General features: G+C 40.6%; 1 protein-coding gene across 2 annotated transcripts; it reads right to left on the bottom strand.

The window, feature by feature from the left end:
• Nucleotides 1–1,582: 1,582 nt before the first annotated feature.
• Nucleotides 1,583–54,048, bottom strand: LOC111577678 (thrombospondin type-1 domain-containing protein 4). 2 transcript variants are annotated; one of them, XM_035954548.2, is made up of 19 exons: nt 53,622–54,048; nt 53,277–53,412; nt 52,884–52,938; nt 52,623–52,692; nt 51,088–51,410; nt 49,038–49,470; nt 46,225–46,327; nt 42,992–43,128; nt 13,122–13,326; nt 9,240–9,415; nt 8,991–9,087; nt 8,591–8,788; nt 8,059–8,188; nt 7,222–7,426; nt 6,730–6,903; nt 5,809–5,982; nt 5,463–5,642; nt 3,718–3,862; nt 1,583–3,465 (listed from the first exon to the last, which is right to left on the bottom strand). In XM_035954548.2, the coding sequence occupies exons 3-19, from the start codon at nt 52,910–52,912 to the stop codon at nt 3,323–3,325; spliced, it is 2,922 nt and encodes a 973-aa protein (XP_035810441.2). In that variant the 5' UTR covers nt 52,913–52,938; nt 53,277–53,412; nt 53,622–54,048; the 3' UTR covers nt 1,583–3,322. The 2 variants fall into 2 exon arrangements, with proteins under 2 accessions (XP_035810441.2, XP_023139822.2); XM_023284054.3 differs by lacking the exon at nt 53,277–53,412.
• Nucleotides 54,049–60,787: the final 6,739 nt, after the last annotated feature.

Consider the following 60,787-nt stretch of genomic DNA (forward strand, 5'->3'; position numbering starts at 1 on the left):
TACCTACCACAATTTTTGCAAGGATGGCAGATGGGCCCACATTCTGAGATCACATCACAGCCAGTAGATGGTAGATAGAGCTGTAACAGTGAAAGTCTCAGAAGACAGTAAAAGACAGAAACACATTCTTGTTCCTGGAATATTGATGTGTCATTAATAACTCAGAGACTGTTGGTGCAGAATTGAGAGGGGAACAAAAAGAGGCCAAGCTGCAGGAACAGGTTCAGGACGAGGGCAGCAGAGAGGGGAAGGTGAAACGTCTGGGCTGTGAACACAAATGTTTTCATGCTGTGGTGAAAGATTTCGTACAGTTACACACTTCTGACAACTAAATACAGAAAACAATTAAACCACAGTAGCTCCAGTGGAACTGCTGAGTGTTCAACAGTGGAAAATGGCAGAATGGGAAACACAGTGTGAACCAGGGCTCATTCAGTGGATATAATAACAACCACATTAGCCATATTATTGCCTAGTCTCTCTTACAATAAGACATATATTAGACACCACAGAGAAAAATCACCAGCTTACATCTTACCATCTCTTCAGTCAAACCTCAGTACACATTTAATTTTATGGAGCTTTTGCTAAATAATAACACATGTATTCATAGTCAGTACATTTCTATGTAGTCACACAAAATATTACAATTTATTCAGTGTTTGATTTATAATAGGGGTCATAAAGTCTTGATCACTAGACAAAGTTTGAGCCACGCAATTCTGTAATGCCAGAAGTGAGAGAAAGTGTGGCATAAGTCAGCTTTTGAAGAAGTTAATTCAAAGGAAACTTTTTACTGCATAAAAACAAAAACTATTTCGTTTCATTCCATGAGCCTTACTGTTACCTGGGGATACTACTCAACCTGGACTGATAAAAGGCTGGATGGGTGACATGCAGTAGCAGGTGGAGCCCAGTGCTTCATCAACCACCTGCTGGACCGGACCCCGGCCAACCCTGCACAACTGAGTGCTGGCTCACTTCCACAGCTTTGAAAGGTCAGTCTGCATGAACAGTTTCATTTGTATTTGAGAGCAAGAAGAAATACCAAACACTGACAGTGAGTCAAGACTTACCTTATACTAGGACACCTGGTCTTTCCATTTTACAGCGGTTGAATTCGCCGTTAAATATAAGTTTATTGCTTTTATTGTACTACGTGTGACCACTTCATCATTACTGTGTGCAGGTTTGCATTAAACATGATATCCCTGAACTGCAGCCCTCACACAAGTGCTAACTTTTAACTAATTCTGATTTTAAATGTTCCCTTCTGTAAACAAAACTCCACATTAAAAATAAAAAAATCAATCTAACAGGTTTTTTGTGCATTAGCATTTTACAGTATATGAGAGAGATCACAGACAACAAAGTACTTCACTTGTCCATTCCCTCCCAAGTATAAAGCACCATTACATCAATATACAGTGTATTAATACAACAGGTGGAAAGTCTTCTATAAATCAGTAGTAACACCAACTTTATCCTGTAGATGGACAACACACATGAGAGACCTAATTTCATCATTGTCTGTCTAATTAAAAACTGAATCATTTCATTTAAATAAAGATAAAAGCTGCTGTTAAGTGTACAAATAATTAGTAATTTTGTTTATTTCAGGAAATCTCACAAACACTCCTCATGAAAATCAACTGCTCAACACCTGCAATCTAAAATATAGTAAATACACATGGTTTATTACTTGCAGTCATATACTGAGTCCTAAAGAATACTGCAATTTGAGTTCCACTCTTCATTATTGCATTTAAAAAAAAAAAAAAAAAAAAAAATACGGCACCATGTTGGCACATTCAAAATGATTGTTTCTCTTAGAAATGGAATTAATTATATACCAGACTGACTGGGAACTTAAACATTGATACATATACAGTACTGATGGATCAGAGGTACATTTATAGTCCTTGGAGGGAATTGATGAAAGCGATATTATAACAAAAGCTAAACAATGGAGAGGTACTGTGTGCAGTTTTGCATGGAATTAAAAAAAACAGCAGTGTTATGGCAGAAAATGGGTCGTAAACAAGGATTTACTGTGAATGTAAACCTCATGTATACCACACCAAATCAAGAGCTGCAAAATACTGTAATCATCAATCTTTACACTCAAATATTAATAACATTTTACGGATATTTCAATAGATTTCAGGAATTGTACAATTGTGGAATGACAATATCCCACAGGAAAAAAATAACATATGTACAGTTTGTTCAACTCTTCAAAATGCATCAGGGTTTCTGACCATCTGCTTCTGCCATCCAGCAGGCTGTGGAATGCCTACATTCAGTTCGGAGGCTATGATTGGCTTAAGAGGCAGCAAAGGTTTTATCCCCACAGCCAAGAAGGGGCCACCGGTGGCTGATAAAGCAGCGTCCTCCCTGGGGAGCCACACAAATAAATAAAAAGCGAGCCTTTTTCTCTTCAGTTGCTAGGAGGAGAGGCTGTGTGAGAAACCCTAAAAACAGCCTTTATCATTCTCTCTGTCATACATACATATATACATACATATTACATGGGCTGCTTTTACACCTCATGACTGTACAGGAAGGAAAGAAGGTGGTTTGCCAGACAGACCTCATCCCGGACACCAAGAATTCATATTCTGTGATTTTTGTGAATTCTGACTGTGTATGTGAGAATCATCACCATGAAGGGTTTGACACACAGAATACGTTTCTTAGGAAAAAGGTGACATTCTGCCACTGTTGTCACTTTGATGAGGTTATATATCTTTGGTCAACAGTGGATGTGAAAGAGTTGATTATATGTGAGACAGCATCACTTTCGACATCATGCCATAAATCTGAGTATTGGAAAGAACCATATTAGAACATACAGTATATTTTCTATATATAATCCACATTAAAGTGTTTGCAGGTGCTGTCCTCTTCATAAGTAATCCATAAGAGCCATTACTGGTAAAAACGTTGCTGCAAACAGCTCCAAAGAAGGTCATCTTCCAAAGGAGATGGATTCTTTTAATTAGACATGGTTTAAATCCAAAAAGCGTTTTGGATTCCACAGTTTGCTGCTGATCTCTCTCATCCCAGCAGAGTTCCGTTCATCCTGTGACTGGATTCCAGTCACCCACTATTCTTAGGTATTCTTTTCTCCCAACAGTCCCCTCCGAATGAACCAACAAAAATGTTCCTTCTTCAATTTCCATTCTTGGCAAACAAAACAAGTGTCCATTTTAGGCAAGGTCCAGCCAGTCTCTTCCTCCCAGCTGGCCCACGACCAGAGTGCCTCCAGTGGGTATTGAGTCTGGCCCAACGTGGAGCTGAGGGACCCTGGTAGAGAGTGCTAGCTGCGGCGCCGATGAACTGGCTGCTTGTGGGCCACTTTCGAACATGAAGCACAGCATGTTGTCTTGTAGTAATCGTACACGCAGAGGCGAGCCTGGACCACCACGTTGCAGTTGAAGTATTTGTCTCTGCAGTTCTCATCTGAAACAAAAACAGGGGTTGATCTAGTACTGCTATTTTCCAGCTAATACTATATGATACTTTAAATAATAGTTTAATACTTTTTTTTTGTTTAATACTACCGAATAGGAACTTGTGACAAAGTGTTGCAGGGTAACGGGCAGGACATTCCAGTCACTATAATGACCTTGTGTTTGTAAGGATGCTAAAATCATCAGGAAACATTCATGCAGGACAGTAATATTCCAGACAACATGATAAAAGCTGACAGACCTATGTGAGGTATGCAGGGCTCCGGGTTGCAGCCCTCCTTCTCTGCTGGTCTGAGCTGCTCGTCACAGCCCTCACTGGACTGCATGTCATCAGACAGACAGCGGACCTCCCGCACACGGAAACCTCCCTCACATGTTTTTGAACACTGGATGGACAGAAGTCAGTGACAGTGGCAGTCAGTCTCACGTTAACAAGACTCCACACTAAAGTTGGTCTACTGCTGCAGCTGCAAGCTCTCTTAATGTTATGACCGAAGCCTTTAAAGGCCTCGAAAACAGATTTTCTCAATTAGCCTCTAACTTGATGAGGTCCAACAAAAACACAAGATTTTCTGTCACAGTTGGAGAAGTTTTTGTTATGTAACAGGAGACACTGCTAGATTTATTTTGTAGTTGTGGGCCGGGGTCAATAGGAGAAAGGAGACATCACATACTTCAGCGCACCAATGAGAGTTTAGACTCAAACTCTGATGATAATTGCTTGTGTGGTAACCGTCAGTCAAGTCTGATCTCCTCAAGTTCAGGTAAGAATTCTGCATTATTTTCCATTAATGTGGTTAAGTGTCATGCTAACTTTGCACTCTTCAAATCTGTTGTTGAATTTAAGTAATTCTGTGGTAATTATCATGAGCTCCCTGCAGCTTTCCAAAATAAGCAGCTTTTTACGTGAATCATTTTAAATGTTTGTTTTCTGTCTGGCTGAAAGTAAACATAAATTAGTCGCCTGGAACAGAGATTTACTTAACTCTGTCTTTTATTTACCACATGGAGAACTGAGTGTTTGGTCTGCACACTCTTGGTCTTTTCTTCAAGTTGATTTTAGAGAGATTATAAACACCATCTCCAGGACAACAATGTTTATCTGAGTTACAGATTCATTAGTTGCAGTTCCAGAGCTGGGAATAATCTCATCCATGGACTCATGGAGATTTGTCCAGTCTAGTATCAACAGGTTCTAGTCTTTGCTGTAACAATTTTCCCCATGTTCTCTTTCAGGACGTGCTGTCGTCTTTCTGCTTCCAACCTCCTGGTGAAAGTCAGTCTCACATTTGTAAGGAAACTGGCACGCAAAGGTGAACATGTTGGAACCCGGATACATTTAGTGAAATGTCCGCTTCAGGCAGCTAATTTCAGTGTTTTGATTAGACAGAAGACAAACATTTAAAATGAAATAATATAAAAAGAATTTTTCTTTGGAAAGTTACAGAAGCTCACACTAATTTTACTCAAATTCAGTGGAGATGAAGAGTACACCTAGCACGGGACATGGAGCTTCTGTAACGACATTAGTGTGAAACACTCCCAGTTAAAATAAACCTTAATTCTCTCAGAGTTTTGTTATTTAGCTATTTGTTAACTATGACTTTTGTAATGAGCATTTGATGTTTTTTTCTGAGGCGTGACTACTAGAGTGTGAAGCAGGTTAAGTGGAAAACAAAATGCAACCACATTATTAGTAGTTAATTGATGTCTTTAAGGAGATCAAAACTACTCTGCTATATATCTTGATATGATTAATCAAACGCCTCCTATATAAATGAGCTTATTTGTAATTGTTCTGAGCATAGTTTAACTAATCAGAACCACTTTCTGTGTCGGTGTAAACCAGTATAGCAGAAAAAACACGATTCAAACCAACATTTACAAGGGATTTTGAGGGACTGCTTTAACAAGAGCTACACAGATTATCCACCACTTGGAGTAAACTAAACAGTGATAGCAGGGAAGGTTTCATGTTTTACTCACGGCACTCCAGTCAGTATGGTACCACTTTGCTCCACAGGCCTTGAGGTTACAGCTCTGCTGGCTGAGAGGCCGGTCCAGGGATGAGCACTCATACGGTGGCATGACAGTGAATCCTTCATCTGACTTCATCAAACACACCACTGACCTCTGCTGGCTGCCGGCGCCACACTCTGCAGAGCACTGGTTCACAAAGGCAACGGCATACCATATGGATTCAGTTACACATTGTGAAATGGAGCCAGAGGGAAAAAAGAACACGAGACATGTCAGTGTAAAGCCACTGCAAAATCCCATGTATCAGACAAGTTCCCCTTAAGCCCAGTGTAACATCCTGTCGTCCTCATACCTGGCTCCAGGGGCCTGTGAACCACTCGATGCGATTCTCACAGGGGCCGTTGTTGCAGACCTGAGACTCTGCAGGCCGCTCGCTGCCACATCCCTCCAGAGGGAGGCTGCTAATGTGGTTGGTCAGGCAGAGCACTCCCCGGCTTCGTACACCCATGCCACATTCAGCAGAGCACTGTGGAGTACAAACTTGTGTTACAATTAAGGTCTGTTCACCGTTGTTTTCTTTTTAGAAACCCAAACCAAATTCCACTGAGTGCTGTAAGTTTTGTGCAAAATACTAAAAGAATGGGCCACAAACTTATTGAATTGAAAACACGTGTAAAATGCTGTAAAATTTGGTGAGAGTTTAACTTACGGAAGGCATACTTTTGAACAATCCATATCTCAGCTGGCTTTGCTGTTCATATGCTTCAAGTCTGAAGTAGATTTAGTGAAATCAGTCCAATTCATGTCCCTCTTTAGTTTCATTGTCATAATGCTGTACGGTTAACTGTCACTGCTGTAAAATAAAAACTTCTGACCAGTTCTGTTTGTCTCTGGAGAAACTTACTGGTCGTTCCACTCTGAACTGTCCTGCTGATAACGATGGTCATCTGATGTTGCAGAAAAACCAGTAGCAACCTTCTCTGTACACATTATCTTTGATGTTTCCTCATTCCAATAATCATGGTGTTGAAAAATCCATATCAACCTCTTAGCTCTTAATTTCCATTTTCTCATACTTTCCCTTTATGATCACTCAACAGTAAGGGCATCAGATTTTCAGTGTTTTTATCTGTCAAAATCTACATCGAAAGGTCTATGTATTATCTGGTTATAAAGAATACCTATTAGAGTGATAAAGACAGACCTCCTGTATACAATGACTACCACTGTTATCAGAAATGAATGAAAGTTACTGTGTGTCTCTGACACCCACCCTGTTGCCCCACTCCGTGTAGAACCAGCTCTTGGCACAGGCTCCCATGTCGCAGTTCTCTACATCGATGGGCCGCAGATTCATGTTGCACTCCTCATCTGGAACAAAGTCGCCCACGTTGCTGACACAGCGGACCTCTCGTGACCTCTGACCCAGCCCGCATGGCACTGAGCACTATGGAGACACAGAGGACATGGTTAATACTGCACTGCCACAAAGACTCTTTCTGTGTATTTAGTGCATTTTCTTCCATTAACTTTAAATATACGTTGACACAGAGTAAAAGAGGGTTAATAGATCCTTCACCATATGCCTCAGAAATGCTGAAAAAAATAAAACTTTGGATACTGATCTCAGGGACATGAATGGTAAATATACACAGCATCTTCATCTGTTAGTTTAGCTTCCCGTTATTATCTGCCGGACCATAACTCTTCAGACAGATGTTGTTAAGTACATTAGGATTAAGTCTTATTGACTGCTGCCACTCACAGTAGTCCACTCGGAGCGGATCTGCCACTCACTGCAGATCTTCAGCTGGCAGGTACTGGCGGTTTCGGGTCGCTCCAGGTGACGACAGCGGCTCATGTGGACATTGAGGGTGCGGTTGGCGTAAACCTGGCGGCACAGGACCTGTCGGTGCTGCATGCCCAGGCCACAGGTCTTACTGCATTCTGACCATTCTCCAATATCCCAGCTGCTCGAGTGGAGATCAAAAGAGCTTACTGTCAGGGATGTTGTGTTTATTTTGTTGTATTTATTGTGATTTTTGCAGATGTGTTTTGACACTCTGTGAGAATGAAATATTGAGAGGCTCTAACGGATTTGGTTCCATCTGAAATTCTTTGATTTATGCATTCAAACACAATCATTTTGAGTAGTAAGAGGTTGAGCATTTCGTATTAATGTAATAACCTGAAACAGAATAAACACAAAACAGATGGCAACAAATACCGCAGACACAGTGGTTCTAATATAATATCATTTTGGGATTAAACTCACCGAGCACTGTGAAATCACCATTACTGCTGCTTTCAAAATTGGTGAGGGAACATGTCATGATTTGGTATAAGTGATAATAAAATGTACATATTATAAGAAAGGACTCTTCGTCATTGCATCTCAGTAGCAGCTTAACTGCTAATAAACGAATCAAGCTTTGTAATTGTAAATGTCATTTTAACAGCTTACTAAAGTGTGTTGCCATTATTGCATAACAGCACTCTGTATACTATTAGATCAACTTGCATTTTGATTTAGAAGTTTTTTTGAAATTTAGTATTAATCAACAGCTTATAAAACTGTAAGAACAAAAGAGTGATCTCTCACAATGCTGGGCAGGGCTGCAGGTTGCAGGCTTCTTCTTGAGGAGTTGGTCGACTGCTGCTGTCACACAAAGTGTCTGATACCTGGACGAGGCTCAGTCGGTGGACGCAGTGGAAGACAGAATATCTGAAACCTGAGAAACAGACACTTGATTTGAAACATAATGCATTTGATTTATAAGATGTGGGCACTAAAAGGATCTGCGGTAATTTTCTGTGTAATTAACTAGGTTCATTTTAGAAACGACATGAGTTGGTTGCATATTATTAGAGATTTGGAAGTTGAAACGTGAATTAATCAGTAGCTCAGTAGAAGAATAACATTAAAAGAGACACAAAATTTTAGTCAAACTAGAAAATTTTCCAGTTACTCTACTCTCAAAATGAATTTTCATGTAAGATTAGGGGCTTATGTTTGCTTCTAGGGGTCAAACTGTAAAAATGCAAGCATACTTTCCTTGTTGCACTAAATCGTACGTCTGTCTGTCACTAAAAACCAAAAACATAAATACTTAACACAAACTGTGTTGTCTAACCTTTACCGCAGGATGCACTGCACTCTGTAGTACCAGTCAGTTTCCAGTTGTACTCTCGCTCACGTCTGGGCGGCTGTATGACGGGTACCTGGTTGTCAGGGAGACGAGCAGGATACCTCCCTCCGCCGGCTGGGTTGAAGTTTTCCTGCTGAGTGTTGCTGTGTTGGTCGTAGCCACCCTGTCCGTTCACAGCATTCCCTAAGACATGGACATGGTGTACAGAAACACAAACAAATATCACAACAGATTAGAGTCACTCCTGAACGGAGGGTTAAGTTGAAATTTGATACATCAAGATGGATAAATGTTTGGTTTCTTTATTTCCCTATGAAATGTATGGAGCAATCAGACAGAACTCTAGTAATAAATGGTAGGTGGTAGAAAGTGGGCTTTTATTTACCTTCTGGTCTGTGGTTTGGTTGCTGAGGGTCGACTGGTTTCTCAGAGGGCAGAATATACTCATAGTGAATACCAGGGTTTGGCTGCTGGAAGATCATCTGAGGGAAGGTAGATGAGACTCAGTCAACTATCCTAAAATGTTACTCTTCACTTTCACATAGTGGCCCTTCAAACATGTAATATTTGTACTCTCAATTTCAACTGATATGAAAAAAAGACGACTGTAAGCACAAGCTGATTCGTTACTCACATAAACGTCCAAAATCTCTTTTGTGGGTCCTTCAGCAAGAAAGGATTCCCCAGCTGTGCTACTGATTTCATTGGGTCGCCGGTAGGTGAACATGGTCCCTCCACCCTCATACTTCCCCGGTCGGTCAATAGCCCAGTTTCCATTAATGATAGATCGCCCCGATCGGCTTCGCAGAGCTGGAAGAGACAGAACAACCACACAATCACCACTGACAGCCCTGAGCTCGAACAAGAAGGAAAATATGGTAACAACCTCTCCCATATAATTATTGTTTAATGTAAAACCATTTTGACGTAATGAGATTTGTAGTTAAAGTAACAGCTCTGAAGCCGAGTTTCTCCACCCAAAAAAAGTAATTACACCTAACTGAATAAATGCTCTCACGTGCACTTTCAAAGCAATGTCTTTTATAAACGTGACAATCTGTTTTTGCTGGCAAATCTTTCATGCAAATCCTGTAACAGAATCTCCCAAGATGTTTTCCACTGATCTCATGGATTAAGTACAAGAGGCCATTAGAAAAGCATTAGAAGTGTAACATTAGACAGGCTTGTAAAAAGTGTTTGGACAACTAAAAGCACTATTAGGGATGCACAGCGTCGAACAGAGGCCTATTGAGGGAAAGTTGGGGACGTGGTGAGGATACAGTAGCAGAACTCCTGCTAGATTCCTGCCCTCGTTGCATAATCTGGTTTCTATTTTTAAAAATATATGAAATGTTGCTGCATGGATAGTTGTAACTCAGACATTTTTGGGTAACTGTTTTCCCACATCATGTAAGTGAAAGGGGACATGAATGCCATGAATGCTTTTTGCTGGCTACTGTCAGTGTGCAAACATGTAAACGTGAGTGAGTGAATGTTGCACAAAATACATTTAAGTGCATGTGTGAGAGTGTGTGTGTGTATGTGTGTGTCTGTACATAACTCTGTGTACTTGTCTATATAAACTCAGGAGTTCACATCAGAGAAAGCACAGTGTACTTGGCATCCAACTAGCTGGGATTTGAAAGGTAGCCACTGAATCCATTCTCAGTGTTCAAGGTCTTTTTATTACAGAGTGGTCAAATTCCTCACCTTAATTAGAAAGGATGGTGAGGCTTGAGGGGCAAGATCCTCTAATGAAAGCATGTTTATGCACTTTCCTCAGGGGAAGCAGCCGTGGGGGGAAAATCGGGGCCGTTCCCCTCTTCCTCCGAACCTACTGCTGAGTCGGGGCATGGCTCTCATTAAACAATGTCTGACATTCCAACAATCACTTCTGAAAATAACACTACCGTTGCGCCTCTGTAAAAACACCAATTATCTATGGAGCGTGTTTCACTTAGACGCTTAATTGAAAGGCTGCATCATATCAGTGGGTGGTAGTCCAGGCTGCACACTGGAGAGATCATGAAAAAAATGAAACCACGCCTCGCTGTTTTTGTAATCTGACTAATGCAATTCATTTTGGAAGCAGCTGCTGCCTGCACAGCTGGATTTAGTAGACTTGTTAATGTCAGTTAAATGCTAAATGTATTAAATGACAAACATTTCTTACATGCATCAATTAATCATTTCTCTCATTAACTCTCATGAACTTTAATTTTACTGGTGCCACGCATTTAATCTGTAATGTAATACTACATGTGGGGGAGATTCCATATTTTTTCTTCATATGTGTTGAGCTGGATCGAGAACAGAGCTCTGCAGCAGCCTGCAGCTAATGGAGCTGTGACCCAGGATGGAAACTACAACACTCTATTGGCTGGGAGGCCGCTAAATTAGCTGTTACAGAAGACAGCTATTCCTGCAATCATTTAAAAATCCCGCTTTCAAGTAAAGTAGCAGATGGCAAAAGAGTATTTTATGAACAGAATGCAACAACACACCAAAATGGCTCAGCACATCTCTGGTGTGCTTGGGCTCATGCAGTGGTCATAGTTCAAATTAAGTGAACTTGGACTGCAAATATCCGCATAGCCAAAAGAAAGGAGGCATCCAGAAAGAACCTGAAGACAAAACAGAGATCATCTGATTTCCCAGAATTACATGACAAAAGTTTGCATTAACAACAAGACCTCAGTGGAATCTTGTAAACAAATATCAATCCAAGTAGGCATGACAGGTGTGTTTAAACCTCTTTCTATACAGTTCGGTAGCTTGTTGTCAATCTGTGAATTCAGACACAATTCTGGAAATATGTTGGTTCACTGCTTCAGTTTAGTTGTTTTTGGGACCTAAAACTAAGTCCTATAAAATATTTTGACTGGATTTTAAATTTCTAAAATATGTTTTCCGAGTTGAACATTTTTTGTACGTTCACCATCAAAAAAGCATTGTATGCAGGGATCATTTTGAGGGTTCAATATCTCCAAAAATACAACTCCAACAGCCATAAAATTTTGATTTTTTTTTTTTACCAGATCCAAATGATTGCAGGTGGTATTGGGGCCCCATAAACTTCCTGTGTACATATGAGGATTGATTTAAAATGTTGTATCCAGACTTCAATGTCATTTCCAAGTAGCTTTTTTGTGTGTGAAAAGATAGGACATAGCTTTGGGTCCCAAATAACAAATAAGTAAACTTTGATGGACCCAGGAAGGCAACATTTGTATAGAGAGTTTAGGTTGCTGTGATCCCCCTCTACACCTCTACAGACATATTACAGTTTCTTAATTGGGGTTATGAGGTTAGCATGTATAATTTTTATATAAACTAATTTATAGACTTAGTGATGCAGTCCTGGTGGAAGTTTTGAAGCTTTACTATTTTCGTGTGCCCTCTACATCTGCAAACTACACTGTGTCATCTCTCTAGGAATACATGGTTATATGTCTCTGTGTTGGGCCTCTGGTTGACTGGTTATCTGTTGAGAGTTGCCTCGTCCAAACTCAGCTAGGATAAGCTCCAGCTCCCCGTGACCCTATACAGGATAAAGCAGGTCGACTAATGGATAGATGGTGGTACTGCTAACTTATGCGCAATAGATTGTTATGTGAATGTAGGGGCTAATATTTTAGAGTTACACCCCCCTAGCGAAACATAGCCTCAGAGCCTTCGGGTATAGGTGGTGCTTGAAATATTAAATGACTTGCAGCAGCAATGTGGGAAGAAGCTAATGACATCACTTTCAGGTGAGCGGTGTGGCAGCTGGAAGGCAGCATAAAAGTAAACAGACCAAGACTCCAACAGAATGGAAACTGCTTGTTGGCTATATGTTGCAGTGACAAGAGAAAGCTGAGCGACCATAATAATAGATTCAAGTTGACTGCCTGAACTAGTCTCACTTAGGCAGGCCATTCTTTAGTATATTATGGTCTGGCTGCACCTCAGCTCAGGGTTGTTCGGCTGTAGAGGAAAAAACGCTCTGGCATTTTTGTATGTTTTTAAAAATAAATCAGAACTGTATTGGGTGGAGCTGTGAAAAGGATAAAGTTTTAGCGTTCCTTCAAAATAGTGATGTGGACTTAAAATGAATAATCTGCTGGAAAAAAAAAACAAAACAAAGAAAGTCTGTCCTGTACAGTTCAGTTGTCCTACTGAATAATCATAATCCTCTCCTAAACTTAACATTTTCAGGTTGCTAAACCAGATGTTGTTGTTGTTGTTGTTTCCACAGATGGCAGAAAGAGAGGAGAAAACTGGCTGAAATGATCAGTTAATGGGTCAGACTAGCCTGAACTAACTTGTTTTTACATGTTTTAATGGTGTTCTGTTGGTGAGCTTTGTTGTTAATTAACTGCAGTAACATTCAGCCTAGACATAAAACAGTAGTTATAGTAGAGACCAGCAAACTACTCTTGGTCAAGAAGACCACACTAAGGACCACTGCTACTAAGGTTTCTCTGAGGGGAAACCACAGTACAGTATCAACAGTAGGAGTGTTTGTACTGCCCACCTAAATAGTTTCTGCTCTTCACCATCTCCGTCACGTTGATCTTGGTGGCTCCCTCTGGAATCTCCACTATCTTGTGGTAGCCGATCTTGGTTAAACTGTGTTTGAACACCCCGGAGACCAGCCTGCAGGTCGTGTTGTCACCTCCACACACGCCGCACTTGTCCATCACCTTTCTGGATCCGAGATACTCGTCACAGCCTAGACTCTGTGAGACAGAGAAGAAAAAGATGAGGAAGTGTGGCGTGAAAAGCATTGTAAGGTGCAATATCAAAGTGTGCACTAAGAGTGTTTAATAAAAGTTGTCTGAGGTTTACTGGATGCATCCAAGTAGATAATCAAATAAAATTAGCTAATTAGGCATAAAAGATTATAGTTTTACAAAGATCCACAAAGTGCCACCTGCTAAACTCTAAACTCTGCTAAAATATTATTAATTGCAATAACAGAATAACTCATTAGAAGTAAGCTTGGCGTGACAGTCTTTGAACTGATCCCAGATTTTCTCCCTATTTCTCTAGGGTGTGAGTTTTCTGTGTCACATTGGTGGTAATAAATTACAGGAAACCTGGGCACAGTAAAAATAGAACAGTTAACATCAGCAGTCCATAAATCCACTCAAACCAGCAGTAAAAGCAACTCACTGTGCAAACAGGTGGTCTAGGGGCCAAACCTGGTTGCAGTGAGCTGCCGTACAATCAAACATGCTGGGCTGTAGGTATTGACGAGCTATTTATTGCAGTGCCAAGGTAAGTCCCAACGACACTGTGACACAACAACTTCCTGTGATTGGATGGCAGCCAGTCTCTAAGCCCTCAAGTCAGTTTGCAGCTCCCACAGTGCATTCAGTTGCAATCAGTGGATCTTTCTTGTAGATCCACTGATTGCAGCTGACAAAATCTCTCTCAGAAGTAATGCATGTACAGGATATCAACATTGATTTTAAAAGAAAAGTTTACCATAACTCTCATAAGAAAGCAGACCAAAGAGCCTCACATGTGGCCCCTTGGTGCCAAACCCAACTCTAAAGACAAACGACATGAACAAATTTTGCGGCTGTGCATAATAAGTCATAAAAAAATGTGGCCATCTCCATGGATTTTGCAGAATTGGAGCAGTCATAAAACAGCTGCAGACCAGCAGAAAGACAGGCAGACAGAAAGAAGAGGATAAACAGGTGGAGAAAGGTAAAGGAAGAGAGGAAAAGAGGGGAAAATGAGAGGTGGAGGGAGGAATCATGGCCAAGGGTGGACTAAGGTAGTCGGGGTGAACTCAAGAGGAGAATCTGGCTCTCTCCCACCCATAGCAGCTCACTGTGCTCATGGCCAACGCAGCACCTGGGCCAAAACAAACATGAAGTGCCTCCTTCCACACAGGAAATAAATGATGGGAGAAAAGAACAGCAAACTAAGAGGGCTGAAAAAAATAAAACTGCCAAATGCTTCTGTGGTCGGCCTGGAATTATGTTGCAGTACAGCATGGCGCTGGATAAATCCCGGATCAAAATCACTAAACATAACACAATAACATTCAGGAATGCACTGCTGCGCCTCATGATCTCATTTTACAGAGCAGCGACTATGAAGCAGCTTATAAACTACACAGACCAACTCTAAAAGAACACATAACATACGGCGACATTTCAACTGGTGACAGTACAGTATCTCTAACATGGAAGACAAATAAAAAAAATGCAGTCAAGTGGGACTGGCTGTTGACATGACTACACATGAATGAATATCTCCTGTATGCCTCCATTTTCACTGTAAATTTCTTTTACCAAAACAACACAATTATAGCAGCTAGGCAGCATTTGCCTGAAAAAGGGAAAAAAGTTCCCGTCATAAAACAGCCGCTGACATGGTGAGAAGTTATCTGTGGACATTTGGTTGGGAAAATGTCTGAATCAAAACACGTAGGAGTGGAGGATAGGCAGTGTAAATTATTGACCCAAAATCTGAATTGTTAATGTAATATCTTGTGACTGTGAATACAAAAACACTCCGCATTTTCATTCTTCTGAGATGTGAACAGCCAAGAGATTTAACGCCTACAGTGCAGAAAGCATTAGAGAGTTTAAGGACTACTTGATATCTAATGATGAGGACAGTTGCACTATTAAAATCACTAAACTGTTAAGACACTTTTCAGCCTTGCAGTGGAATGCTGTGTAAACTACTAATATCTGTCCCACATTGTCACATCTGCCCTCCAGGCAATCGCGGACAAATATGACTTAACTGTGAAGCCATCAAAATAAGGTGCTGCTGTTTTCAGGACACATGAATGCAGCTGTAGCTCAACGAGAACCTTACAAGCTCTTCCCATCAGAACCCAAACAGAAACCTCAGTGTGTCTGATGAATAAGGAGGCAGCTTTGGAGTCTTGGTTTTGTTTCTTCACTCTGAGGCCACGTCAGTGCTTTTTTCACCTTCTCTCTGTGGGTGGCTCGTGCCATCTGGTGAGGGAAATGGCCCTGTTTTCAGTGGGACTATAAGAGGATTTTTAAAATGTCGCTGAAGCCCACCTTCATCTGGAAATGGTTACATATGTCAGGACGGTGGAGTCGACTCCCAGTCAACCCGCGAACACTGAAAACAACATCATCTTAAAGTAAATCCTGATGGTATTTTCCCACACAATGCAGCTGGGTTAAACTCATCATATTGCAAAGTTTTTGTAACAAAATGAACTCACACACAGTTTAGCCAAAGGCACTTGTCACTAGAGATTTCTTCTACTCCCACAAAACACAACAAGACATTGAGAATTAGACACAGACGTCCTGAGAGGTGAGTTTTAGTCTCTGTCTTATTGAACTACTAGTTTGTCCTCAGAGGCCAATAGTTCAGTCATGGCAGCACTTCTACTCTCTGCAGCTTTAATGTTTGAATACTGAAAATAACAGAGAACAGAAACCTCAGCCCTAAACCCCTGGTGCACCAAGTTATGGTTACTAGCTGCTACGTGAACTGTGCACTGTAGACTGTCAGGCTAAATGTTAATTGCAACATATTATAAGACTATGTTGGATCCCAAAATTCATTTTAAAAACAACTAATTTGGTCATGTGAATCCCTTTAAAACAGATGAACAGGCCTCTACTTGTATTCTGCTTCACCTCTTGAACTCAAGACTCTTCCACTTCCTCTACTTTAGTGCAAAGCCACCACATATCTTCAGGCTATTCAGAAATACCATTATTTGTTCAGAATCACAAAAGTTTCTTACATAACAGTTACATTTTGTGACTATTAAATTCAAATTTGAAATCACATTCTTGGCCATTTATCATTGCAATAAGTTCTAAACACAACACTGAGACATTAGTGATGACAAGAAAAGCACTCAGAGAGCGCAGTACTCCGCCAAGGCTGCTCAGTCGTTGGATGATTTCTGACGGATGAAATCTTTAAACAATTCATGGTCCGCAGGGGTCGATTTGCAGATGGATTGCAATCATGTTATTGTCAGCAAGCAGCTGACATAGTGTTCACTTGTTGTCACAGTTACAGTAACGCCGTGCCGATAACTCACAATGATACAAAAATCTTTGACAAATCCGTGGATCCAGACTATACACCGCATCACTGCCAAAATCTAATCAATTGGTTATTGAGTCATTTCTGACGTTCCCTGAAAATTTCATCCAAATCCGTTTTGAGTAATGTTGCTAACAGACAGATAGACAGACAGACAAATGTACGGCGAACGTCACATAACTCTGCCGAGGCTCCGTCTCCTTGGTGGAGTAAAAACACATTCAGCTGACACGGAAGGAACAATATGATTTGGTGTATTGATTCAGGTAACAAACAAACTTCTGAGTGCAATATCTGACACTTTAGCTGCAAAATGCTTCCTTTTTTTCCACCAGTTAGTTGTTAATTTTGCTTGTCTCTTATGTGGCACCAGGCCGGTAACGAACAGTGGATTTATTAGAGCTTTGTTATTAACAGCAGCTGCCTGGAAATGAGCTTGATGAGAGCAATAACAGTGAGTCAATGAAATAAAGTTGTGGCACCAAAAACCAAAAAAGTGAGCTGAAAGAGTGTTTGTACTGTAGAACTGCAGGAATCGGCAAAGTCACATTGTGCATGTTGTTCAAACCACTGTTAAAATAAACGTATTGATTAGTGCAGCTTTAAAGAGGATGAATTGTCAAGTACAATAAATGCGTTCGCAATATTTTTATGCAACAGGCAATGTTGATGCCACAGACAATCATAAAAGTACTGAACATGTGCATGTTGTAACTAATAGCATGGGCAAATATTTCAACTAAATCCTGATACTGGTCACATACACTGAGGTTCACCTTAGTGCAGAAGTAAATGATGATTTGCACAGTCCCTTTGATCACTCTGTCAAAGTTATAATTGTAGAGATTGTTACCGGTTTGCTTTTTCCACACGTGTAGAGTTTCAGTTCTCTGCAATAAAGGGGCTAACTGTCACATATCATAGAGCAAAGAGGGAAATAATCAAATATCACACATTTGGATTATTCCTTAACACTAAACAGGCACAGTGTTACGATATAATGTTACATCTGCCTTGCAATAATAGTGCTTTTATCCATGTAGGAGGCCTGGTTTGTGGCTCCACGTGAGGAATGTAAATATGAATAAAAAGTTCACACTGAATGATATCAAAGTCAAATTAACAGCAGTGGTAGATGCAACATGCTGGCTTTTAACTCCTCTCTGCTGTAAATCAAGTCTGAGATGTGGTGAAAAGCAGACTCCTCTTGGTGCTGGAACTTCTCAAAGCAGATGAGCATTTGAATGTGTCTGTGTATGAATGGTGTTACGTCTGTAGCAGCTAAATCTTTTTTGAGGTTTTTCCAGACAGCGTTATTTGTGTATTTGCCATGTGAAGTGGTATACTGTATCATCAGGCTAAAATGGCTCGTGGTCACACTGGCCTGAAGCCTCAGCCAAGATATTTGAGGTAATTTATTCTGTGACTGAGATAATACTTTCATTTAGAGAGGAAATTTATGCTGACTTACTGACATGTTTAGTTCCGCTCATATTAAATTGGAGTTCATCGTTAACCGGCTGATGTGTGCTGGTGTCTTAGACCTGAGGGTAGATATTGATGATAACGCATTTAACAAGGTCATAGTATGCTTTTGGGGATTTCTCTTTTTTGTGTGTTACATGACTACATAACTAAAAAGTTACAAAGCCCAAAGTTAATGCCAAAAGGAGTTATGAGTTTTCTGTTTCTCAGAAAACTTTGCTCCCTCCCCGCCTGAAGCACTTCATTGACAGTCCAGGAGTTTCCTCCATTACTTATCTATGTCACTATGCAACACATTCGCATAACACCTAGCTAGTGACTAGTTTGGCACACCTTCAAACAAAGAATGAGCCACTGCCTCACAGTCCGCCACTCACACACACATAAAATGTTCTGCTGTTGATTGCAAGAGTGAACAGGAGATACTTTATACAGTCCCCGCATCACAGGAACTAGCATCTTGAGGGTGGCTCTAGTAGTTCATTTCTGTTGGTTCTGTGAGTGGCTATTGAATGAAAGCACCTGTGGGTTCCCAGGTTACTTAAGAGCTGGCTGAATTGTAATCATTCTCTCTGCTTCCCTACGCAGGTAACACACACAATGGTTTGGTTATGGTGTTTTAGTTTTCCCCTTCAGGATTTGGTTTGCACTTCTACTTGCACAGACATGATTCACACATTCACTGACTCTACTGATTTTCATAACCACATACAATTTTGACTTTAATTTGATTTATTAAAAATAAGATTTAATCTTTGTACTTTGTGAGTCTCTTCTTTTGCTGTGGCCATTTTGTGCACCTCATGTGGCTTTTGATACAACTAGTTTCGATCTGTCAGCTCTATAGTGAGACTGTAATGCTGAGGGACATTCAGAAGTTGTGGAACATCTAAGACCTGTTTGCAACCAACAAATACAGAGCATAGGTTACTGTGTTTTCATAGCATTCTTTGTCCTTCAGTGAGACCTTAACTCACTTGGCTTTTTTGCATTCCATGATGGCCAACGTGAAAAATTATTATTCACAATGAAAGTAATTTTGGAAATGATAGTGACATTGCAGAAAAACTTCTACAGGAGTGTCTCCTTGTTCTGGGTCAGATTATGGTAAATGTGTACGGGTTACACCTATACTTATATCTAGGGTTACGGTGGGTAACCAGTGTTCTTTTATCTAGTTTTTGTCAGGCTAGCTGACCAATCAGAGCAGACTAGACATTTCAGGAGGAAGGGTCTTAAAGAGACAGGAGCTAAAACGAAGCGTTTTAGACAGAGGGTGAGAAGAGGTGCTGAAGCAAATGTACAGTATGAACAGATAACATTAAAGCATGTAGACCTATTATAGAACACCCCAAAAACATAATTATGATCCTGTAAATCAGTCTAATATGAGCACCTTAAAAACTCCAAAGTAGTACAGTTGAAAGCACCAGTTTCTGCGTCTAATGTGTCTACAAGGGATGCTGTGACACAATAATCTACAACTGAGAGAGTCCTGGCTTTACTCACTGACTTACAGGAGCAGATACTTGGAGCTGGACTACCCTAGCCACACTACATCCAATGCAGCAGCATCCAGACATAAGCAGCCGATCTGGACCATATACACAAAATATACCCACTGGGAGAGAAAGCTGGACACAACATTAAGTACAAGATTCACATGTATCTCTATGACTCCTCCTCCCTCTCTGGAAGCTGTGTGATTCATCTCACTCTTTGTTTTCTGCATTTTAGCTTTAGGGCTCAACTTAACACAAACTGGTCTATTTGTAATATAAAACAAATTTTTTATTTGCATATTTCAGCCTCAAAACATAAAAATACGAAATGTTTTTGGTCAAATACTTACAGTCTCAAGACAATAGTAAATTCCATCCAACTGTCTTATATCCAAAACAGATTGTAAATAGGAGTGTAGTTCCTTAGTGGATGTTGGACAGACAGAGCTCAAGGCAAATACAAATTGATAGTTCTCTTTTTAACTGTCTCTTTCCCATGTCCAGGGTCCAATGGACATCAACGGATTTTGACATGAACAACAAGTGAGGAGTCAGTGTAAAGCACTGAGGCATCACCTGGATACTTATCTACAATCTGTATCACAGTAGATACAGAATTAACTTTGATAACAGTTAAAATGGACAACTCTCCAGCCTGACTGTCTTTCCTCAACTAATTCACATGGCTACATGTTACTGGGCCAAAAGCTGCAAGAAAACAAAGAAATGGAGGAGGTTATGAATAAAAGGATGTTTTCTTAGTCTGGAGATGGTGCAGTGGTTAAGTGTCCCCACCCCCACCCCAAGTCTTAATCCACATGAATTCATGTTGGATACCCACCAGAACCTTCTAACCTATGTCTTGGCAGTTTCCTGCTCAGCTTTCCTACTGACCTCAAAAAGCAAAAAACAAAAAAAAAAGAAACTGAAAAAAAAAAACCAAGACTGTGAGACACGGACTGCTGTCTCCTCCAAAAATGTTTTCACTATCTTCAAATCTACCACAGAAACTACATTTCTGCTAACAAAATGAATAAATAAGTTCCTTTATTTCAATCAAGGTATCAGGGCATTTATCTTGTCCATATCAAAAGACAGTATGGTTGTAAGTTTTTTGGGGTAAAACTCTGGGAATGAAGACTATAATCTGCACTCCTTCTGTAAAAATGATTCCTGGGATCTAAGAAGTGCAGTATTTTAAAACATATTTATGAGCGTAAGGTTAAAGGGGGCTGTTCTACAGCTCTTCACACATAGAACGGTTGTAAAGTTCATTGGCAAATGGCCAATGAAGTGATCATGACTTGGTCAGCTGTGACACTCAGGCTCATCTGGAAATGCAATAGAGCCCTAACCTGGCTTCCAGGTTGAGAATACAGAGGCAACATCATCCCAACGACAAAGAATTTACTGTGGAAGTAACCTCGAGTTGTGATGTTGTGTCTGGAAATGTTATTATTGAGATCCTACAAATATCTCACAGTCACAGAATGAAAAAATGTTGTGATAGAGTCAGCCTTTGAGATTAGGTTTAGGTCAGGATGAAACGAGGTGATGGTGTGATAATGAAGGCCGTCTCTTTCATGTGAAGCGCACGTTGTGGTTACCACAGCTACCAGCATCTGCCTCCCACATGCTGGGATGCTGTGGAACTTTAACTGGTTTTAATGAGCAGGAGCAGGCGACACTGTTTTTACTTCAGTCAGCACTTCAAACACATGTGTATCTATGGAAGCAAGACTGCCATCAAGTTCACATGTGACATTCTTACTAATAAACTGAGTGAAACGCTGACTGTGGCTGCTTTACTGTCTGAGCGGACGGAAATATACACAGCAAGTATAAAATTTTAGAAAAGTCTCTTCTTATTGAGGACTACAGGACGACATCATGATTTTATATATTTAATATGGAGGTATTCAAGAAGTAAATGTATCTATCATTTGACTGAATAATAGATTTTTTAGTTTTAACACATTTGGTATCTCATTTAGAGGAAAGAAACTGATACTTCTCTGAACTTCTCCTCTAAACAGTGAATGCTTTGCCAGAATTTCTCCACATGCTGATGCAACGTGCATGGGGCTTTAGTAGTTATAGCAGATAAATCATATTCAGAGCTATAGTGATATGAACATGGGCAATAAACACATAGAAAAACACTACCTGAAATACCATTGATAAGAAAAGACGTTCTATTAACACACAATATGCATTCACACTCAGTTTGAGAACATTTAACCTATAACACTTAGCCAATCAGACAAAGCTACAGCAAGCCGTCAGCTACCCTCAGATTATCTGGCATAATGTGGTGGTGACTGCAAGGTTAGCTGGCATGATGGCTGAGGAAGAACACAATTGCAATGGACACGTGAAAATGTTAAGAGATCTATTTGTTGAGTTTAGAAGAAAATAGTTTGAAGGGATCAAGTGAAATTTACCTTTAACTTAATACAGTATCTTGTTTGAATGTTTTGTTTAGGTGCTTGGACTGCAATTTGTTCAATAAAAGCATGCTAAAATGTACTAAAAGGCATTCAGAATTTAAGTTTTGTCTGTAATTTAGACTTTCTAGAAACAAAAAGACAACAGCAAACATGTAAGTAAGATGGTAAAGTTTATATACAAGTAGCTGATGTTAGCTTACTACTAACAACAGTTAATGCCAACAGAGTATTAACTACATTTCTTTTTGGAGCGACAGGTTAAATCCAAAACACTTAGTAATATCTCATACATTGCCTCACATTTTAAAATCCGCTTTACAAACTTAAAGTATTTGCTTAAAAATATATGTAGCCATTTAAATGCACCATCACACATCTAACCTCATGTACTATTCAGTTTTATCAAAACAATAATGCAGATGCAGTCTTTTAATGCTGATGGCTCCAAGGTTAATCAAACTCTGATGCTAAGGATGGAAGATGTGATTTCATCAATAGCTCAAAATTCACAGATTTATTCAATTTGTTCCTTAACTTCAGATTTCACTTCTGGCTCTGGTATAATAGAAATACTAACCAAAACACTAACAATAGTTTTGACCACAAACAGAAACCCAAGTTCTGGTGTTTTGGATAGTAATCATTCAGCCTTCCACTCTCCACAACATAGCATTTCTGGAAAGCAATAGTAAGATGTGTTTAACCAAAAGTGGAGCACAGACAAGCTGGGAGTATTTACTGTAACACAGGAGATGAGCTGAGGACAAAACAAGTGGGATTTGAGGTTCCAGCAAATTTACAAATTGAATTATTTTACTGGTTGTGTATTTTTTGAATAAACAAGGTCCCAAATTTTATTTTCATGTTTGAAGAGTCACAACATTATGATCAGGTTATTATGATATCCTACAACCTGAAAGCACAGGCACTTGCAGCACTTGGAAGAGGTAGAAAGAGATGCAGGCATGAGTGGCAAGACCTTTGATCTCAGCAGTAAAAAGAGGCCTCATCCACACCACAAACTGCCCTCACAGCCCGAGGCAAAGGGCACAGCGTCTTCGTTAAAGGCTCCCATGCTTGTAAAACACTCAGAAATAGCATCGAGTGTGGTGAATCGATCGGCATTAAAACGCATAGGGTTTCTCCTGACATCACTGCTCACATTTGGACAGACTGTTTTGGGAACAGGACCTGCTGGACTTTAGCATTCAAGCTAACAGGTTTGATTTCCACTGGGAACGTCCGTGTAAAGACAGAAACTGATGACAGGCGCTGTACTAACTGTGGCTCTGTCTAAGCTTTGTGATATGTGCCAGTGGTACACATGTAGACATAAAATACATTGTTGCTTTTATTCTGGTAGCAGTTCTGAAGACTCCAGGCTCTCGTTAACGGCACAAAAAAACATACTGAGCTGTGGCTGATTGTTTTATTACTTTCATAGTTCAAGAATTGTCTCAACTTCATAAGAATTTGTTCAAGAAAGGTGATTTTGAGCTGATGACATGTTTCACAAATCAGCTCTGAAGCATTTTTTAATGTATAAATGACACATTTTGCATGTTCTGTATAGGTGCCTGTACGTGCTCAGTACTCCCAAACCCCAAGTCATTTTTTATTTTTTCTGTGCTGAATTTTTACACTGATCAGCCACAACATTAAAACCACTCAGAGGTGACGTAAATAACATTAACCATTTTGTTATAATCCAACGTTCTTCTGGGAAACCATGAGTCCTGGTATTCACATGGATGTTACTTTGACACGTACCCCCTACCTAAACATTGTTGCAGATGAAGCACATGCCCCCCCAAGGCACTTCCCCACAGCAGCAGCTTCCCCTCAGCAAGACAATGTGCCCTGCCATGCTAACTTCTCAGGAATAGGTCAAGGAACCTGACAAAAAGCCCAAGTCATTCATCCACAATCCAAACTCCTTAGATCGCAATCTGATCGGGCATATCTGCCAAAGTCCTGGTGTCAGACACCACAGGACACCACTCAGAGGCCTTATGTCCTACCCTAATGAGTCAGAGTTGTTTTGGTACTGCACAGATGACCTACACTATAGTAGACAGGAAGCATAACAATATGTTCGAAAGAGGTTTATCAGCAAGTTTTTTTCTGGGTCTAACTGACCCCAAACATACATACATAGTCACCTGACATTTTATCTCCATACATTTATCTGTGAATGACATTTTTATGAAATTAACTGATGCAATTTTGTTTTAAATTACAAAACAAATATTCACACACACACACACACGCACACACACACACACACACACACACATCTAGTATATAGCTTCATGTAATGTATTTGATTTGAAGAGTTCTCACTTCAGTACCTTTTTGGTTTCAATCATAAGAAAATGAATAATAAATATGTTTAAAGGGGTTTAAATACTATCTAAATTGATTGACAAAAATGAGTAACTAAAGACAGTAAAGTTCACATCTAAACAAACACTATACAGATCTTAACTGAGAACACAGAAGATAGATTTATAGATAACAGAATAAAACTAGTTGTAGAGATTAAAGATGGATATTAAAGAACGTTTTATCTACTTAGCTTATTTAATCTGCTTTTTTCCAAGTAGATGCCCAAATTGCATTTTGTGTGTTGACAGATTATGTTTGTATGAAGTTGATAGGCATGTCATTTAAAGTCATACAAAACTGGCAAAAACATCCTCATGAGGACTTTGGCACTTCATAAGTTTACATTAACAACCGCAGGCACCTCACCACAGCCTCATTAATCATCAGCAAACACAGGTGATCTAAAACTGGCCGAGTTCAGCCACAAGCGGCGACAGGCTAATTCAGGATTACAGTCCATCCCTAATAGAGTTCCAAGTACATCTTTATGGTCCCAGGACAGGCCTGACTCACCGAGTCTTCCACTAGGAGCGAAATCTAATCCTACAAGCAGCCAGTGAATGTGCTGTGGAAAAATAAACAGCTCAGAGAGCAAGCGGAGCCACAGTGAATCCAGCCATACTGTAAATACTTCCACTCGGTAGATGGGCCACAGGATCACAGCACTGCACTGACAGTCCAAGTTCTAGAGTGACACTGGCCAGCGCTGCTTACAACCACGACAAACTGGATGGAAAGGAGATCCAGGCTTACTTACATCTACATCCATGGATTTAGATGACTTTAATCTGCAAATCCAATAAACACGATAAAATTTCACTTGATGACATGCATGGAGCAGCACATCAGCCGTTTCCAAAACCTCACTGTAAAGAGAGTCCAAAACAAACTTACACTGAGCAGTGCATCCTGCAATGCAACTCTTACAGCCAGAGTGTTAGCATCAATTGGACTCCCCACTCTCTCCCAGGTTCCTCCAGGACCCAGCAGAGGTGAAGTGGGTCCTACCTGTGACCGCGGCTTCCCCTGCACACGCATGTGGAGGCAGACGAGCAGCAGAAGAGCCAGTCCTGACAGCATTCTCTCATGTGGGCATAGAAATGCTCAACCAGTCACTCAGGCTTCCACACGAGTCCAGCGGCTGCTCCCGTCAGCCTCTTCCCTGCCTCTGTAGCTCTGAGAATGCCAAAAGAACCGTCTCACCACAGAACTGATCTCTATGAGCTCCCCTTGTAAACTGAGCTGGGGGAGGTGCAGCTGGGGGAGGTAAAGGGGAACCAGGGCTTTCTAGAGGAGGGAGACTGAGAGGTAGAGAATGAATTGGAGGGAGGGAGAGGAGGGAGAGAGCAGAGTGTGGCAGCTACTGACAGCAAATTGGAAGTCAGAGAGGAAGTTTTGGGGAATGTTTTCAATGTGACAAAAAAAAAAGGGAGGGAGGACATTTTTGAGGGTCTGAAATTAACGTGTAAGCAAAATCCCAATGGTTAAAATTATGTGGAACTACCTGGCAGGTTGTCATGCAGTGTTCAAGGGGCAGCAACGAATGTGAATTAAAGAATCACTTTGAGTAGGCGATCACCTTGATGCCTGTTTCTCCAACAACACAAACCAGAACCAGCATATATCCTGAAGCAGAAACAGCCCTATAGGAAACACATATTTCTGTTCACAAACAACAATAAGGTTCTTTTCCTTCTTGGAGCTTAAGTACAAGCTCCATTGCAAAAAAAAGCATAACTGCTGCAGTCAGAAAGACTTGACTCATCATATGGCTTCTCTATTGCACCACCATTGTTTCCACAACATTAAATCCTAATTCACCAGAACACACTGAGGAAAGGAGTACACTCGTCATCTTCTTATCTGACAGCTGGTTTTCTCATAACATAACAGAGACAGGCCGACACTGGGGACACTGCACAAAGAGACTGCTAGAAGCACAGAGCTAGAGGAAGCAGGAGATAATTGAAAACTTTCTGAAGTGGCACATGGAGACCACAACAGGCTGCTGCACACTCTGCTTTATGCACTGTCAGGCTGTGTGTGTGATAGACATGCATGATGGGAAAACAAGGAGAGGAGAGGCAGGAGGACAGATGGATGGACATTCAGAATGACATATATCAAAGTGAAAAGAAGGAATAAACGTCCTGGTGAGGTTATGACTTCCAACTAATGTTCATCTAACTTCACTTTTACTAACTTTTTGTTCATACTGTACAGTGTATACTTTAATATGCCATAGATATCTGCCTGCATTCCTCAATGATAATTACTGTCATTTATGTTAGAAAATAGCGCATAGAGTGTAAGGTATCAAGTGTTTTGTAAAAATGTTACTGAATACATTTGATGGGTGCTGTGCCCTGCGCTCCTAATAGTGCTAATAAAATATAAATTCTCATGATTTTCTACAAATTCATCTAAAGTTATATATTTGTAATCTATTTAGTTAGAAGAATTATATGCATAATCACCAAAACAGTTACACAAAATAATAAAACTGCATGCCGTCAGAGTCCTGCAAGGTTTTGCCTGTTCAAAAAAAGTCAACTTTTAGGTAAATAATAAGGTTTAACAAAAAAACAACAATCTGCTAATTCAACTCACATTTAATAAAATATTACGTCGGTAATAAACTTACATTATTCATCAATATTCAAAATATACTTTGACTGCATGAGTTGTAGTTTGACCGACTCATATCAGTTAAAAAAACTAAATTTGCAGCTCCTGCAGTCATATTGTATAACTGCTCATTTCAATTACTCATTCAGCTCTAAATAGCAAACTAACAAATACAGTTATACACACATATGCTTCATTTGCTCCTTTGCATAAAACTTGTTACTTGTTAAGATTCATCACAGGGAAGAGGAAGATGTCAGAATTACAGTATATTAATACAGTTCATCAGAAAGCTGGTTGAATACACAGAGGATAAATAAATAGCCTAGTAGCCTGTAGATACATTAACCTACATTGGACAACAGAACTTTCGTTACCTCGACACATCCAAGTGCAAATTTGCCATGTTTTAAACACCAGCTCACAGGCCAGCTGCTCGCTGTAAAATTATTGGCTACTATGAAGCTTGGGACTTCAGATTTATGTGTGCACTCACAAGTATTAAATGAACTGAGCAGATTGCCAAATACTTCCTGGGTTAATGATATGTATGTTGGCAACAGTCTTAATAAATCACACCCTTACACCTTTTCCTAATAGTCTGCAAAGCTGTTTTACAGAGCAAGCAGAGGCACTGAGTGCAAGGAAGAGTAGCAAGAAACAAATATCTCCACACCTGCGACTGGCTTGGCTTATGCTGGAACAGGGTCAGCTGAAAGACACACTAATGCACACTTACACACATGCACGGCCGTGTTTCCGTGACTTTAAGGACATTAAATTGACTTACAATCATTTCCTGTGGACCTACACTAACCTCAACCTTTCTTTTTTTAACCTTCACCCTAACCCAAACCTTCAAATTTCACTTTGAAATTTAATGATTTACATTGCAGGGACTAACTTCCTGTCCCCACAGTCATGTAAAGTCCCCATAATGTTGCAGTGCAAATAGTAAGACTAGTAATATCCACCCACACATGCACACACACGCGCACACACACACACACACACACACACACACACACACACACACACACACACACACACACACACACACACACACACACACACACACACACACACACACACACACACACACACACACACACACACACACACACACACACACACACAGGAAGCAGCATGTGTACAGTGTGCACAGTGAGCAGCTAAATGACAGCCATCTCTCCAGTCAAACACAGCTGCAGACATGTAAGAGGGAAACGGACCTTTTCAGCAGTCCATCCGTCACAGTGTACATGCAGACATCGTCTCCGACTCCCCTGACGTGGCTCTGATCTGGACAGATCTCATTATGGAGCTACAGCGCCCAGAGGTCGGGTGGGGCCAGACTGACTCTCCAGTACACCCCGGGGTCTTTGTTTCCTTCTACAAGTGGGTCAGTCCTGAAGCAACCTTGGCTCCAGGCGCCTGATTCCTCCTGTCTCCAGCCCACACACACCAGAGTCATGCTCTACAGCAGGTGGGCTCAACATTGCTGTACACTGTCAGGATCCCACAGACACACGCTCACACAATAGCTGCTTTCAGCTCCTGTCCTTATTCCTGATCACGTTTCTAGTCTTTCTTGGTGTTTCTTTGGCAGATGTTTAAATCCAAATGGGGACCACTCTACCTGGCAGCTGTAACATCTCTGACATCATGCCTCAAACATTCAAACACTGAAAGATAAAAGAAGACATATGATACAGTACTTTTACACCTTGGCAGCCATATTCAAAATCTTTTACAATCTCAGGTCCATTTATTCATATCCACCTTTTCTAAACTGTCTACGCTCCTGTCGACCTGATCAGTTACAGAAAAGAAAAGGCAGAAAGTAGGAAGAAGAGAAAACACATGATCTTTCTGCATCTGGGATACATATTAGTCAGCAAGGCCAGACATGTAGGTCCCACGATTGTTCCCTTCAAGCAATGTGTTTGACTGAAGAAGGCAGGAGCAGCGTGGAGGAGGACGGGTTAATGAAAAAAGCAGGTTGAGAGGGGATTTGGCTTGGGAGGGGCGAGGTGTGGCTGAAGGAAGCTGCTGTTACTATTTGTATTTGGCTTACGATTGACAGGCCGTAGAAAAAGATACAGGATAGTTACTGCACATTAGATATCTCCTGCCATGTGGCAACCTGAGCCAAGAACACAGGTACTGCATGTGGGGTTGGATTTCCACTAAACACTACAGCAACATGTCTAACATTAGTTCCCATCACTGCCTGTGTTGTTGGAACATCATCTCCATCACAAGTTGCATTTTTTCCACTGTAGGAACTTGGGACACGTGTGAGGTTGCCGGATGTTTACTGGAATGGCCCCCATTCACCTCTTTTCCACCTTTCTGTTTCCAGTACAGGGTCAGATGCAACAGACTCACAAGGTGATGTAATGATTTGGCTGCTTCGAGCACAGCATCAATTCCAAGCACACCAAAACAACAACACACAAAGATGTGGACCACACCAAGACGACCCATGAATTCCTGCCATGGGAAATGTGTATGTTTGTCTGTACATCTACTGTCAAACAATATGCCAGACATAAGACCTAAGTTGATGTTAGAGCTTGACCTAGTGGTGACTTGTTCTATTCCAACCAACTCTTGGTAAAACAAGAGGATCGGATGGGTTCTGAACACAGAAAAAGTATTGAAATGTTTTCCATGATTCACAGCAAGGCGTTACATACATATAGGAGGACCAAGTCGTAGTCAGTAGCTTATATAGTAAAAAAAAATATAGAAATAGATAAATACAACCAAGGATGTGATAAATGGAATTACTAAAGATCTGATAGGTGAACAGTTCTCCTAGAGATGCTTTTCTAGTATTTCAGCTGAGAGCTCTAATTTGTAAAAAAGGTAGCCTGTTTAGTATTGCACTTCCATAATGTCAGTAAATTTGCCAAAGAAGAAGGAAAGGGTTAAAACAAAAGCTCCAGAGGCATAATGCAGTTTGATAGTCTGAAATTAGTCTCTGTCTGCCGATATCTTTCAAACTCTGAACCCAAAAATTGTAATGTGGCTTTCTGTTATAAACCTGTTGTTTCTAAAATTAAAGATGACATCCCAATACATTATCTTTATTTATTTATTTATTTTTTTTTTAATAAAACTTGAAAATATTACCTCCACTACAGAGAAGTACAATGTACACGGTTTTTATGGGTTGAGTAGTGCAACAATAAGCTAAAATAAGCTTCACGTCTAAACTAAGTGGAAAGAGAATAAAGCATATGAATCTACATTTTTGTTAACAGTCAATGACAAACATGCTCAATAAAAAAAATTGCCACAAAGTCTCCCTCTCTAACTTTAAATGATGAATGGATTTTCTTCATCATACTGTTCACAATGATGAGAATCCACTTTTACAGTTGAAGAATGACTGTTAAAGGTATAATTTTGATGATTCAAGCTTGGATAGTGTCAACCTGAAACAGGCTTTTGGTGTAATAGGCCCAAAATGTTTTGTTAAAAGTTTATGAAGTCACAAACTGCGACCTGTTCTGACTCCAAGACCTGGTCCTTACTAAACAGTTTAGACCTTATCAAGAAGCTTTGGTGAAGTGCAAACCTTTAAATGACTGGAACAAGAGACAGGACAGGAAGAGAAAATGCTTTTTTTGTGCTTAATGACTTTATACACCTGTTAGGGCCACTTGTCAGATAAGAGCATCAGATAAGGGTTGAATTTACGACAGGGTTTGACCCTGAGCAGCAGGAAACTTAAATCGCACTTGATTAGTTACACACATTCACAAGCACATGCAGAAATAGCTGCTCACATTTATGAATAGGAATTTACAATTAATAAGTACTGTGCACACAAACACAATCTCACAAAATAATCTAAAACACCTACAATTATAAACACCTGAGGAAACATCCAGTCACACCTACGTTTCTTATCTTATTCTTTAATAAGACCCTAAATTCCAGACGTCCGGTGAGCGCTGACCCCACATTGAGAGCTCCAGATCACTGACATTCCAAACAAACCGATGAGGCATAAAAAGTGCTCAACTGTCTCTTCAATTGACAGCCACCCAGATAGCAGCCGATCACTGTCAACAGCCGTCTGTCTGAGGAAGACCTATGTGACCACTAAGTGCTAAAAATACAACCTCTTATGGGTATAGTATACCCTCATAAATTTGCATGAGAAACCAGGACACTGGGACTCTACTCTCTGCCCTCAAAACACACTGCAGTGCAAAGCTCAAGCCTGTTCAATATCAGCCACCCAACACACCATACATCAGGCATACCACAATCACTGGGATCAATTCATCTTATTAGTCAGGTATCAGCCTCCCTGTTCACTTGCCCAGTCGCCATACAGAACCTTCTGAACGACTGAAAGCTGCTGAAAAACTCTGTCTTCACTCCAGTTTCCTTTGACCACACATGTTGAACCCATAACTTGGTGGAAAGCGAGTTTATCAGGATATTGAGTCAGCACGAAGTAAAGGAGATGCACATTCGACAATGGAAAAATATCACCGAATGAGAGACGAGAGCTCTACATTTCAGTTTATACAGCAGACAAACTAAAAATTACAAAACTGTATTCACGATGCGTAATGTAATAATTGAATAAAGTCTACGTGGTGTATAAAGGATTTTGATCCCAGTTCTCCCTTTTCTCATTGCATATGATGTGAACTTCCTGCATCTGTGCAGTCTAGTGGAGGTATTTTTAGAGGAAAAATGCTTGGAGCAGTTTTCCAAATACTTTCTCTAACTTCTGCTGACACCAATATTTGAAGGTGCTGGCCCAGCTGTTGTTTAGCTGAGCTGCCAGAATATGATCAGGAAATGGAAGTTCAAACACCTTTGGTCTTCCTGTGGTCAAACAGTCCTGTGTGGCACCAAATAAAGATAAGGCAGACAGTGTAGCAACAAGAGTTTAACTGCAGAAGCTCTGTGAGGCTGTACTTACAGGGTCACTGACAGCATGCTGTTTATCATGTTCATTATGTTGATTATCTTATTTTAATGTGGCAACAGGCTAATACTTGGTACAGTTAAGGAGGACAGGGATATCAACAGTGTACGTTTGGTCATAAATAAAAAGTTTGGGATCAGACTCAAAATCTGATGGGATGATTTTACTAGATGTAAAGTTAAGGAATTAACAAAGTATATATATATATATATATATATATATATATATATATATATATACACATATATATATATATATATATATATATATATATTTTTTTTTTTTTTTTTTTTTTTTTTTTTTTTTTAAAAACATCCTTGGGGGGGCATGAATTTGGGCACCAAACTTCTTGGCAATACAAGAAATAGTTTACTCTGAACCAAAAATGTCCACCTCATGGCACCATTTTTGGAAAGCATCGGGAATAAGAAAAGTTACTGGTCATGCTACATACCTCAAATGTCATTGCAATCAATCCAATAGCTATCCACACATTTTCAAATCAAATCCAAAATGTCAAGCTCATTGTGGCACTCAAGCTAAGAGATCTACCTAAAGTCAGGATTGTGTATTCTGAAAACTTCATGTGCAACATTTCTCTTTTACTTGTAAAAATATGACAGCCTGGACCAAAGGGGTGAACTAACAGAGTGACTGACTCAGCTATTTTTTTCTAACTGATTCTCATCAAATTGAAAATCTGAAAATGTGCTGTTTTGGTATGTCTCTCTATCTGTATCCAAAACCCCTGCGAACTCAGGCAATATCCTGCCCACAGCCCTATCTGACTGGATATGTATCATGTCCTATCAATACTGAAGGATAAAAGCTGAAAAGTTCTCTTTTGCCTAAACATATGAAAAACATCAAGGAACAAAGGAACCTGATCAAGTTTTGTGTTGGTGTTTGTGTTGCTCTAATTGCTGACATCAGGGTCTGTTATAGCATATACATGTAGGTTCCCAATATCATTTGTTAATTCGTCACTTGGTCATGAATAATCGACCCCACAACCCTTTCTTTTATACCAGTTGACGTCTTTTTGTGCTTCTGCAAAAAAGACTAAAAGAGAAACAACCAGAACCGAGGCAATCCTTTGTGAAAATACAACTGTTATTCAGAGAAAATTAACAGACCAAATGTAAAACGCAGGACATGAGCGGAGAAACAGTGTCGTCCATCAAATGGAGATCCCATCAAATGCAGACACTTTGCTTTCTCACAGCGTGAAAGGGCCTCATGCACAAGGTTAAACACTCCCCCGTCTCCCGGAGAAAGACTTTATGAGCTGTAGCAGAGCCCAGCGGAGGTGTGGCAGCGCACAACAAGTGTCTGACCCCCCCGAAACCTGGGGAGTCTGCTGAAGTTTGCCAGGTCACACAGAGCCAGTAAAGGCCGATGTGGGCCACCAAGAGCCAGTGGGGGGGACGCCAGGGCCCATCGACAGCCAGGAAGCTGAGGCCAAACTAAGACATCAATCTGTCATCCCCTGCACATCTTCAAATCCATTTGTCTCAACTGTCTTCAAACTGGAATTCCCATATTCAAGCCCTCTTGACAGTGACAAGTGTCCTAACAAGTGTCTCTAAATGAGTCTAGTGGGTTCAGGGCTGCTGCTGTATGGCTGAACCCGACCTCTGACACACCACAGAAGAAGAATCAGTGTCTCTATTGTAGCCTTTAATGACGCATTACATAAATGTGTAAATTTTCGGTAATTTATTATTTATTTTCGCAATATCATATGCAAATCGTATCTCCTATTTCTTCCTCCTATGTATTTAGACTTCAGTAAATATGTAGTGATCTGTAAAGTAGTGGGCAGATTGGAAAAGTTTAGGTTTATTGATTTAGCAACACAAAGAGTTTACAGTCATGATAGCAGCTTGGTGAGGCGTTGCTAATGATGAAGACAAACTCACAAAGACATCCCAGATTTTAGTAGGTATAACTACTACTACGACTACAACTTTTCTAGATGCTGTTGTGAGTCGAGCACGCTGAAGAATTGACTGTGTAATTACAGTAACTGTGTCATTGGATTGTAAGAAATGAACAGTAACATTTTGAAGGCATTCTGATGTGATCTGGTAGACTAGAATTTATGTTTGCATGAATACTAACATATTGGGAAAAAGTAGCCATTTTCAGAGAAATGTTAGCTTGCTACAACTTCCTGTTTATTTCTCATGAATGGGTGTTAATTATAGCCACACTTATTTGATATTAATTCTAATTAAATCCAAAATAAATAATAGTAAAGGAATAAGGATATACAGCAGGTTAAAAAAAATACTATAAACTCTTGTGTTATGTTCTTCTTCATTGTTTATCTAACACTACAACATAAGCAGATGAGCTTGGCAACAGACTACTAAAAGGAAGCCTGCTAACACCTTTGACTGTCTGTTGGTCACATGAGTCCCACATTGCTGGCTTTCAAGTAGGGCTGCGACTACCGAGCATTTTCAGTCAATTAATCTATTGATTATTTTCTACAAAATGGTCAGAAAATCATGAAAAATTTCAGTCAAAGCCCAAGATGATGTCCTCAAATGTCATGTTCTTTTCCACAACCCTAAAATATTTAGTTTACTGTCAGAGATGAGGAAAGAAACCAGAATATGCTCACATTTAAGAAGGTGAAATGAGAGAATTTAGACTATATTTTCTACATAACTCAAACCAATTATTCAAATATCAAAGTAGCTGCTGCTGAATGATTTAATAATTAACAACTGCATGATTATTCGATTAATCACTGCAGCACTCCTGTCAAGAGTTTCCCCTGGAGCTTCGGTGCCAAGCATGACTAAAAATATCCTTCAAAGAGCTAAAATTGGGCCCATTCTGTGACCTGTGTGACCAACATTTCAACTGCAACCTGCTATCCTCCACAGGATAAAGCAGCGTACAGAAAGTGGATGGACGGATGGTATTGTAAGCACTGATTGTACAGACAGCATCTTTCTTCAGCAAATACATCTCATATCTGTTACTGTCCAAAAACAGGCTCTGCTGACATGAACCTACAACCATCTGCAGAGGGTAATGATGGGGAACACCCTGTAGTGTCCAGCTGGGGCTTGTCATCACAGGGATAGGACTGAGGTATCTCCACCAGTCTGTGCCAGGCAGGCTGTATATCAGAGCAGTCATCCCCATATTAACAAGTCTGCCTGTCCACCGCAGCGGGGAATGCATAAAACAGATGCAACTGTCACAGGAGAGAAGTGAGGACTGGCCTCGGCTGTTGTTTGATGAGTTTGGACCAGAGCCGCGATCCGGGTGCTGGGAAATGTGCCAGTCCTAGAGGAAGGCTGTTACTGAGACCTCGGCACTGCACTGGGTCAGACGTAGCTCTTGTTGTATATATGTTGTCTTCATTAGGGGATAACATTGCATCAAAATCGTTGATGAAATCCATCAGGTCAATGTTGCAACGTCTATCAGCATTTACAACCTCATGGAAGACTTGGCACATTTATCGTCCACATACATCAACAAGATTTAAACTCCAGCCTTCATAAGTGGATTTCCTGTTATTTCATCACTGCCTCCCACCTAACCGTGTTGAGCAGCAGGAAGCAGTGTGAACTTACTACCGGGCCTGTAATAGTCCATTGTAGATAGATTTTTACCCTCAGCTGGGCCCACCACCGCCAGCAGAGAAGTGTGTGGTCAGTGATCACCCTTTAAAAATACACACACCCTTCTCAAATGCACTTCCTTAGTAATAAAGGAGCAAAGTCACAGCTGAATGGAATTCCCACCATAAAGGCACCTTTCTTTCAGAGTTTATCTTAAATGAGGAACCACATTCAAGCGAGTCAGTGCCTCAAAGACACTTTTCCAAAATGGACTTGTACACACATGAAACCTAAAAATATATATATATTCAGTGTCTCCACTTTTAAAAGACAAAGTAGAATCTAGAGGACACTGATCACAGAGTATAAGGATAACAATTATGCAGTACTTAACACAACACTCAAAAATTATAGACCTATAATTTCGGTCTATTAGGTTGTGCTTTTCTTCTTAGCTTATTTGCAAGATAGGATGTAATGCAATAAAAATAACTTCAATGCAAATTCAATCTTTTATACATGCTGAGATTTAGAGCTTGCACTGTGGTTAGGTGTTGGCAATGTAGCTGTTTGAAGCAGAATGGAATCCAATAGTATTCATAGCATGAGCAGAGTAGTTATTTTTCTGACACGTTTTACATTATGTGTCAGACGGGTAGGAGCTGCCACAGTGACAACAAAATGAGGTAGTAAATAATTTCCCTTTTTTCCACCACTCCTCCGATGGTGGCATCGTCTAAACTAGAGAACGCAGGAAGTGAACGTCGGGTTGAAGGACAGAGGTTTGTTATTCTAACGTGTTGTCGGGAGGTTTGGTGCTGATCCAGACAGGACAGCAAGAACCAGGAAGGTAAGACCAGCGGTTCCCAACAGCCCCAGTTTGATGGTTCACAGGATGGGAAACCTGAACAGAAGGTCCAAGACAGGTCTAGGTCTGAGTCCAGGGAGTCCACCAAATCTGGATCAGTTTGAGTGAAGACTGAGTCCAAATGGAGTCATGTTTTGAGTTCCTTTCAGAATGATGTTCCAGAAACTGCAAGCTGGATTCTGCATCATGATTACTGCTTCTCAAGGTGCCTGTGCATTCTTCCAATTCATTAGTAGTACCTTTAGAACTGGATGCCTTCTCAGCTGATGGATCAGAAGACTGAGAGGTATTTGTCTGAATTTCTTTATCCTGACAGTCGGTTTCCGTGTTTTCATCTTGCCCACTTGTGGAATTAGGAATTGAGGAGTCTTGCTCAACACTAAACGATTCCTGGTCTTTCTTTTCATCTAAATTATCTTTCTCTTTGTTAGATGTAGTCGTGATATTTGGAACACCGTGATATTTGGACGGGTAGGAGCTGCCACAGTGACAACAAAATAGTCAGAAGATGTATTGGTAATAAAAGTGTTTGAAGCTCTAAATTCTCAGTAACTCACCCAAACATTCTGATAATGTAAACAGACCACAGACAGAGAACGAAAAACAAACTTTTCTAAGACATTAATTACTAACATGGCTTGAAGATACTATAATGACTCACTTCAATGCTCATCTGTACAAACATCATTTGTGTGCTGAGCTGCCCAATAATGAAAGCAGCGCTGCTCTGCAATTTTGGATTCAGCCCCGTGGAGCCTCTGTTACACATCTAAGGCATATCTTGAGGTAAAGTGAAGCTGTAGCAGCAGAAAACAAAGACAGCTGAGTGTCCTGAACACTGAAAAACTGCTTGTTTTGATACTCTTACAGCCACAGTGTAGACTGTATGTGAGGAAGACAAAGTACTATTATGGAATGAACGACATTGGTAAGCTAGTGAAACGTGCCCGGACAAACCTGCCATGTACTTTTACGACACTATCCAACAGTTTGGACTCATCCTCGTGCTGATGGAATTATCCCTATTAATGTCTGTTGCAACTGACAGCAACTACATCCCAAAACTGTGATATCATTTTATCTCAGGAAGTTCACGGTTAGCCTGACTCCCCGGACTCCCCGGATAGACTTTAAGTATATCAGCTATGTCTGTTGTGTAGTTCACGTGGCTTTCTTCTTTGCTTCTGCTATCTACATATGGCTATTTTCAAAATCCCATTCACTACAGGAAACAACAATAACAAGGTCCAAACAGCAACCGAGACGCTGAAAATGGCGAGTTTTAATTAGGGTTTCTGTATTGTGCAATACAGCACGTCTTCTCAGTTCTTTCAGAGTTTGTGTTTGCCACTGTATAGACAGTGCTCACCTCCCCACCTGCAAAACAAGTACCCACCAACACTATTTACAGGGGCACCAACGCCACATCCCAGACTTAGCACAGTTCATAATGATTTTGGTGGTTTAAAGAAATACAACTGAAAATGATAACGGCAGCAAGATGAGGATAAAATCCCACAAAACCCTCCAGTCAGACTAAACCTAAAGCAGCGAAAAACCCAAAGGGCATTGATCTTAATTGACCTTTAACTGCCGTCTTTGTAAGAGGCCAATTTAATGGTTTCGCTACATCCGATTCTGACAAAAGAGATAGAGGTCTGCAGAGGCACTAGAGGCCAAAAGGTCAAATGGACAGAGGTAGGTTGTTATTCATGCAGCAAGAAATATGTCAGGCAGAATCATGAGGGACCACACAAACTGAGGGCTGTGTGGTGCGAGGCAGTATTTCCTCTGTAATCAGCAGCAGTGTGCCGCCACAGCAAGCGCACAACTTCTGTGGTTTGAATATGGGAAGATTAAAAAAAAAAAAAAAACTGAATAATTGAGACACATTTCCCCCTAACACCAAAGTAAAGTCTGAATGTTTTGAATTAATTTTTCATTACTTTGATTAAGTATCGAAAAATCTGTCACTGCCACAGAAGAGAACCACAATGGGACCAATATGAAAGGCACAATTACCTCCAGACATCGCTGCAAAGTAAAAGAACTCACAAAAGAAAGACTAAGAGATGAGAAATTTCTGCTCAGTATGTGGGCTGATTTAAACTCGTGATGTTGTCCGTTTACTCTTCCAATCCTTTAACATTTGTTGTTGGTAGTATAGAAGACATATTATGAACAACTGAAATGTAGGACATAACAAAATCTATCCATATCTGATGTGTAAGTTTATCGTGTACACATGTGTGTTGGTATAGGTAAACTATCAAATCATGCTTGAGAAATAAGCTTTCTTGCTTCATGCTCAATTTCCACAAAGTTATAATTCACACAGAAGTTCCCCTGCAGACATACACTCATTCATACACACTCACACAAACAAGAGAACTCAAGGTGTACTTTCAACAAAGTGAGTCTATATGATGGAAAATAGGCTATACGCCTACTTCTGCACTGTAAAACTTCACAGAATAAAGAGTGTAATGTGTACAACAGTATTAAGTATGGTGAAAAAGGTGACATTTATTTATTACAAGGTTTTAGAGATTCCGTATACACAAAGGGTAGTCAGTTCATGTTCTGTATCTGTGCTATCTACAGCAACGGCATGCAGGTGCTTTTACTCAAGTATATAGTACTCATGTCTAAATTTGAGGTATCTGTCCTTTCCTTTCATGCCACTTTATTCTTCTAGTCCACTACAGTTTAGATGGAAAATGTTTTACTACACTACATCATTTGACTGCTCTACTTAAATTACAAATATACATTTTTTAAATTTAACATATAAAGAGTTTATAGAACATGATCCTTTTTTAAAATCAGTTCAATAGTCTATATAAATAGAGCTGAAGAGCTTGTTTTTCAAGAAAAATGTAAATGTTTCTTCGTTTTGGTTTTTCAAATGTGCTGAAGATTTGGTGTTTTCTTTTGATTATTGTATTTATTTATTTTTTTGTTGAAGTCAGCAATCAATGGATTCATGAAGAAAATAATCAAAAGATTTGAAAGAAATATCTAAAATTACAACCCTATAGGAAATAATATCAAATTAGGTTCACCTTAACCCACCTAAACAGCAAAACCACACTTTTACATTCATGCATAAGTAATAGTAATCTAATGATAAGGTCACAGTACTTTTACTTTTTATACTTTTAGTACATTTTACTGATCATACTTAAATTATTTTACATAAGAAACATTTTCAATGCAGAACTTGTTTTAGAGTACTTTGACTGTGTAGTATTAGTACTTTTACTTAAAGTACTTAAATAACTCTCCACTGTGCAACAAGTGGCATCACTTCTTCAAATTATGAATGCTTTGAAGATTTAAGTTTCAAAGCAGGATATACAAAAAGCAAGTTTAAGGGTTTTTAGAGTTGAAGAAAATTGCACACAAATAGTTATTTATTTGGCAATAACATCAATGTGTTTTGGGCTTAAAGATAAATGTACTATAAGTGTATCTCGTAAAGACAGGCTCTGACCTGTTGGATTGCCTTGGTTGAAATAATCAGTTAGAAATTATTGCATGACTTGGCTCTGATCCAGATCTGATGGATGAGTTCTTGGTCGAGCTCCAGGTTGGGGTATATCAGTAACACTTCTCAGTGCCTGGAGGACAGTGCACCAGTTTGTACAGTAGCTGAGAGTGAAATATCACTCAATCTATATGAAGCAGCTGCATTTTAGCTAACAGGACTTTAATGGGTAAGTGTTGAATTTAATACACTTTACTTTTACATCATATTAGCACTGACCTCATTGGTTTGGTCTGAAAAACAGCCAAAAAAACAGTCTGACCCAAAAGAACGTGTACAAATTTTGATGGAAATGAGACAATGAGGCCATAGAAAACTGAATATGGTGGTGCTGCTATTACAACTGCACAAACAGGGACCAAACTTTTTCAATATGAACTAAAATAAATATCCATCTTGCCCTGTTGTATGCTTGTCAGGCCAGAAAAGGAGTAAACTGTGATCTTACTGTGGAAAAACAACTGAAAACAGCAGATTTATAATATTAATGAGTGACACATGATGTAACATATAGCCTCCTACATGCTTGTGAAGCAACCCTGCTGCTTGTACAAAGCTGCTGTACAAAATGGACTCGGGCTAGTTGTCGTACTCCTTCCTCATCCACAGGGTACAGCAGCCGGTTGGCTTCCGGGCAGAGCTTAAAGTTGTTTTGATCTGCTGCTGGCACTAAAGAAAAAGTGATTCTAGGGGAACGGACATGAATGTCCTCAATATCCATCCATCCATTATCTATACACCGCTTAATCCTCACTAGGGTCGTGGGGGGGGCTGGAGCCTATCCCAGCTGACTCGGGTGAAGGCAGGGGACACCCTAGACAGGTCACCAGTCTGTTGCAGGGCTACATACAAAGACAAACAAGCACTCTCACATTCACACCTACGGGCAATTTAGAATGATCAATTAACCTCAGCATATTTTTGGACTGTGGGAGGAAGCCGGAGTACCCGGAGAAAACCCATGTATGCACAGGGAGAACATGCAAACTCCATGCAGAAAGATCCAGGGAAAGCCGGGACGCGAACCAGGGATCTTCTCGCTGCAAGGCGAAAGTGCTAACCACTACACCACTGTGCAGCCCCTTGTCCTCAATATCTTGAGGAAATTTCACAGCAATCCATCCACTGTTTGTCTCTTAAAACTCAAATATCGACCTCTTGGTGGCACTAGAGGAATAGTTAGGGGACTATCTCAGTCAGCAGGATTCATCCTATGGGCTTCAAGAACATCATGGCAACTGATCCTACTGTTGTTGAGATTTGTTTAGCCAGATCTGACAAGCTGTCAACAAAAACATGTTACACCTCTGATTAAGTTCTTGAGTAAACATCTCATGTTACTGATTTGATTTGGACTTTATTCAATTTAAAAGTTTCGTTACATTTTGATCCATCACTCATTATGGTATTTTGACAAGTTATGAAGTATCATGTTAGGTCAAGCAGAGTGCACCAAACCAGCTGACCGTCAGCTGATCCAAACAGGCACCAATGATGACTGACACTTCAAACAATCTGTTTGAGCTGCCAACTCCTCGTTCTTCCCCGTGGTTCCTTCCTGCTCCATGCTGCTGCTGACGAGCGGCTGTGTTACTTGTTCCCTCCACCAGCTCAGCCCCCATCTGCTATGGTCTTTTTTATCGATATACATGCAATGACATCTCTTGCTTTGAGGATTATGTATATTCCATATGTCACAGTCTGTATCTGCAGGGTCTTCCTAACTCCTGGGCAGGAGAGAAAAACTTGCACTGCTAGCTGTAAACATTTAAAAATCCCTACAATAATTTTTAATTCCAATCATGAGAACAGTTCTGATTAAATACAATCATCCAGATGTTTTTATATTATATCTTGGCCTGAAGCTGAGGGGATGTCCTGTTTAAATGGCTGGACCAGCTGAAACAATCTCAGTGGGGAAATTGAAAAATCTCCCTTTCCTCAAAAATTGCTTGTGAGTTTGAATCTTCAGATAATGAGCGACAAAAATGTAAAGGTGGAAAATAAATGATCACTTTGCAGATTGTGTAATTGCTTGATTTAAACTCGTCAAACACAATTTAGTTTCCACTATTGATAATAATTCAACTGGACCGATGTGGAGGACCACATGTAGTGTTAACACTGCAAATGTGATCAAGGACAAAATCAGACATCAGAGGGTTTTCTGTTCTGATTAAATCTTAATGTGGCCAAGATTGTTGCTGGATTACAGTGCATGGGAAACGCACGGGGTTAACAGAGAGAGGTCAGCAGGACCAAGTGGAAATGAGCCCTTTCTCCAAAATATTTCTTAGAGTTAAACTCTGATCAAAAGAATCTTAAAGTGACTCCAGCACAGTGAACACATAGTCAGGTATAAACAGGCCCACACATGCAGTAGCAGCAGCCCAACAGGGTGAAACCTTCCAGCTGACCTTCACTTCTCAACACCACAGAGTGAGATCTCACTCTTATGCTGTGCTGCCCTCTGCTGCTCACAGACATCACTACATCACCACTACAGTGACGCACATACCGTGAACCACGTCCTCCTTCAGGTGAAAGCACTGATCCACAGCGAGGGTGTAACAGACAGCTTGGTGAAGACCACACTAGCATTTTATTTTTGTGTAAAGCACATGGCTGCATTATTTTCAGATGCCTTGTCACCAACACCAGGGATTTTAAATTTGCCAAGGGTGGCCAAAGGAGCTGCCTGTTCTTGCGCAAAGGCGTCTAACTCACACACTATCCAGTGAAGTGGTGCCAGCAGTAGAAGATTATGACAGTACTGATAAGGTTCTCGCTGTAAATACATGTAATCACATGGACATGAAGACTTGTGCTGTTGATAAAGAAAACTAAATCCATTCCTGGATAACCTTCTTTCCTGAAATTTAAAACAAAGTTTTGTTCTTGGCTTACCGTGCAGTTTCCCGCCACACAGAGAAAAGTCTCATTCTGCCCACATGGCGTTCCGTCCATCACCCTCTCTGACTGTCGCACATAGAACCTGAACCCTATGGCCCTGCAGTTGAGTTCACAGTGCTGCTCCCCAGGAACTGAAAGGAGATGTAGAAACTTAAGTCATATTAAACATATTACTGTCACAATACACAGCAACAAAAGAAAGTAAAAGAGCAAAAGAAAAAGAGTTACAGATGTATACAAATATACAATAAGAAAAGCACTCAGTACTCCGCCAAGGCTGCTCATTCCCTCATATGGCATTGGTAGAAATGCAGCATTTTTTAAAATAAATGCAGCATTTGTTTATTAGTTATTGATGATCAGAAATTACGACAACATAGAATGTGGCCATTTAATATAGATGTACCCATAAAAAAAAAAAAGACCTTTTGCTGAGCACAGGCGTGTGTTGTGCATGTGTACGTTATGTACGGATACCGAATCACATGACCTAAACATGTAGTGGGCGGCAGGAATTGATCGGACTCTGAAACACCCCCACAATTTAACCAACTGTTCCTTGTATCATTTCTGATGGATAAGTCCCGATAAGTCGATTTGTTGATTTGAAGTAGGATCGCAATCATGTGATTATCAGCAGGCAGCTGACGTTGTGTTCATTTGTAGTCATAGTTACAGTGACGCCGTGCTGCTATCTCGCAATGATACAGAAATCTTTAATAAATCCGTGGATCCACTATAAGCCGCATCGCTGCCAAAATCTAATCACTTGGTCTTTTTGTCATTTCTGACCTTCCCTTAAAATTACATCCAAATCCATTATTCCATTCTTGAGTAGCGTTGACGGACAAACAGATGGACAGACAAACGTATGCCAATCGTCACATAACTCATGTTCCTTGGCAAACTAATTATTATACACAACTTTACATTAGGGTTTTTGTGATATTTATGTATGGATTATAACTAAATAAATTATTGATAGCATGTTAATAATACATATATAACATCATAAATATTCCAGTGCCTGTGAATATCTCACTGACAATCCAACAAAGGAATAACACACAGCTCTGGTTACAGACTCTGCCACCACCTGCCTGCACTCAAATGTTAAATGTAATTAATTTGTCAATTACAATGACAAAATGCACATTAGACAATGTTAAAGATGAAAATGACTAATTATTACAATTATTCAATAATTTTAACATACACAAAGTATTTACTGTAATTATTTTTGCTCAGATTTATGATAGATAGCATGATAATATCATTGTGGTCATAACCATTGCATAGTGAAAATTTGATGTCATGCTAACCTTGCTGTACATTTTAACAGAAAAGCAATTAATCTACAAATGTGTGAAATGTAAGTACAAACCTGGATGTGTAGAGAACAATAAATGCACCTTCAGTGTCTGTACATATATATTTTGGCCTGTTTAGTAGTGCAACAATAATGTAATATTCAACCACAGACCATAAAATACCTCATGTACCAAAATATTAGAGGTCTGTTAGACATGTAGGACCAGGACAACATTATGGTACCATGTTACTAATACAATAATGGAGATGTGTTATCTTACCCTGTGGCTGTTTTCTGTTAAATTCAATTTCAGTCAAAGCACTACAACAGCATTTGATTAACCTTGACTGCGGTTTTAAAACTGTGGTGAGTGGAAACATAGTAATAGCTTACAAGTAATGTCTTTTTCAGTATTTATAAAATGGTTCTTTAAAAGAAAAGTTAAATACTGACAAAAGATTCCATTTGATGTCGGAAAAATCGTCAGCAAATGGTCACTAAGCCCCCTGATCCCTGCTTCCCATTTTGTTCATGTGCTTTATGAATTAGATACTACAAGCTCCAAACTCGGCATCTCTTAAACAGATGTACAAGAATATGTTTAAACACTGTTCAAGATGTGTGTCAAATGATCCAGACTCACCCTCATACGTTTACCTTAGGTTATTTAATCTTTACATCTGCATTACCTGTCAGTCCCGGCCGCAGCACAGAGACAAGATCTCAACATACACATCTGCTTGACAGGATATTAATTTGGAGGCTGTTATTTCCATTAGAATTCTCAGACAAATGACAGATCATCAGGTGTTTTGACGGTTGCCTGGATGCCTCAGGTGAGTAAGGTCAGTGAGCTGCTATGAATGAACGTTCATCAGCGAGTCTGTGGACAGGTGACATACTGCAGTCCTTACATCACAGCACATTTCAGTTCGTATAGGTCAGAGGTCAGGCAGCTGAAGACGTAACACACTGAAAATGTAGTTAACTGAGAAACGCGTCTGACCCTCAGATTATGTGGAGTACTTTTGACTTGTCAGACATTTCAGCACGACACGTGGCTATACATTTTTATTAGCTCTTTTTTAAAAAAAAAAAAAAATGAGGCAGACTGCGCATTTCTACGTATTTACTCTGACTCATATTTCGCTGTCTGAGTCTGTTTTTTTTAAACTCACAGTGAGTTTTGGTTGTCACTTTTCAAACCATGTTTTCAGTGTGGTTCTGAGGTTAGCAAGGTCAGTCAACCACTTCTATCCCTGGCCAGATACTTTGAACAGTCATGTTGCCAAAGTGGCGGTATGGTGATCCCCTGATTGATACTTGACCACCATGAGGTTGCAGTTTTGGGTAAAAGATCTCAACAACTACTGGATTACACTGAAATTTCATACAGTCATCATGCCATGGGCTGCACAGTAGCTTGGTGGTTAGCACTTTTGCCTTGTGGCTAGAAAATCGCTGGTTCGCGCCCCGACCTTCCCGGTATCTTTCTGCTTGGAGTTTGCATGTTCTCCCTGTGCATGGGTTTTCTCTGGCTTCCTCCCACAGTCCAAAAACATGCTGAGGTTAACTCAAAATGTGAGTGTGATTGTTTGTCTCTATGTGTAGCCCTGTGATAAACTGGTGACCTGTCCAGGGTGTCCTCTGCCTTCACCCTAAGTGAGCTGGAATAGACTCCAGCCCCCCGTGACCCTAATGAGGATTAAGTGGTGTATAGATAATGAATGGATGGACATCATGTCACCCTCAGGATAAACTGTGATCCCTCAGCTTTTCATCCAGTGTCATCATCAGGTCAATAGATGCAGAGGTGATATGTAGGCTAATCTACATAAGAGTGAAAATAATATTACATACATAAACTCACCATCTGCACAAACTGCACATATATGAATATATTCATACTGCCTACCCTCATTGAAAGGTTCCCACTCGTACAGCCTGCCCATGAAAGGCTGGTTGTTGTAAGAAGAACACTGCACAGCTCGGATGTGTTTGCTGGATGGAGGACAGGCCTGAGGATGGAGCAGAAAAACACATCCATTCATTTTCCATGAAGACGTTCTGTAGATACAGAAGGTAAATCCGTTTGTAACTACAGTTGCTTCTCCCTGTCAAAACCTGAAGCCTATGACTGACTGCTAGTCAGCCTTCTCTCATCTGACTGTTTCCAAACCTTCACTTGCAGCTCTGTCTTTCTTAACAAAAGTAAGTAGATTCCAGTATTTATGAAGACTCTCCAGTGAAACCCAACCTCCCTGAAGTCTCTCCATATATCCTTTCTCTAAACAATTCTCTGGTCTGCTTTACTTTGCTTGAATATCTATGTCATCACACACCAGACAGACAATATACAGGACCAGTGAATTTATTTTAATGCACAGGATAGACTCCATAACCTCACATCAGATAAACATAGCTCACCCACACTCTTGAACATTAAAGCTGGAGTTTAACTAGTAAATCTACCTAAGCCAACAGCTGTGGCAATATTCTTGTACTGAAGTTAGAGTCAGCACTCAGAAGCTTTGAATTTTATGAAATCTTTAATTGCAAAACGATGCAAATGCCAGGGACGAGAAGGATCACAAGTGAAATGTGCAACAACTTGGGTTTTTAAATTGCTGTTTTACTTTACAGTAAGTACAGAAAATGCGCTACATTTTCACGTGAGACTTCAGCCTAGAATTGCAAAGTTTGCAACGTAAGTCACTTAATGAAGCTGTGAAATACAGTGGGTACGGAAAGTATTCAGACCCCTTTAAATTTTTCACTCTTTGTTTCATTGCAGCCATTTGCTAAAATCAAAAAAGTTCATTTTATTTCTCATTAATGTACACTCAGCACCCTATCTTGACAGAAAAAAACAGAAATATAGAAATTTTTGCAAATTTATTAAAAAAGAAAAACTGAAATATCACACGGTCATAAGTATTCAGACCCTTTGCTCAGTATTGAGTAGAAGCACCCTTTTGAGCTAGTACAGCCATGAGTCTTCTTGGGGATGATGCAACAAGTTTTTCATACCTGGATTTGGGGATCCTCTGCCATTCTTCCTTGCAGATCCTCTCCAGTTCTGTCAGGTTGGATGGTGAACGTTGGTGGACAGCCATTTTCAGATCTCTCCAGAGATGCTCAATTGGGTTTAGGTCAGGGCTCTGGCTGGGCCAGTCAAGAATGATCACAGAGTTGTTCTGAAGCCACTCCTTTGTTATTTTAGCTGTGTGCTTAGGGTCATTGTCTTGTTGGAAGGTGAACCTTCGGCCCAGTCTGAGGTCCAGAGCACTCTGGAAGAGGTTTTCTTCCAGGATATCTCTGTACTTGACCACATTCATCTTTCCTTCAATTGCAACCAGTCGTCCTGTCCCTGCAGCTGAAAAACAGCCCCATAGCATGATGCTGCCACCACCATGTTTCACTGTTGGGATGGTATTGGGCAGGTGATGAGCAGTGCCTGGTTTTCTCCACACATACCGCTTAGAATTAACGCCAAAAAGTTCAATCTTGGTCTCATCAGACCAGAGAATCTTATTTCTCATAGTCTGGGAGTCCTTCATGTGTTTTTTGGCAAACTCTATGCAGGCTTTCATATGTCTTGCACTGAGGAGAGGCTTCCGTCGGGCCACTCTGCCATAAAGGCCCGACTGGTGGAGGGCTGCAGTGATAGCTGACTTTGTGGAACTTTCTCCCATCTCCCTGCTGCATCTCTGGAGCTCAGCCACGGTGATCTTTGGGTTCTTCTTTACCTCTCTCACCGAGGCTCTTCTCCCACGATTGCTCAGTTTGGCTGGACGGCCAGGTCTAGGAAGAGTTCTGGTCGTCCCAAACTTCTTCCATTTAAGGATTATGGAGGCCACTGTGCTCTTAGGAACCTTGAGTGCTGCAGAAATTCTTTTGTAACCTTGGCCAGATCTGTGCCTTGCCACAATTCTGTCTCTGAGCTCCTTGGGCAGTTCCTTCGACCTCATGATTCTCATTTGCTCTGACATGCACTGTGAGCTGTAAGGTCTTATATAGACAGGTGTGTGCCTTTCCTAATCAAGTCCAATCAGTTTAATTAAACACAGCTGGACTCCAATGAAGAAGTAGAACCATCTCAAGGAGGATCAGAAGAAATGGACCGCAGGTGAGTTAAATATGAGTGTCACAGTAAAGGGTCTGAATACTTATGACCGTGTGATATTTCAGATTTTCTTTTTTAATAAATTTGCAAAAATGTCTACATTTCTGTTTTTTTCTGTCAAGATAGGGTGCTGAGTGTACATTAATGAGAAATAAAATGAACTTTTTTGATTTTAGCAAATGGCTGCAATGAAACAAAGAGTGAAAAATTTAAAGGGGTCTGAATACTTTCCGTACCCACTGTAAATGACTGCCAGTTCTTTAGTTTGAAGATTTAGCTAATCACATTATCTTCCTGAGCAAGGTTAATCTCAGGTTTTATAAAGTCATGAAAAAAGGAAAGATTTAGATCTTTCTTTTTGTGTTGTATTTTCAGTGTTTATTTTTTATCTTATTTTGGAATTCATGTGAATGTCTGCTCCTTCTTTATCAGAGCCTCAAAAATGAAATAAATCTACACATTTTGCATGTGATCATTTCCCACCCACCATATATATCCATAAAAATGAATCAACGTCGGAAGCAGACCACATTAAATTGTTTAAATACTCCATTACAAACCAAAGCACGGTGAGAATAAGAAGAAAAGGCAGGCTTGCATACATTACTGTTGCAGATCCTGTAGTGAGCGTGCTCTCCTGTGCAGAAGGAAGAAGGCAGGGGGTTGTAAGGTCTCTCTTGGTGCTGCTGAAGGCTGGAAGTTTGGCTACCTGATGGGAGTTCCTGCTGGACTTCAGCCTGGTTGCTTGAACTCGGCTGGTAAAGGGGGGCCCAGACTTGCTTATTTCTGGGCTGTTGTGCTCTGGGGTGTGTGTAGGGCCTGCTGTAGCGATGGAGGTTGCTGGAGGGGTCCAGGTTGTTTGACCTGTGGTCACTGTGGCCTCTAGCAGGAGTGTGGTGGGAATTAGCTGCGGCAGAGCGTCTCTGTCTGTGGGGTCGAGGTGTCTCAGAGCCTTGGCCTCTATTCGTCTGCAGTGGCGCAACATAAGGGGCTCTCCCATAGCCATACCTCCCTGGGACAACCTGGGAGACTCTCCTGAAAACACAATCATGAAGAGATCAACATTGTTTACTAGTTATCATCCTCATCTCCAGATTATGCATGCTCCTCCTAACTGGTACAGAACTGAATCCATGTGTCTGTCTCAGAAAATATCCACCTGTCTTTCTAAAGCCACAGGCTGTACAGCAGAGGGCATGCAGTATATTTGGAACAATTTCTTCTTCAATTAGGGATGTTTCAACTAAATGTCATCTTTTATTCAAGAAACTGTCGAGGGCCATCATCCAAACTGCAACTTTTAAGAAGCCCCAGGATCCCAGTAGCAGAGTTCTGGAAGCTTTTGTTGTTATTTGGCTTCTTAGATTCCAACTCAAACAACCCCCCATTACTCAGCTGTCAGTGCTATTTGTTTAAAAGCAAGCTCAACAGGAAGGAGGTCACAAAGCTGCCAAGCACAAGTCGAGCTTTTGACTCGAGCCATAAAAGACTAGCTTTCCACTGAAGGGCAATCAGATGGCCCATGGTGATGGCTCCAAAGAGTCACTTTTAGACCAGGCTGCTCAGCATGCAGCGCAGCCATACAGGCTCTTTAAGGACTTGCAAGTCTCAACTAGGCCAAGAGTTGCAATACGCAGAGCATGCTAAATGTGCTTCGCTGAACATCATCATAGCGATAAAATGCAATAGCTAGAGATATTACTTTCAAAAATATAACATTGAGGTTTATTTAAAACATTTAGTATTTTTAATCACTTAACAATCACAAAATAATAAACTTCTATCTGCTTGTCCGAAATGTTTGCAGTTTGACTGTCATTACTGACACAGAGGTGTTCGGTGAGATGGCGGAGATGAACTTCACTGTAACACTTGACAGCTCCGACAAGAAATCTTTATGTATAAAATACTGGTTTTATGAATGAAAGTGAAGCTGGAAAAAGACAGACGGCTGACAAATTTAAATTGTGTGAAGGTATGTAGCATACAGACGGTAGAGTACAAGTAAATGTTCCTGATCCAAGGGGTTGCCAAAAAGTCGCAGGGTCACCGAAGTGAAATTAAACTGCTATTGTTACTTACACTTAGTTAGTGTTTCTATGTTTCAGTGTCAAATTAGACAGTCTAGTCTAGATGATGTATTGGAATAATTTTTGTGAACACAAGTGAAAATCTGCCAAATGTTACATCAGTTGTTCTCCACTATGAAACACCACATGAAATAAACCAGTCATTGCTGCTCCCGGCTTATTTGCATTTGTGATGCCCTAACACTTGTTAAGTTGGGCCATAATTCACAATGTCATTTAATATTCCTTAGTTTAGATTGTATAAGTCTAGGGAGCACCTTTGTTCCAGGAGATATTCCATCATTTGGTGTCAAAGCATCTATTTCATATTATTTTCACACAAACCATTCAGTGACTCCTTGCAGACTATATGGAAGCCCTGTATTCATTATTTTACGTTGCTCTAGTATTCCGTTTTTTCCTTTTGTCACTCATCTGTATCTAAACCTTCGTCGAAATGAAATGAAATCAAAATACAGGAAAGATTTTAAATTCCACTTGTAAATATAGTGATCAGATGGTTTTGTAACCCAAAACCAATTCCATGACTCTGCACAGGATGATACCTGTATCCGCTGCATACCTGCGTCCACCAGGCCTGGTCTCCTTCTCCCTCCTCTGCTCTCCACGGCTGCTGTTGTTGGAGGGTCTGGCTGTGTTGCGGTGCAGAGGAACGGTAGGCCGCAGGGCTGAAATTACTTGTCCTGGTTGCTGAGGTGGAACGCCAACTGCTCTGGAGGGGTATTGGGATGGAGTGTACAAAGGCAGACAGGGTCTGGTCTGCTCCTGTACCCCTTTACCACAAGTCCGGGAGCAGGTTGACCAGGACCCCCAGGTTCCCCAGGAGCCCTGAACTTCTACATGCTCGGCCCTGAACTCCTGCTGAGGCTCTGCCCTCTGAGGAACCTGTATGCAGACGAAACAGCCTTGATTAGCGACACCACAAAGTGCAAAGAAGTGGGTTAGTGCCACGAGATGTGAATGCCAAAGACTGATGGAAAGTGTCCATCAACAAGAGTGTAATCTCCACAGATCATGGCCTTGTATAAAAGCTCAAGTCAGTGACCTCATCTCATCACCATGACTATCCCGCTCCTCCGTCCCCCACCGCTGTTCATGAAACAGACCTCTGTTCACGGTTGTAAAGGCCTGATTTGGCTGATTAGTGGGTGTCTGTTAGTGGGCTATCCCCTATTGGCTACCTGCATCTCTCCCTGTTGACTCTATCCCTCTGTGCAACTGTGCCAGGGACGTATTAGCAGCGATCACTGCACTCTCTGTTTGAGGAACCTGCCAGGAGCAGCACTGTGCCAAGCCGGCTTTATCCGTGGAGCCGCGTGGAAATCCTGCTCTTTAAGGAGCACTTTGTCTTCATTCACAGCAACCTCTCTGGGCAAACACATGGCCGTAGTAAAAGCTCAGCTGTCTTTGACTTTTAACGGATGGAAAGAGAATACAGAAGCAGTAGGGAGAGTTGGCAGGGAGCTCTTCTGCTGTCAATCAGCCTGTGCAGCTATTCAGAGAGACCTCGGACCTCCCCCTCGCCTCTTCTACTGCTTCAGCTTTTGTAACTCAATGCCAATGTCATCTCCGGGTCACCAATAGGTCACACAGCTGGACTCCCAGTGGAAACACATGGAGCCGACTCGCACTGACCCCCTACAAACTCACTAGACTGTTGATCTGTCCGTCAGGTTCACCCACAACTTTCTTCAATGTGGTTCCTGTGGCTGCAGGGTTTAAGAGGTGATATGCTGACAGCTGAAATCAGTCCTCTCTGTTGTGCTGCAATAAACTGAGATTTTCACTCTCTCTCATTACAAGTTCATAGATTATCACCCTGATCAGGTTCCCCCTTGGAATACTCTCATTTGCTATTTAGGGTGGCATTTGGCTGACAAGACACAGTGGTGCACGTCATTGTTGGAGATGAGCGCTCTACTTGCTGTGCCAACCATGCAACTGCACTGACAGATAAACAACAACAAAAAAGAGAAATTCCTGGAAATACCACAGGGAGGTCGAACATCATGGGGGTGAGGATATCAAACAGATCACACATGTTAGAACACAGATGTATTTTTTAGTGGCACCATCTGCTGTGCAACTGCTGCTCACCTTCCTGTGGTCTGTTGCGTGCTGGCTGTCCAGGAGGTCTGAGCAGAGCAGCAGTAGCAGCACAGAAACTCTGGAGACAACAGACAGAAGGGATTACTGAATAGACAAGTTGGAAATATTGGCTTATAAATTAAAATATACTGCAGCTATTCAAATACCATTTTCTATCAGTTTCAGAGAATGAGCCAGTCACAGAAAAAACAGGAACACAAACATTCGTTTGCATTTGGCCACAAGTTAATACACAAATTATTATATTACCTGGTGATCCAGAAACAGGCTTCCTGCATAGCTCCTAGTTTCTTAGTGTTGAACTCTTGAGTGTAAAGAGATAAGTTTTCATTAGCATACACCTGAGCGGTGGTGACATTTTCAACACTGCTGTGTGTCCACAGTCCAGAAAGCCCAGAGGATTAGATTCTCTCAACTCACCAGCAACGTACAGAAGAGCATCAGCGCACCTTTACAGTTTGACAAATGTTCTCTGGATGATACATAGTGGTTGCATCAAAAATGGTAGCTGTGCTTTAGTGACATCAAGAATAATCCACTGTCAGAATCCTGAGGTTTTTTTCTCCTTTACTCACTACATCACTCTGCCCGACTCCCTTCAAACACTGACGCAAGCAAAAAATATATATGACTTCTACTCACTTGACTATGTGAGTTGACCTCTGACCTCCTATCTGACCTCTCTGGCTCTTAATGAGGGAGACCCCCTGCTGGAAAACTGCGCCCCCCTCAGACAGCGGATCTGAGGTTCATTCCAGTTGGGGAAAGACTTTCACCCCTTCACACCAAAAGACATATCTCAGCTCTGGGTTTCATCTTTTAAAATAAGCTTATTGGACCAAATACTATGATCAAAAAGTCCTGCAGACAATTACGTAAATACTGATCACACAGAAGAAAAGATTAAGAGCATAAAAATCATTATTTTATTATCATTATTACAAAAGAGCCGACAATAACAGCCCATATATCATCATGTAGACGTACCTGTAGGCTATGATGCGGGAACGGTGAAAGATTTGGTACTTCACTGCGCTTTCCAACTACTGTCTCCTATCCAAGCGCAGGTATCCTCACAGTCGAAACATTAATCCAGGTAGAAATGCAGGGCTTCCCTCCAGAGACCTGGTGCTGAGCCATGGAAGTCAGTTAATCCGTACCCAGAGTAGTGACTCAAAGCCAGGCACAGTGTAAACCCCAGAGCCTGGTCATCATGGTGAATCCTGCGGTCCTGCTTTTACGCACAAAGACAGCGAATTGCAGAAAGCTGGAAACGGACACGACGGACAGAAAACACCGTCTGCTGCGCCCCCTGTCGCTACTAGTACTTAGTCTTTGAGTGTGCGACTTTGTGCTATGAATATGGAGGTGAGGGTCTCCTCCTTTTACCCCTCCGTGAGTGGCGGCGGCGCGCTTGGATACGTTTGCGCGTGAGGACGAGAGGGAGCATTAGTTTTCCAAACGCTTAGCCCCGGTGTTTGTGCGACACGCCTCCCTCTCAGTGAGATGTCCACATTGGAGATAGAGGCAGGTAAACGATCTCATTTATCAGGTGAAGTGAAGCCATAACTCAGAGCAGCTCCTGGTGCCTGTCTGGCTGCCTGGTTTCTGCCTATTAGAACAGGCAGCCAAAAAATCCTGATATGACATCAGATAACTGCATTCAGCTTCTGCTCCTGATGTTACACTTTATACCACAAAGCAGCAGGGACACCAGCATTCTCATTTTTCTGTTTGCATACAGTTGGCAAAGATTCTTCACACTCTGAAACTATTTTTATCAGAACAATCATCACACAGAACTTAATACTGTTTTATGTAAAGTGGAAAGACAACAGAATTAAAGGGACAGTATATAAGTATTAAGTATATAATTATAGTTTCTCTCTTCTGGGCAAACAGAAGTGTTTGCAGGGCTCTTCGCACTGTTTGATTACTGAAATCTGAAGGACTCCAGGTGCACTGAACCCAACATTTCGTAAAGCATTCTGAGACACCACAACTTTTTCTTCAGTTGAGATATGGCTGATTTGTTTTCAGGAAATATTAAGTTTGTGTCCAACTGGTGATACTGAGACCTTTCCGTGTGTTTTCCACCTCATTGCAGACATTAGATCTCTCCTGTAATAAGTTAATATAATATTATTCCTACTCTCACTGTGATGGCAGGCTTTTTCAAATATTACACTTACTGAGCTAAATAAGAAAACCACATCTACGTACATATAAAACATGCTATTTTTATTTTAATGTCAATATTTTAAACTAAATTATAAAGTTTTACGATGACAGCAAGTGTCTGTCTGATAGTGTTCATTTTGGGCTGATGTCTATATTTCATCATCCACAAAACAGATTAACAGTGATATCTATAGTTTTTACATATAATCTATATAACTGAGAACCACAACAGCAATTTCTGAATTTCAGTTAAATCATCATCCACATCATCCAACCAATAATTCTTGTGTATTTCAGCTAATGTTGTGTGGCAGACTTCATTGAGTAGAATCATGTTACTTGAGTTCAGTCATGACTTAGTGCAGATGCAAGTTTAGATGAAATTAAATTTTTATTTATATATATATATATGTGTGTGTGTGTGTGTGTGTGTGTGTGTGTGCGTGTGTGTGTATATATATATAAGTAGACTATATAAGCAGCACTGCACATGCAAAAACAAGACCTAGAGTGGTTTCCTGCTTACATTCAAGCCAAAAGAATTATGTGAAGCCACAAACGCAACCATCTTGGCACTGCTGGAAATTGGCATGAGTGAGAGACAGGTAGCGAATAAACTGAAGATCTCCAAGACAGCCGTTCATTACATCAAGAAAAAACAAGCTGAACATGGTACTACCAGACTGATAACTGGTCACGGCAGGAAACGTCTTTCCACCCTGCGAGGTGACCATGAACTCATCTGTTCCTGTGTCAGGAATCATCGTCAGACCTCCAGGGACTTTAAAAATGAGTGGACATTGTGGAGAAATGTGACTTGTTCAGCAAGGACAGTTGGAAACCGACTTCTTGAAGCTGGTCTGAAGTCACACAGGGCACAGAAGAAGCCCTTCATCAACGAAAGGCAGAGGAAAGCCCAGTTACTCTTTGCTGGGGATCACAAGGATTGGACTGATGATAATTGGGCTAAGGTTCTCTTCGGTGATGAATTCAATTTTTAGTTGATGCCCACTCCAGCCAACTTACTGGTTAGGAAGAAGCCTGAAGAAGACTACAATCCAGTCTGTATTGCCTCTACAGTAAAACATGGGGGTGGATCAATGACAATCTAAGGTTTTTTCAGCGTGGGTGGAACAGGGCAAATGCAATTGTGTGAAGAGCAAATGTACCAGGTCATGTACAGGACTACTCTTGAAAACAGTCTTCTTCCATTAGCTGGAAAATTCTTACATGCCTCGAATGACTGAATTTTCCAACAAGACAATGCCCCTTGCCACATGGCAAGGTCAATTAAAGCCTGGATGGAGAACCAGAACATTGGAACCATGCCTTGACCTGCTCAATCACCAGATCTAAATCCAAATGAAAATCTGTGGAAAATCATCAAACGCAAAATGGACAACCACAAGTCCAAAAACAAAGCTAATTAGTTAGAATTTGTGCAACAGGAATGTGCTGCTGTGACAGCAGAACAATGTCAGAAGCTGGTGGAGAGCATGACAAGATGTATGGCTGCAGTCATCAGAAATAAAGGTTATGCAATCAAGTACTAACTCCTAACATGAAACACCTAAAGGCACTGTTTGTGGCAGTACAATGCCATAGATAGTGATGTTGGAAATTAAGTGATTTTGGTCATTATCAAGAAAACCATGGAAAATGGCTAGATATCAGCTCTTAAATTAAACTGTTATGAGCTATTTTTGTTATCATAATATTTGTCCAAAGAAATGTACCTTTAGTTGTAACAGGCATTAAAATGAACAAGAAATTGAAGAAGAGAAAGGTGGTCTAAGATTTTTTTCCATGAATGTAAAAATGGGATGTGGCAACAGTTTCTTAATTAATGAGGGCTGTAGTAAAGTTACGTGTCTCTATGTAATCTCTAAAGTATTGGAATGTAGTGACATTTTGCTCCTGGCTGAATCCACTGATGTTCACTATTTTTATATTTATAAACTGAAAAGCTGCATGTATTGTTCTCTTCAGCCTGTTTACTTTGACAAAACAAAGCAGAGCTATGCATAGTTCAGCGGTTTATACCACAGCAGCTCATTATAGCCATTGTCTGTAAACATGGTAGCTTCACAATAGCTTCATTATAATGTAAAGCCAACGTAATCTGCAAATATTGTGACAATAGGTCTATGAATATCAGTAGCATAAGTCTGTATCTCTACATCCATCAACACATCCATGTACTGCTGCACTGTGGGGAAGTATATACAGTGTGTTTGTGTACAGTGTGTATCTACAGGGCAGCTGGTTCTGTTGCTGCCCTCTCTGACCTTCCTCACTGGTGCGTAGATGTTGATACTGCTCAGGAATTTGCCTTTAACCCCAATGTTTCCAAACCTTTCACAGGCAAACAAGCCTCCAATTAAGGCATCGCTAATGACTCCACTGTTCCGGATGACCCATTGAAGGCCTCTCTGGATGAGATGCAGTCGCTGCTATCTGACATGATATGAAAATGACATGCTTCTGGACATACACTGGAAAAAATATCCATCCTAAGGCAAAAGAAGCATGATAAGGTGCACTGCAGTGTAGTAATGTTTTACTCATTTTGGCATTTTATAAATATGTGAAAGGGTTAATGTAACTTAAATTACAGCAAAGGTTTATTTGTTTAAAAAATACCAAAAATGGTAACTAAGGTGTTGTATTTTGATTGACTACAATTCCAAAATTTTGAATTATTTCACTGAGTGAAGTCACTGATTTTTTTCTCTTGATTTTTTATTTATTTATTTTTTTTTTTGCAGTGCATGGCTCACAATAAACAATACACTTGTCTCATTCCAGGAGAAACTAATAGTTGGTCCTGTGAGGTGGAACGAATTGGCAGCCTCGTGTCCCAAGTACACAAAAGTCTATCAGAGGGCCGAGCCATCATCACTGCAGCCTCCCAACCGGCGCTTTGGTTTATTGCTTGTCATTCACCCAAACACAGATTATGTAGATAAAATTGCATGACCTTAGTCACTCCATACTAGTGCAGCGATGCTCTCCCTTCACTGACTGTTTTTGATGATACTTTAACCTCCCCTGTATGTCCAGAATTATGATTATAGCATTACACTGGTAAACAGAAGACTTGGAAACTTGCAGCTGTACGAGTTCAGACATGTAGCCTGGAAGTTGCCAAAAAGTATTTTGGGAAACGCTGACTAACAGTAATGGAGCTACACAAAGCAAACTAACAGAAAGTGGATCTAACAAACATGTAACAATGACACTTTGTGAATATTTTGTGCGTCCTGAAAATGAGAGCTTGTTCGCAGTCTAGCAGAGGATGTTCGAGGCCTGTTTTCATTACCTGAGCTCTTCTTGGCAAATCTTCACTGTGCGTTGGCAGCCGACACTATCAGTGGTGCTGTTGTGACAGAAAAAACACTGCCTTGATTTACTGTTAGCTGTGATCCAAGGGTTCAGTTAGAATAACAGTAGGTTCGATGATCCAGGCAATAATAACTGGTATTAAATAAAAGGCTGTCACTCGTCACTCATTCAGTTTTTTAGGATATGAGTGTCGGTTTCTACTAGTTGTTGTCATTATACAACCAGATGAACAGTGAGTTCCAGTTGAGCCTGTCCAAACGCAGGCATAACAATAACAGAAAAAAACACAACGACCTAACAGCCTTCATATTATTTCATATTAATTTAATATAGGCGAGTAGCAGAGTACATCAGTCAAAGTAACCTCCATGTATAAACTGTAGTACTGAGTAAACATACAGTGTGTAGGAGCAGTAGACTCAGTGCTGATGTCTGCACGTAACAAGGAGCAGACTCCTACATTGTTATTGTCTTGTGCAAACGTTACATTTTCTGAATTTTTCCTCGGTACTTTCAATTAAACATGAACTCATCTAATGAGATGGGAGAGCTCTGTGCATGAAGCACAGCAGGCACATTTTTAGTTGGTTTAATTTTGTTTGCATAGTTTAGCTTAACTTAAGCTATTTTTTTAATTGAATTTAAATTGTTTACTGATTTTTTTGGAACAGTTCTGACTAAAATATGCTATTTGTAATAATTCTTTTAATTTTATTTGATTTTTTTATAATTTTGCAACCCCTCCTTGGTGTCTCACAGCCCCCTGTGGGTCTGACCACTACTTTAGGAAACACTGGTGTAGACCACACCAAATACAACTTGAAAAATGATAAAAATAAGTGAAATTAGTACCTACAATCCAGCCTTCCTCCTGTAGATCATCTTCCTCTCCCCTCTCTGTTCTTAGCTTATCCTACTAGATGAGTACAAGCACATGCACATACTTCAGACACGCAAAAACAGTTAAAGTAAACTTCAAACAGAATTCAAACTTCACCCTGATTAAATGTCCCCTGTCTCATTGCACCATGACTTCCTGTGGACTTGTTTACTCTTCATTGTCTCACACCTGATCTGGGTGAGATGTCCTGTGATTGGCTGAAATCCCCCTTCACTAGTTGATTTTCTAAAGCCTGAAGAGAAGGTGGTGAAGTCTAATTTCTTGTCAGATCACTTAAGTTACAATATGCTGAAAGGTTAGTACGGAAGTGTAGCCCTATGAGTCCAACAAAAATGTCTGCATCAGCTTTAACGCTTGGAAAAACAGAAATGAAGGAGCTTCACTCCACTGGAGACAGACGGATCCTACTTTTTTGTGTACAGACGATGATGTGCATTGCTGTATGCCTGTTGTATACACTAAATTATATAAATTTCATGATTTTAAAACATCTTTTTTCATAATTTGCCATTTAGTACAAGTGATCTTATAATGAACAAATAGCATTTTAATGGGAGCAGCACTGTGGGTTATTACTCACCAGCACATATGGACTTCGTGTTAATGTGTTGAGCTGCCACAACTGGAGGAGTAGTAACAGGAAATGCTGCACTATCTAGACTTCTAAACTGCTTTCCAGTGATGAGACACTGTTCCCCTTCTCCATCTCTGCCTCTGCATGCTGTCACTAGTCATGGAGCTCTGTTAGTCCTTTGGGACTAGACTTCTTTCACATTGTTGACAGCTGTACTCCCATAAACTGACAAAATGTGTCAGCACAAAGAAATGTTGTTTATCAGAGTTGCTCGAAACAAACAAGCTGTAGCTTTTTGATGGAAGACATTTGCACCGAGTGGTTTCCTGTCAAAGCAGAACACAAGGCTTTCATAGGAGATAGTCAGGGGACAGGTGGCCCCAAAAAACTACACATTACTGTGCCATACTCCCTACACAACATTTTTACATATTTATGTTTGGATTAACCAAAACTGTTAGGGCAAAAATGCAGGAGGAAAGTAAATACCACGAAGCACTCACATCACTAATCAAAAAATGAAAAAAATGTAGATGTTTTTATGTCTGGACAAAGCAGTGAACTAAAGAAGTCTTAAAGGTGTGGCTTGGATTCAGCTCTTTGGAGACAGTGCACCATGTGGATGATTGACATGAATGTTCTCAGAAAAAACAGAAAACAACCAGCCAGCACTGAGAAGAGACAAACTCATTTAACACATAACCTGGTGTTTTGTCCCCTTGAAGTGAAACGCCCATGAGCAAGGCACCGATCTCCAGTGGGGCGGATGACAGAGGACAGCAGTACCTGTCAGCCCCTTGATGGGCATTCATGGAGCTGTTTGACACTCCATCCACCCTGCAGATACTCCCCCGGGTTTGGTGCTGTGTTTTCTGCCAACATGTCTGATTAAATAAGGGTTAAATTTTTTTTTTGTTATGGGTTGGTTTCAGTGAGAGGAGCAGGAACAGGTGGTTGGAAACTGGTGAAGCCTCCACACCTTCAGGGACATTCCAGTCGAAATTCTTACAAGCTAGAGAACTCTTCATAGTTTTTGGACCTCCAAGTGCGCACATACAGTGTCTGCCTCATAGGACACTGTGATGTACAAAGTGTTGGTAATGCTGTCTGTAATGACTTTCATATGTAAACTGTCTAACACACATAATAATA

Source organism: Amphiprion ocellaris, chromosome 1, assembly GCF_022539595.1.
Source record: "Amphiprion ocellaris isolate individual 3 ecotype Okinawa chromosome 1, ASM2253959v1, whole genome shotgun sequence".
NCBI classification, from domain to species: domain Eukaryota; kingdom Metazoa; phylum Chordata; class Actinopteri; family Pomacentridae; genus Amphiprion; species Amphiprion ocellaris.

Bases quoted from the DNA above. Each gene is read 5' to 3' on its own strand.
- LOC111577678 (XM_023284054.3), bottom strand. From the start codon at position 52,912: ATGCAGGAAGCCTGTTTCTGGATCACCAG. The intron at 52,693-52,883 runs GTAATATAATAA...TGTTGTCTCCAG, and splicing joins GCCTGTTTCTGGATCACCAG to AGTTTCTGTGCTGCTACTGC. The intron at 9,416-13,121 runs GTGGGCAGTACA...TGTCTCTTCCAG, and splicing joins GAAGAGCAGAAACTATTTAG to CTCTGCGAAGCCGATCGGGG.